At 39.4% G+C, this 72,089-nt stretch overlaps 1 protein-coding gene across 1 annotated transcript; it reads left to right on the top strand.

Moving 5' to 3' along the window:
- The first annotated feature begins 20,842 nt into the window (after positions 1-20,842).
- Positions 20,843-44,051, top strand: LOC132152350 (gastrula zinc finger protein XlCGF8.2DB-like). The gene is made up of 2 exons (XM_059561117.1): positions 20,843-21,088; positions 42,712-44,051. Exon 2 carries the CDS (start codon positions 42,933-42,935, stop codon positions 43,674-43,676), a length of 744 nt encoding a protein of 247 aa, XP_059417100.1. The 5' UTR covers positions 20,843-21,088; positions 42,712-42,932; the 3' UTR covers positions 43,677-44,051.
- The last annotated feature ends 28,038 nt before the right edge of the window (positions 44,052-72,089 follow it).

Genomic DNA, 72,089 nt, shown 5'->3' with positions numbered 1-72,089 from the left:
AATAAGAAGCTATTAACAATAACATCTTAAAATCTAAAACTTTCTATGTAGCTTTTGAGAACTATTCGAAACACGAGAGCCATATTGCTGTAAACGGGTAAAGGAAGGGTGGAAGAATGGATGTTGGGATGAAAGGATGTTTGTAAATGAGGTGTGTTGGAAGATGGAGGGAGGGAGGGAGGTTAACATGAACTAAGAATTAATAATGCTTCTACATCATTTATTATTCTTAGTTCATGTTAATTTCAACATTTACTATTGCATTATTAAAATCAAATGTTGTGCTTGTCAACATTATTTAATCCACTGTGAATTAACATAACTATTAATCAGCAACTGTATTTTCATTAACTGACATTAACAAAGATTAATAAATACTGTAATAAATCTATTATTAATTATTTGCTCATGTTAGTTAATACATTAACTAACATTAAATAATGGAACCTTATTTTAAAGTGTTATCGATCATTTCTTCCCTACTTGACTTTTAACACATTACATGTGTTTACTTACAGGGATATTTTATAATTTCTAAATGCACATCCTCACCCATCTGTCACAATATTTCAAATCTGTGGTATAAATATATATTTGTGTTGGAAAGCGTATTAATTTGTTTGCTTTTTGCTAAATGTTTACCATTTATTTTCTGAGTTTACATTTTGTTTTTAATATTGCCAGGTTCTGTCCTCCATGAAGATTGCTAATCAATGTATGTATGAAAGAGCATGAGTGATGGGTCATGCCTCATATCTCAAAGCTATGTTTGCTGAAAGAGCAGCCTGTCATCAAGCTCGCCATTATGTTGAAGATCTGATCTCTTCATCTGTTCATGGAATAAATGGCAATAATGATGCTGGTTACAGGGGACAAAACACCAGACTATCCTGCCACTGAGCTTTGAGCTGAAGCAGATGTTGGAACTGAATGAAAGATCAAATACTGACAGCAAAGATCTCTCACTCATGCAGCAGGTGGAAGCACTATGTGTCACCTCTCATTCACAAAAACTGTTGTGAAAGATCCATGACCACAGCAACATACCATACACGAACACAAACCCCTGAGCCATGTTAGACCTGTGGCAAACGATACCTTTGATGGTTTCAGTCAGGGTGAAGCAACTAATGTTCTTCCTACACAGGGCAATAAAACAACTAGCTTATAATAGTCACAAGTCAACCATTCCTCAAATTGTTCTATTAAAAAGAGAATTGTTGTCTGGCTAAATACTTATTTATAGTATACGCTGTTTTAGATTTAGTGGTACTAAGGAAGAGATAGTTTGAGAGAATCACAGCACCCCCACAATTTTGCATCTCCTCACAATCCCACATGCAGTGAAATAAAATACTGTATGCTGATGTACTGTAAAGAAGTATATTAGTTTTAGAAGACTGTTTTGCTGAGTTTAATGACATATGATAATATGACAGCTGAGTTGTAGATCCCGACAAAGGGTCGCTACACTGTGAGGCATACAAAATCATAGTTGGAATGAAGTCTATGCTGACCACATGTCTGTCAGATATGTTAATGCTCGGTATATGGCACCCATGTGTGGCAAAGTAGTACATTTACATTTTATTTTCATACTATAGTGTGTAAATCTCAGTCAAGTATTTATGGATTGTACTTGTGCTTTCAAGTATATTTAATATTGTACAATGAAATATCCTCTTGTAAATCTTGAATCTAATCTTGCTTCTTATTTCAGAGTTTTCTTTACAATTCCCATCCAATGTGTAATTTGGTAACCCCAACAACTTTGTGGCGAAAAAGTTTCCAATAATGACAGTGTGGGTAGATCTAAGGAAGTTCTAAGCGGCCATGCATTATAATTTTTTTCTCGTTATCTCGACATAACGAAAGTTTGTTTTCACGGTATAACGACATGACAGTTTTACTGTTGCTATAGTAACGAACTCCACTTTGACAGGCATCTGATGGACAGTCATGCAGACGCTCTTACTGTAGCCTATATTTAGATAATTCTGCTTCGCCTAGGTAATAACGTCTACAATACTGTACATAAATAAAGGCTGATCAATCACTGTTGATTTTTCCAGAGACAGTACACCAAACGTATAGTTTTTGTAATTAACATGTTTAAATGGCACTTCAGAAGGATGTAGAACTATTTTGAGATCTTTTAGAGCTGCTTGGATTAAACTCACTTTTAATTTTCCCTTTATTTGACATAAAATTATATATAATTTGTAATTTTTAGTAGTCATTATATGCTGTGACAAATATCATGTGCGTTACCAGCTTCTGTTTGAAAAGAGCATTCATGTGTATGTGTAGTGTATGTGTGTGTGTAGAAAAAAACAATTACAACATTATAGAACAAAACTGAATTAAATTAGCCTATGCACTTTACATATACATCACATTTCTCATCAATATGGTTAACTATAAAGATTAATAATAAGGAAAAAAAGCACATCACAAATAGCCTACATCGTTAAATCCTGTCCTACTGTAGATACACAGAACATCTCGGCTTATTAACTACCTAATCATGTGCCTCAAAGAAGCACAAATAAAGATACAGGTGCAAACAGAATACAGTGACGTCACCTTGGTTTCGATAAGCAGTTATTTTATGACACAGAATGCATTGGTGAAACTCATGCATCTAGCAAGAACTTAATACACAAAATAATCATATTGATTCAAGCATTTAACATTTATGAATTAATTAAATGTCAGTAATGAACAAGACTGCACAAATTATAGCGATCACAGGGAAGCTCCGCGTACAGTAAAGTGGATAGTGTACAACACCCCATCAATTATACTCAGGTCTATAGCGCCACCTGCTGGCGCAGTTTTATAAGTTCTTAGAGAAAATAAAGTCGTTATAACGAGAAAATGACTTTTGTTATGTCGAGATAAAGAGAAAATTAAGTCGTTATAACGAGAAAATGACTTTTGTTATGTCGAGATAACGAGAAAATTAAGTCGTTATAATGAGAAAACGACTTTCGTTATGTCGAGATAACAAGAAAACTAAGTCATTATAACAAGAAAATGACTTTATGTCGAAATAACCAGAAAATTAAGTTGTTATAACGAGAAAACAAGAAGGACAAAAATTATAATGCATGGACGCTTAGAACTTCCGTATAGAACTGAATTTTTAAGTGGGTCAAAAGAATTTAATGTTGTAAAATAAATGAAAAAGTGTTTATGGTAGGGCATACTTCATTTTCGGCTCATCCAAGGATAATTAACTTCTTGTCCTCGTAAAGAAACAGTAGATAATATTAACTAATTCCAAAATATTTTTGTACATTGTGCCAAATGATTTTTTTTTTTTCATAAATGTTGGCAACTGCATTTTAAAAATGCCCTTGAGTGTGATGGTAGTGTTTTAGGTCTCACGGTAATTACAGAGATCATTTTTGCATCTAGAAGAGGTGGCCTACACTTCGATGATTCATTTGTTTCAAGTAAATATTTTCCCAGATACCTATGAAACCAAAATACAATTTTCTGGAAGGTTTGTCAAACCTGAGAAAGCAGGGTCAAGCCAGTTTCTGAAAGAGAGGTAACTTATACTCAGAATAATTTACCATGGTAACTTACTCTGTGAACCTAACTTGGTTGGGAGCAGGTTTTCTTCGGTAAACCCAGAGTTTCTTTCTGTCTACAACACTTTTTAAAGCAAAAGCAATGTTTAAATACCTCATTCAATCATGCTCCAAAAAAAAAGAAAAGAAAAAAAGAAGCTTTTCTTAAGTGAGTATTTGGAATCTAAATTAAGTGCATTTTACTTAAAGCAAGAAAAATGAAGAATACTGAATCCTGCACTGTAGATGAGGAGGATGCATTAATTGGTAGGGAATTACATTTACATCAGGACAGGATTGTTTAGATTTTTTATATTGCCATATCCGCATGCATATTTATTTGAGCAGAACTATTTTAAATAGTAGTTTTCTATAAAACATTAAGGATGCAGAGCACATTAGTAAGGCCGCTGTATGCAGAGCAGAAAGGAAAGTGTGTCTTGATCTCATGCTCTTATAATTGTGCCGTTTTCTGAGCACAAACTCATGGAAAATGAAGCTGATTACTGTATGGAATGGAAGGGCAGTTGGAGATATATGCCGTAACCACCACCACAGTAATTCAATTTATTTATCTTTGTTTCCTACAAATACAAAAGCAACAGTTATAATTTTTTCCAGTTGGATTTTAATATTCTTCTAACACTTGATTTTGTGGCCATCTCCTCTTCATCTTGTGGAGAGCCATCCAAAGTGGAATTAGCATCGTCAAGGAAACAGCTCTCCCAAATCACTTAATGACGGATACGTTCTGATCTTTTGCACCTGAACTGCATTAAACAGAGAAGGAAGTGTGAGCTAGATCTCCAGATCTCATCTAATGTTTTTCTCTCCTTCTGCTTGCATCTTTCAGCGACTAATGAGCACCTTGCACATGGACACAGATTGCACAGCATGAAGCCATGCTTCTAAGCAGGACCCCCTCCACCAGAGCACCGCCCACCGATTACCTCACTTTTGTTAAAAAAATGACTCCTCCTGGGGATTGTTCTTGCATTCAACACCTTGTTAGTGTCTGTGCTTTTCACACACCTTGCCTCATTATTTTTGCGAGCATTCTTACTGTTGGATGAGTAGAATTCAGATTTCATTTCATTACTGTAATTAAGAAATGCAACAGTTTGGATTAGAGAACATTTAATTGTAAAAAGAGCACACTGAAATAGACACATAATGATATTTATTTAATATGTCAAATGCTTAGGCATGTAGCCTACACTCTACAAACTAAAGTTTTAACTTGATTAAATTATGTTTTTATACTTCATGTTTAGCTGCTTTTTTCTTTTGCCTCTAGGATATGATGAAAAATAATATAACTTCAATAATATACCATTCTGACACGTTTTACCTTTGATATTATAATCATTATAGTGATTAAGAATTAAAGTTACGTATTGACTCGAAAGTATGTGGACATCTTTTTGGCGGGTGCTGTTGCCATGGTGAATCATAGTTTCAGAGCACCACTGATCATGGCTTTTTATAGTCGTGGAACACACATTTAACTCAGAGTCAACCTACTCAACCTTAACTCATTTCAGCTGTTCTGAACCCAAAAATTCTAAGTTTCCCATCTCAGGGTAGGTCAACTCCGGGTTCAAGTTTCAAGATTAATTACTCTGGTAGAAGGGTTTCCTTGGGCTTAAAGGGGGTCATGTTGGCATGATAAGGTGTCTGCTTTAATAGTCTTCAAACCAGGAAGATAGGTTAACAGTGAAATCAATCTTTTGGCAGATCGCAAATATACCACATTCTTGTAGTCAGTTTATGGCTGCAACTACCAGCTATTTTTGTATCGATTAATCTATCGAATAATTTAGCAGTTAATCTAATCAATACATTTTTCAGCAAAAATTTCCAATTTTACTTGCAAACATTTGATTTAACTTGCAGCTTTACCAATCAAAAGTGTACCATAGAAATTATAAATGTAAATAAGCCCTTGAAAAAAAATGTAAACTAAAAGAGTAAAGATGTAGACAAACCTTATATAAATTACAAAACTCTGAGAAAGTCAGCACATTCTGAATGCCAATATATCATATATATACATGTTCTGGGTTCTGTTCATTACTATTCACACTACTGCTTAAGTTCAACCCCAACAGTTTGGTTTTCACATTAAACAAATGCAATGTTAAAAGATCACTGGAATCAAGTATTGAAATTTAAGTAGTCTATGAAATTTTTCCCAGCATGATGAAAAAATAAACAGAGGCCTTCAGTAGTAAAAGTCCAAATTAAATCCACATTTCTATGACATCCATTCCAATTTGTTGATTTTGATTGTTAATAAATCTCTTTTTCATTTACATTTATGCATTTAGTAGATGCTTTTATCCAAAGCAACATACAGTGCATTCAGGCTAACATTTTTTTTACCTAACATGTGCTCCCGGGGAATCGAACCCACAACCTTGCGCTGCTAACGCAAGACTCTACCAATTGAGCATTATTGTACAGATAATTTAAATGATTTGATTATAATTTTTATTATTTTTAAATAATTAAAGAAATACTCTATAGACTGGGAATAAGATTGCATTTTCACATTTTGCATACGCATTACAAAGTTAATTATTTTTACATGCAATGATACAAAATAAAACCAAAAAAAAAAAGAAAAAAAGATTTGTAATGAAGAAAAAATATGTAGACAAATATGAATAAATGTTGTGCGTGGCGCAAATCTTGCAGCCTGATATTTTAAGGAATAGAATACACTTTTTTTTTAAATAAATTTTTTGAGTTTTACTTAAATTGTATGAAAGCAAGTAAATAAGGCTCCCTTTAAAATCACTGAATTTGTCAATTATTGAAGCTATTTTTTACATTGTGTGCACTTTGTTGATTATAATGAGAAAACTTGTGTTTAAACGTGAGGACATTTTATTAATCCATCCATTCTTTTCAGTTTCAATGATTTAGCTAAATCGTGGACAGGTTTAATTTATTCTTTTCTTGTTCTAGTTTGGCCTAAATAATGGAAGCAAAATTATTCAGTGCCTCACGTTTTACTAAAATAATGGAAATTATTTATAAAACACACAACAATTTCTTAATCAGTGTACAGACAGATATTTTTCCCCAAGTAGTTATGTCAAAATAAATGACAGGGAACAAATTATAACTTTTAGTTATCTAAGAAATTAACATTAACTTCATAAGTAGACTACTAAATTTTCATTTGTGAATATGACAAAAAAACAGCAACAGAAAAACTAGACTAGAACACTTTGTTGGCATTAATGGAAGTGCATTAGCATGGTTTAAATCGTACTTATATGACCGCCATAAATTTGTAGCAGTGAATGAAGAGGTATCCTATCGATCACAAGTGCAGTATGGAGTACCTCAAGGCTCAGTACTAGGGCCTCTACTCTTCACGCTTTAAATGTTACCCTTGGGAGATATCATCAGGAAACATGGTGTTAGCTTTCACTGTTATGCTGATGATACTCAGCTCTATATTTCTTTGCAGCCCAGCGAAACATACCAATTTGAAAAACTAACGGAATGCATAGTTGATATAAAAAACTGGATGATGAGTAATTTCTTTCTGCTAAATTCTAAAAAAACAGGTGTTAATTATAGGACCTAAAAACTCTGCATGCAATAACCTAGAACGCTATCTAAGACTTGATGGCTGCTCTGTCAATTCTTCGTCATCAGTGAGGAATCTAGGTGTGCTATTTGATAGCAATCTTTCCTTAGAAAGCCTAGTTTCTAGCATTTGTAAAACTGCATTTTTCCATCTCAAAATATATCTAAATTATGGCCTATGCTCTCAATATCAAATGCAGAAATGTTAATCCATGCATTTATGACCTTAGATTAATGTAATGCTTTATTGGGTGGTTGTTCTGCAAGCTTAGTAAACAAACTACAGTTAGGCAAAAATGCAGCAGCAAGAGTTCTTACTAGAACCAGGAAGTAAGATCATATTAGCCCAGTTCTGTCAACAGTGCACTGGCTCCCTATTAACCCTTGTGGGTTGTTGGGGACGTTTTCGTCCACTAGGGGGTAAAGTTGAGTCTTATTTTGGCCACAATTTTCTCTGTGTTTGAGCTAATGGAATGATTTTTGGTGACAAATCTTATTTTGACCCATATTTTGGGAAAATGCTTTGAAATTTTTCAAAAACTCAACGGTACACTGTGGGCAAATTCACTACCCTTTCAGGATGTTCGTGGATGAAAACATCCACTAAATTAAACTGCTGTAAAAATGTATCAGATAAATATTTTTTTCAATTTTTTTTGCATAAATCTATTAATCAACCTCAGTCCTGATCAAAAACTATCAAATTTAAAAAAAAAATCCAAGATTTAAACTTTTTAGTTACCAAGTTCATAAATGATGTCACTGATTTGGGAAAAAAAAACCACACAAAATTACATATTTTCAATATAAAAAAGTGACTGTGGACTGGATTTTTTTTTTAACCTTTTATCACAGTCTTGGGCATGTCAAAGATTATTAAAAAGATTGGCTTTGATGCATTGTTAGTTTTTGTGTAGCATTAGATTTAAATTTTTTCTCCCTAATTTGTTGTTGGTGGCTGTTTTTGCCCCGTTGACTTTCATTATAACGACATTTTTTGATTGCAAAGCCATGACACCATATAATCATGCATTCTTGATTGTTTGTGGTTTTCACTTTTGGGAAGAGGTAAAAAAATGTATTTTTACAGTTAATCACTAGGTGGGACCATTAACCCTTTAGATAGGCCTGTGCTTGGTTTCTGGCTTGTATATGGAGTATAACAGCAAATTATAGTGTTTGTGTGTGTGTGAGATTCTTGATTGTTGGTGGTTTTCCCTGTTGGGAAGAGGTAACATTTGTTATTTTTTACAGTTGATCACTAGGTGGGACCATTAACCCTTTAGATAGGCCTGTGCAAAAAAGGCTTAGTTTCTGGCTTGTATGGAGTTATATGGAGTATAATAGCAAATTATAGTGTGTGTGTGTGTGTGTGTGATAGACAGCGAGAGAGAAAGAGAGGGTGTGAGAGAGACCTTTGTGCACTTACCTTGATGTACAGTATTTGAAGAAAATCTAAATATGCACCTCATGCTCTCAGAACTACATGGAGTAAACAATAAAAAAAGAAGTGTGTTTATGCACCTGCTGCCTTTTGATGGTGAAAAGTACAGATGGCCTATATGTGAAATGCTCCTCTTTTCTTGATGGTAAAGCCAGTTTAAAACCTTAAAATCCTGTAAAAAAAAACTACTTCGCATCAAATTTATGAACATAATGTATTATGAACCAAAATGCAATACCAACTTCAAATAAGCTGCAGCTCGCTGGAGGGGTCACGCTACATAATCATTTCTAAAACTTTGGTACAAGTCAAGCCCTTTCTCGTGTTGCTTGCTGCTCTTCTCACCATTAAATATCCAGCACGATGGGATGCAAGTGTTTAAATCCACTTACTTTGCTTTTGTTTAATCTATTCGCTTGTTAAGTCTGACGTCACGTAGCAGCACTTCCATGTCCAAACGCTCTATCAGTTACCATGAGAAAACAACAAAAGGTGCTAATATAAACTCACAATGTGATAGAATACTAGTGAAAAAGTTATAATATTAACCTTTAACTCCATACCGAAGTACCAGATAGCCAGAAAATGAAAATATAAATATAAAAAGAATATATAAAAATTATTTGTGTTTCGGACGCTGTGAGCACGGAGACTGTCGTGTATATCGTAAGTTTGAAAGCGTTCAACTTAAATTATCAATATGAATAAACAGTGTGCATAAACGACTGCTGAGGTCATATTCTCAAGTGAAGCGAGTTGAGGCCTGGACCCGGAAACAGCGCTTCTTACGTCGTCACTTAACAACCGAATACTTTCACCACCATTAAAAGGCAGCAGGTGCATAAATACACTTTTGTTTACTCCATGTAGTTCTAAGAGCTGAGGTGTAAATTGTGATTTTCTGAAATACATTAAGGTAAGTGCGCAAAGGTCTCTCTCACACACACTCTCTCTCTCTCTTTCTCACACACACACACATACACACTCAATATAATATGCTGTTATACTCCATATAGCTTCATATACAAGTCAGAAACTAAGCTTTTTTTGCACAGGCCTATCTAAAGGGTTAATGGTCCCACCTAGTGATCAACTGTAAAAATAACAAATGTTACCTCTTCCCAACAGGGAAAACCACCAACAGTCAAGAATCTCACACACACGTAAACACTATAATTTGCTGTTATACTCCATATAACTCCATACAAGCCAGAAACTAAGCCTTTTTTTGCAAAGGCCTATCTAAATGTTTAATGGTCCCACCTAGTGATCAACTGTAAAATTAAAAATTTTTACCTCTTCCCAAAAGGGAAAACCACAAACAGTCAAGAATGCATGATTACATGGTGTCATGGCTTTGCAATCAAAAAACAACAAATTAGGGAGAAAAAAATTAAATCTAATGTTGCTAACTAAAAATTAAAAATGCATCAAAGCCAATGTTGCTACTAATCTTTTACATGCCCAAGACTGTTATAAAAAGTAAAAAAAAATCCATCCACAATTACTTTTATATTGAAAATAAGTCATTTTGTGTGGTTTTTTTTTCCCAAAAAAAAGACAGCAGTTTAATTGAGTGGATGTTTTCATCCCGAACAACTCGAAAGGGTAGTGAATTTGAACAATCCACAAGAGTTAAGCAACGTATAGATTTTAAAATCTTGCTTATTACCTATAAAGCCCTGAATGGTTTAGCACCTCAGTATTTGAATGAGTTCGTGTCACATTATAATCCTCCACGTCCACTCAGGCAATTTAATAATAGCTAGAATATCAAAATCAACTGAGGGTGGAAGATCCTTTTCCTATTTAGCGACTATGGAATAACCTACGTAACATTGTTCAGGAGGCAGACACACTCTTGCAGTTTACATCTAGATTAAAGATCTATCTCTTTGACCTTGCTTACAAATAACACACCAATACGCTTCTAATATCCAAATCTTTTAAGGATTTTTAGGCTGCATCAATTAGGTAAACCGGAACAACTGAGCCTGGTTTCTCCCAAGGTTTTATCTCCATTCTGTCACCGAATGGAGTTTTCGATCCTTGCAGCTGTCGCCTATGGCTTGCTTAGTTGGCGACACTTCATTTACAGTGATATCATTGACTTGATTGCAAATGATTGCACAGATATTATTTAAACTGAATTGAGCTGAATGATGACATCAGTGAATTCAAAGATGAAGTAACTTTATATGTCATTTTGCATTATTGACACATTTCCACTGATGTTGTTCAGTTTCTTTGACACAATCTTTTTTGTTAAAAGAGCTATATAAATAAAGGTGACTTGACTAGACTTAGCTCATGAGATACACAGATACTTGGTTTACTAGAATTGGACAATATTTTAATACTATTTAAAGATTTTTTTTAAATGACAAAATGTCTAAGGCCATCTCAAGTCGAAGGGCAAACTCATCTAATCTGCGGCCTATTATGCATCAAACTAAGATTGATGTAAAGACACAAAGCACAGCCATCAAGTTAGCATCTTTAAACATTCGCTCACAAAAAAGTAAATAATTTCTAATCAATGACTTTATAACCACAAACAATCTGGATTTTATGTTTCTAAATGAAACATGTCTAGAAGACAGCTGCAGTGCAACAGTCCTCAATGAAGCAGCCCCTCCTAACTTCACTTACATGAGTGTCTGCAGGACTGTTAGGAGAGGTGGGGGTGTAGCTGCTCTATTTAAAGATGTCTATCAATGCAAGCAAGTGTCATTTGGTCAGTACTTGTCTTTTGAATATCTAGGGATTGTGCTGAAAGGTGCTCCACGCATTCTGTTTATTATTATTTACAGGCCCCCAAAATACTCTCCAACCTTTGTTGAAGAGGTCACAGAAATGTTATCAATGATTTCCTCAGAGTTTGACTGTTTTGCTATTGCAGGTGATTTTAATATTCACATAGATAATGCAGAAAACAAAACTACAAAAGAAATGATAACAGTTCTAAACACTTTTGACTTGATTCAGCATGTGCATGGACCCGCACGCAACGGTGGACACACTCCACCTTTATCTTAATTAAGATAAAGAATTAATCATCAGCTAGACTTAATCATCAGTAGGGGTCTAAACATTTAATCCATTGTTATTAAGGACATAGCACTATCTGATCACTTCTGTATTTTCTTTGATATATTGATCTCTGCTAGCACTGAATCTAGATCGGTCTCTGTCAGAAGGAGATGCATTAACGAGAACACAAGTGTACTATTTATGGAGGCTATATACTTAACACCAAGCATTTCTGCAGACTCTGTTGATATTCTCCTTGATTTCTTCAACTCAAAAGTTAAGAATGTTATTGATGATATTGCTTCAATAGTAGTCAGTAAGAAAACAAACAGACAGAAGATCAACAGCAGTTCAGACTATGAAAAGACAAAACTTGAAATTCACTATAGCATCTATAAAGACAGCCTTCATTCTTTTAATGTGAAAAAGCTAGACAGAATTTCTTCTCAAACCTTATAAACAGTAACTTAAATAACTCATACTCTTTTTGCCACTATTGAGAGACTGACAACCCCCCCAAGTCAGATTCCCAGTGAAATGGGAAAATCGTCAACCTGCTATCTTGACACACTTCCCACATCTTTTTTTCAAAATTGTGCTTTACTGCTTAGAAGCAGATCTTTTAGAAGTGGTGAATGCCACACTTCTTTCTGGGACGTTTCCAAACTCCTTAAAAACTGCAGTTGTTAAGCCCCTCCTGAAAAAGAGCAATCTTGATAACACCATTTTGAGCAATTTTAGACCAATATCTAATCTTCCTTTTATAGGCAAAATAATAGAAAGGTAGTTTTTAATCAGCTGAACAAATACTTAAACTCAAATGGATACCTGGACGATTTTCAATCTGGTTTTCGACCGCATCACAGCACAGAGACAGCACTCATTAAGATAATAAATGATATTCGCTTAAATTGTGACTCTGGCTGGCAAAATATTGGTGCTGGTATTGCTAGATCTCACTGCTGTGTTTAACTGTCGATCATAACATACTACTAGAGAGACTGGAAAACTGGGTCAGGCTTTCTGGGATGGTACTCAAATGGTTCAGGTCATACTTAGAAGGGAGAGGTTATTATGTGAGTCTAGGAGAGCATAAGTCTAAGTGGACGTCCATGACATGCGGAGTCCCACAAGGCTCAATTCTTGCACCGCTCTTGTTTAGCCTGTATATGCTCCCACAAAGTCAAATAATGAGAAAGAACCAAATTGTCTATCACAGCTATGCTGATGATACCCAGATTTACCTAGCCTTATATCCAAATGACTACAGCCCCATTGACTCCCTCTGCCAATGCATTGATGAAATTAATAGTTGGATGTGCCAGAACTTTCTTCAGTTAAACAAGGAAAAAACTGAAGTCATTGCATTTGGAAACAAAGATGAAGTGTTCAAGGTGAATGCATACCTTGACTCTAGGGGTCAAACAACAAAAAATCAAGTCAGGAATCTTGGTGTGATTCTGGAGACAGATCTTAGTTTCAGTAGTCATGTCAAAGCAGTAACTAAATCAGCATACTATCATTTAAAAACATTGCAAGAATTAGATGTTTTGTTTCCAGCCAAGACTTGGAGAAACTTGTTCATGCCTTTATCACCAGCAGGGTGGACTATTGTAATGGTCTCCTCACCGGCCTTCCCAAAAAGACCATTAGACAGCTGCAGCTCATCCAGAAGGCTGCTGCCAGGATTCTGACTAGAACCAGAAAATCTGAGCATATCACACCAGTCCTCAGGTCCTTACACTGGCTTCCAGTTACATTTAGGATTGATTTTAAAGTACTTTTACTCGTATATAAGTCACTGTAATGAATTCAGGCTCAAGCTCGGCTGAGAAGGAAGGAGAACGGAGTCGGCGTTCTGAGGCTCGTGGGAATATTTATTAAACTCAAAAAGAAACAAAGTTGCACCATATGCGCTTCACTTCACACGTTCACTGAACACTATTCACTGTTTTCTGGTCTACGGTCTCTCCCGCACGTCTGCTGCTTTCTCCCACGAGTCCTCAGCTCTCTCAGTCTCTGCCGGTTCGCGGGCGGCTTAAATGCCGATTCCCCACGCCAATCACTGCAACGAGAACCAGGTGTTACTTGTTTCTCACCTGAACCACTTACCACCGCTAATCTCCTCACTCTCTCTCCCGTCGCAGACCTCGCTGAACCACGCCTCCGTCGCCACAGTCACTAAATGACCTAGGACCGAAATATATTGCAGATATGTTCACTGAATATAAACCTAACAGAGCACTCAGATCATTAGGATCGAGTCAGTTAGAAATACCAAAGGTTCACACAAAACAAGGGGAGTCCTCCTTTAGTTACTATGCTGCCCGCAGTTGGAATCAGCTTCCAGAAGAGATCAGATGTGCTAAAACACTAGTCACATTTAAATCTAGACTTAAAACTCATCTGTTTAGCTGTGCATTTATTGAATGAGCACTGTGCAATGTCCAAACTGATTGCACTATATTTTCAGTTTTTTTTGGTAAAATCATTTTCTGTTTTGAACTCATTTTAAATAAGTACATTTTTTAATAATTTTAAAAGGTTTAAACTTGCTTGTTTTATTCTTGTTATTATTTTTCTTCATTATTATTTAACTTTCTTTTATGTAAAGCTGTCACGTTTGGGTACACAGGAGACAAGAGATCCAATCGCAGTGTGAGATTTATTGGGCAATCCAAAATCAGAGTCAAAACAAGCCGGGGTCGTAACCAAACATCCTCCACGGAGCAGTTACCAGATGCTCCACCCGAACCCAAGACGAGACCAAGGAACACGGAGACCAGGAGGGAGGTGGAGTGGAGGAGGACCAGGGGAGGGACGGATGGCCAGGTAAAAATGGGGAAACAGAGACAAGAAGTGCAAAACAAAAACAGGGAGCCCAGGAGGGAGGTGGACCGGCGGAGGATCAGGGGGAGGGACGGAGGACCAGGTCCATAGAGGGAAACAGAGAGAAAAGGGCAAAAAACAAAACAAAACAACAACAAAACACATGTCCAGGAAGGATAGAAAGTTCAGTGGCCCAGGGCCGAACCGACAGGGCAGTAATCCAGGGTGGAGCAAGGTGGAACTGGAGCCATGCGGTTGAGTCAGAAACCCACCAGGGCGGCGCAGAAGACCACCACATCCGTGCGGTCGGAACAGAAGCCCACCAGGGTGGCGCAGAAGACCACCACAACCGTGCGGTCGAAACAGAAGCCCACCGGGGTGGTGCAGAAGACCACCACAGCCGTGCGGTCGAGACAGAAGCCCACCAGGGCGGCGCAGAAGACCACCACAGCCGTGCGGTCGAGACAGGAGCCAACCAGGGCGGCACAGAAGACCACCACATCCGTGCGGTCGAGACAGAAGCCCACAAGGGCGGCGCAGAAGACCACCACCTCCGTGTGGTCAAGACAGAAGCCCACCAGGGTGGCGCAGAAGACCACCACATCTGTGTGGTCGAGACAGAAGCCCATAGGGCGGCGCAGAAGAAGTGGCGCTGGTCTGGCGGCCACCTCGTGCTGTGGCGTTGGGCCGGCAGCCATCTTGGGCAGTGGCGCTGGACCGGCGGCCATCTTGGGCAGTGGCGCTTGGCCGGCGGCCATCTTGGGCTGTGGTGCTGGGCTGGCGACCACCTTGTGCTGTGGCACCACCACCATGCTTCCCACAACTTTTCAATTTTATTTTTAAGTCAAAATTCATATTTTCATTCAAACTGGAATAAATGCAAAACTAGAGCCAAACTAAAACTAAAATGAAACATTAATAATAAATAGTATATTAAATAAATAAAATAATCATAACTAAATGACATATGAAAGTACATTTCAAAATAAGGTGCATTAAAAGTCAATAAATCCCTGATTAATATGAATATTAATCGGCGGTCTTATTGTGCAGTGGTGCTGGGCTGGCGGTCCTATTGTCTGTAGACCCCGGTCTAGAGTCGGCCATCCCACCGAGAGAGACAGGGGTGGCTGAGTCATCCCACCGAGATCGATGCTGTAGGTAACTGGTGAACCCCCAAAAGTCCAGTATCTCCAGCCCCTTCATCTCCCACCCAGGCAAAGGGTCATCCAGGCAGTCGTTGAAAAGGTCCTTCAGGGCCTCATCGTTATACCCCATCCCCACTGCCATTGTCCAGAACATTTGCGCCAAGCCCCCCACCTCACTCCCCTTTTGACGGAGAGTGGTTAGGTTAAAAAGTCTCCCCATCCGCTCCGCTATGGTGGCTGGGGAACGTATACGACATCCCGCACCGCTGGATCTTAGCATGATGGAGTCCTTCTGTCACGTTCGGGTACACAGGAGACAAGAGATCCAATCGCGGTGTGAGATTTATTGGGCAATTCAAAATCAGAGTCAAAACAAGCCGGGGTCGTAACCAAACATCAGTCCAAACAGAAACAAACAAAAAAACAAACAGGATCAGGAAACAGGAACTCGAAAACTAGGACACTAGGAAACCAGGTGACGGAAAGTAAGGACTCCATAAAGACAATAGGAAACAGACCGGATTATATAGGCAGGGTAATGACTATCAAGTGAAGACACCTGAGTGCAATGAACAGGAGTGCAATTACTGTGATGAAGGGACAAGGCTTTATGGAAATTGTAGTGCCTATGGTGAGGTGCCTATGGGGAAGTGAGACCACTAGTGGACACCCAGGGAAACAGAGACCAGACAGCGTGACAAAAGCACTTTGAATTACCATTGTGTACGAAATGTGCTATATAAATAAACTTGCCTTGCCTTAATCGCACAAATCAAAACACTGCAGTTGTATTTTGAAATCTAGGACTGTAACTAATTATTGTTTATTAATTATTAATAATCATGTGATCTACTGATTATTTTGACAATTGAGTAATCTGATGTTTTTTTTTGTAATACAAATAGACCTAAGTGAAACAGGCTTTAATATGATTATTTATATATAAATGAATGATACACAAAATATGAACATAACCAAATTAAGCTTATGTTTTAACAAACACCTGCAGAGGGCACTAACGGCCTGGCCATGCTTCACTTTACAGCGTGATCTAAGGACATTTAATTCCATGTAATTTTTAATACTTGCAAATACCTGTAAATTTAGAGAGAGGGTTTGAACTTTATTTTGAAATCGTGATGTACAACAAATTGCATATGCATGCTTCATACTTCAAGGTATTCTCCTGTGTTGGCATAGATTTATGAATGATTTAGGTTATAAATCTGGTGAGATAACATGCAATGTTTTCCCATATGAACGTTAAGCAACACAAACTCACAGCATATACACTTGTAAATGATAATAGTGCAACACAAAATGCTTCAGACTTCATATGCCTTCTCAAATGAAACCCAAATGAACAGCAAATGCAATAAAAGACCTTACAATATAATACAAGCACTATCAAAAGTTTTACCACAAACACAACTTATATTAATATCCCGAGACCACTTTTCACATCAAGGAGTAATATTGTGAGGTCTAGTATGCTGCTAAAAGTCAGGCAAAATGGCTATGTATTTATATCAGACATGTTGCACCGTTAATTTTGTGTAAAAATAAAAATGTTCATATATATTACCCTTTACAAATTCAAGTACTTTTCAGGTACCTTCTCAAAAATATGACTTTTTCAACAGTTTTCATGCACTTAAAGCACCTCATACTAAACTAAAACTAGCTCTGTGTTCAACCATAGTTCATGAAACTTACATGTTTTGTCCATCAAGATAATTTTCACAAAATAACTTAACTTTGACGAATTTTAAAGCTTAAATAAAAGCGCCAGAACTTAAAAGCTAAACTTAGGCTATGAACGAACTACAGCACCACGGTCGTTCGGCTTCAACGTCACCACCACCATGCTTCCCACAACTTTTCAATTTTATTTTTAAGTCAAAATTCATATTATTTTCATTCAAACTGGAATAAATGCAAAACTAGAGCCAAAATAAAACTAAAATGAAACATTAATAATAAATGGTATATTAAATAAATAAAATAATCATAACTAAATGACATATGAAAGTACATTTCAAAATAAAGTGCATTAAAAGTCAATAAATCCCTGATTAATATGAATATTTTAATTTTAAAAGCACAATACATTTCTCAAAAGCTTTAAAAATGGTTTTAAATACAGGGACAACTTCTGGTTAATGAATGTTCAATAAAGATTACACTTACTGATGCAGTCAAGTGAAATAGCTGTTAGATAATTATTGTATTGCATGCAACTGTATGTTATAAATGAAGCATGCAGTGCTCAATTTGAATTCCTCACAAGTGTGTGAGAAAGGAGACAAAAATAAAATTGTGGATTCTGAGAACCACTCAATACAACAGACACCATGGTATCAGAGAATAATTCCTTGGAGACAGGAGAATGACGAAAAACACAGATTAATTTTTGACAGTTTACAATCTCTCTCAACATAAAAAAATGGAATACAGTAGGTCCGTTACTGTATTCTACAAGGCTAAGGCAGCCATGGAGCCATCATCTATATGAAGCCAGTATTTTTTCTGAAGGCTAAGTTCAACACTCACAGAAGAGCTGTTTGCTGGAAATATGACCAGCTGTCTCAACAAATATGTCCTTAAAGCAATAAGATCAGAGGTAAGAAGAAACAACTAGCACAGTGACATACTGATTGATGTGCACGTTTACACAGAGGATTTTAATACTTAATACCTGGCTACATCCAACATTTCAGTTTGGTCCCTTTTGGCATCCATTTATTTACCAAAATGGGAATCAGCATACTTGTTGAACACTTAAGAAATAAGTCTCCTGTCAGCCTCTATCTATCTTGATTCCACAGGGGGAGTTGTTTCAAAAATTCCTAATCAACAGAAAAATGTGCTGTGCTACTCCCTTTCGCTCCCAGGAGGTGGTCAGGATGCACCACCAATCACAGTCTCTGAAATGTTCCCCATATTACATTTTGGCTCATGCAGGTTACACTGCATTTATCAAGATACACACAAATCCACATCCCCCAAGTGAAAACCGATTACAGCTTGGCTTCAATGCAGTGTTTTGCTTGCATTTAACAAAGATAATGTACTCTCATATCTTGACAGAGCATTTGCCATTGGTCAGGGCCAACATTTATGTATTTTAAAAGCAGTCCATCAGACAATGCTCAGGCAGACAGACACAGGGTCTGGTGGACTTTGTCACATATTGCTTCACCATATGGCAGAATACAAGCACAATGCCGGAGACCACATAGATCTTCAGGTTATGTACTGTTCTCACAACAACTCAATATGCTAAACGTGTTCAAGAAAGTATTTGTGCTTTGGGTTTACTAACCACAAAATCAAACAAACCCACTGAAGAAACAAAAGAACTTATCTCAACAAGTTAGAATATTTTATAAGACCAATAATAAAAAAAAAGTGAATTGTTGGCCTTCTAGTAAGTATGTTCTTTACTGTACATGTACTCAATACTTGGTAGGGGGTCCTTTTGCTTTAATTACTGCCTCAATTCGGCATGGCATGGAGGTGATCAGTTTGTGGCACTGCTGAGGTGGAACAGAAGCCCAGGTTTCTTTGACAGCGGCCTTCAGCTCATCTGCATTGTTCGGTCTCTTGTTTCTCATCTTCCTCTTGACAATAGCCCATAGATTCTCTCTGGGGTTCAGGTCTGGTGAGTTTGCTGGCCAGTCAAGCACACCAACACCATGGTCATTTAACCAACTCTTGGTGCGGGCAGGTGCCAAATCCAGCTGGAAAAGGAATGTAGCATCTTCAAAAAGCTGCTCAGCAGAAGGAAGCATGAAGCGCTCCAAGATTTCTTGGTAAACGGTGCAGTGACTTTGGTTTTCAAAAAACACAATGGACCAACACCAGCAGATGACATTGCACCTCAAATCATCACAGACTGTGGAAACTTAACTCTGGACTTCAAGCAACTTGAGCTATGAGCTTCTCCAGCCTTCCTCCAGACTCTTGGACCTTGGTTTCCAAATGAAATACAAAACTTGCTCTCATCTGAAAAGAGGACTTTGGACCACTGGGCAGACCATTTTGAAGGCTCAGGAAACCATTGGAAGTGTTTCGAGTTGATTAGCTGATTGGCATGTCACCATAATCTAATTTGTTAAAAGTGAGACAAAATGATCACAATTAAAAGAACCAAATACTTAAACTACAGTCTGTGTGCATTGAATTTATTTAATACACAAGTTTCACAATTTGAGATGAATTACTGAAATAAATGAACTTTTCCACAACTTATTTAGATGCAGCTGTATATTTAATGGTCACACTGAATAATTCCAAACAACTAAAACACATAATTGTGGTCTGTCAATGCCTGGACCTCCCTCTGAGTTCAGTTCAATTCAAGTTTATTTGTATAGCGCTTTTTACAATACAAATCATTGCAAAGCAACTTTACAGTAAATTAAGTTTCTACAATATTTAGTAATAGCTTATCAGTGGTGACAATCAGTTTATGTGCATATGGCAGAAATGTATGGAAAATTCAATTATAGTTATAATCAAACAGACGATGAACACTATTAACAGCAATTATTATATGATGCAATAAAACTTGCTAAATTTGTTAGTTCTGTTGTTGATTCAGGGTTAGCATCATCTGGGGTCCTCTGAGGGTCAGCATCATCTCTTCTCAGGTGTTCTGGATCCAGACTGGAGCTTGTGTAAATCCGAAACAAATAGAGACATCATTAGCATAGCTGCTGTTCCAACCAAGTAAAATAAAATAGTTTAACCCAAGCTAAAAAATAATAATACACATTTGATCAGATATATATCAAAAATATGAGATACGTTATTTGAATGCTTGGCGAAAGATATGCGTTTTTTATCTAGATGAATGTTTTAATCTGAATGACTGTTTTCCCCCTTATTAACCATCGCAGACGCTTTTATCATTCATTATCCATCGGAGTTGATCGAAAATGCACCCGCAAAAAAGAAAAAAAGAAGAAAGCGTTAAACGCCAATTTTACGTGGTAATGAAACTCCTGGAATTTAGTGAATGGTTTTTTTTTTTTTCAAACGGGACCTTTGTTTTGGTTTGGCAGTTTGACGTCACAAGGCCGCGCCGCGCTCCTGTATCTGTTGCGATTCGGCTAAAGAGGTGTTTCAGTTTTAGTTTTGATTTGTTTGCTTGTTTGTTTGTTTTTTGCTAATCAGACCATTTAATCCAGCTGCCTCTCTCGCCAGTGCACTGACACCTGAACTAGAGCTGATTGAGACGCCCACAGAGATGTGGTTTGGATTTATTTTTCTGTCTCTTAATTTGTCTCATCTTAAACATGACAGAGTGTCCAAAGGCAGAAAAGTCTTGCCGAAGTGACTGAGATCCACGTGTCACAGGATTATAACGCTGGCTTTAATTAAAGAGGAGAGAGAAGACCTTACGATTGAAGATCCAATCACAGTGAAACGAGAACAGACAGGTTGGTTTTCATTCTCAAAGCTGAACTCATTTGATCCTCATTAAAGTGTCGACCTCTACAGAGAAGAAGATTTGGGATTCATGAGATTGACTTTATTCATGTGAGAGAGTAAAGTCAGTAATGCAGTTAATGTCTAGTGCAACACAGCAACGTGAAGACATCATATAATGAAGAACAAGCAAACATGACATAAAAGTTAATAAAACGTGAAAATATTTGTTAAATGATTACCATTTCAATTGTATACAACTTCATTTGTATACAGGCTTTGTATTTTTCAATGTCAACAGTATTGTATAAGAAATTTCATTTTAAAGCACATTTGTTATAGGTGACAGCATTATTGAAAGTTTCCACAAGATCTTCCTTTAAAGGGTTAGTTCACCCAGATAGCAAAATGATGTCATTAATAACTCACCCTCATGTCGTTCCAAACCCGTGAGATCTCCGTTTATCTTCAGAACACAGTTTAAGATATTTTAGATTTAGTCCGAGAGCTCTCAGTCCCTCCATTGAAGCTGTGTGTACGGTCTACTGTCCATGTCCAGAAAGATAAGAAAAACATCATCAAAGTAGTCCATGTGACATCAGAGGGTCAGTTAGAATATTTTGAAGCATCGAAAATACATTTTGGTCCAAAAATAGCAAAAACTACGACTTTATCCAGCATTGTCTTCTCTTCCGTGTAGTGATGTGTCGTTCTTGAACGATTCGTTCATTTTGAACGAATCTTTAATGTGACTCAGGAAGAACGAGTCGTCTCGGGGAGTGATTCGTTCAGTCGCGCATGCGCAGTATTCTATAGGCTCTGTTCTAGTAGTAGTGATTCACCTGTCAGTCAATGCAGTCTTGAGCCGGAAAGAGAATTGATTAGTTCATAGTTCAGGTCTATCGGGTTTTTGACTCGTTCCTTAATCACGTGACAGCCACATACGCTTACCCAATGCAGTCTGAGCCGGAAAGAGAATTGATTAGTTCATAGTTCGGGTCTATCGGGTTTTTGACTCGTTCCTTAATCACGTGACAGCCACATACGCTAAAACCAATGCAATATGAGCCTGAAAGAGAATTGATTAGTTCATCTCATGAGTCTTCGGGTCGGGTCGAGTAATTCCTTAATCACGTGACAGCCACATACGCTAAAACCATAGACAGTAAAAGAATGCAGTATTGAGCCGGAGAGAGAATTGATTAGTTCATCTTTCGGTTCTTCGGGTTGTTCGTTCTTTTGTCCCGTGATGTGACAACATTGGCTAGAGTGATTATTAAATCAGATTGTCTGTATAAACCATACTTTTGTAACATATGACACTTTATAAACATTAAAAAACACTGTGTACATACTTTTGAATTGTTGTTTATTGTTTATTTTTGTGCCAGAAAAGCTTTGTAACAAAGAGGACAACTATTCCAAATAAAATCAAAATAATAAAAGTATAATAAAGATAAAACTAAAAGATAATAAAGCCACAGGGTCTAATAACCTTAACAAATGAACTTTAAAAGTACAATATAAAAAAAAGAAAAACTAAATATTGCACAACAAGCTTTGCTTTTTTTATATAATAATTTAAAATGAATACATTTGAAAATAAATAACACTTTTGTGCCAAAATAAAAACTTTATATCAAAGAGGATAACCTTTCCCCAAATAATTTTAAACCATTTAAATAAAAATAAATGAAAATGAAGAGATACTAAAGCTACGGAGCCTTATAACAATAACAAATTACCTTTAAAATCACAACAACAACAAAAATATTGCACAACAAGCTAGTCTTTTTCTAAATAAATAAAAATAAATAAGCTTTAAAATAAATAACACACTGTGGCTATATTTTTAGGACTTGCTTTAAGGCATGTTTGCATTAATAAAAACAAGCTCCCGGACCTTGGATGGGCTGAGTCTGTTTCTTCTCTCTGAGATAATCTGCCCAGTTTTAGAAAAAATTCTTTCAGATGGCACAGATGTGGCCACAATGCAAAGTCTTGTCTTTGTGACTTCAGAAAGGCTTTTGTATCCTGGTGAACATCTCCTCCACCAGGCCAGAGGGTCTGATGTGCGGGGTAAGAGTGGCTCTGCAAGGTAGGCCTGCACCTTTATAGCATCTGAGGTCTTAGAAGAGGTAGCAGAAGGCCTCAAGCTTGCTACCCTCTCGTCAAAGTCTTCCCAAAACATGGCCCCTGCACTGGATCTGAAGTATCCTCCTCACTCTGAGCTGGGTTAAAACTGTTAAAGCTGAAGTTATCATAACCTTAATGTTTTAAACTAACATTAATCATTCAAATTCAAAATTTTATTTGCTTTTAATATGTCATTATGTCCTTTTTTGAGCAATCTTCTTATACATATATTACACCAATATGTCAAGTCTGCCTAGGAAAAGCAATTATTATACCAGCAAACTCAAAATTGGAGTAAAAATGAACAAACTAGTCTATAAATACTTTCTATTGTAAGCTTGAATTATTATATTATTATATAGCCTAGTGTTTATTTACTGATAGACAGTCAAAAAGACAAATTAATCAATATTTTATTTATAACAGGGTTTTATTTATTTATAAAATAATAACAAACCACAGATCCTCAACAAACAGTAACAAAAACACAGTGACAGAAATGTCAGAAATAGCGTATGGGTCTGTCACGTGATTAAGGAACGAGTCAAACTCGACCCGAGACCCGAAAGACTCATGAGATAAACTAATCAATTCTCTTTCCGGCTCAAGACTGCGTTAGTTTTGCGTATGGGTCTGTCACGTGATTAAGGAATGACTTAAACCCGAGGACTCTTGTCAGATAAGAGGTGAGGTGAGCTAATCACAGACTGAAGACCCAGGTAAAGAAGGAATTTTTTCTGTATCTTATAGCATTTTAGTTTTGTATTGTTTTTAGTGTGATCAACGTTTGCGTAAGTACTAGGTGTGTTGGGGAAGTAACACATAACATTTTCATTACATTTTGCTAAAATGAACGAAATGTACGAAATGACTCGAAAAAAGATTCGTTCATTTTGCTGAACGAGACTCAAAAGTCTGAGTCGGTAAAATGATCCGAACTTCCCATCACTACTTCCGTGTCTGTTGTGAGAGAGAGTTCAAAACAAAGCAGTTTGTGATATCCGGTTCACGAACGAATCATTCGATGTAACCGGATCTTCTTGAACCAGTTCACTAAATCAAACTGAATCGTTTTAAATGGTTCGCATCTCTAATACGCATTAATTCACAAATGACTTAAGCTTTTAACTTTTTAATGTGGCTGACACTCGCTCTGAGTTCAAACAAACAAGTCAGTCTTTTTGATTGATTAAACTTTATTGTCCTCAAGGGCAGTTCTTTGTGTAGACAGCAGTATACACATACACATACATATAACAACACAACACACAAATTACAATAACTCATTTAAAAACCTAATTGCAGCAGGTATAAATGAATTTCTATATCTATTTGATTTACACAAGGGGAGTTTAAATCTCAGTCCTGAAGGAAGTAGTTGAAGATCAACACACAGTGGATGAGTGACATCGGAAAGGACTAACTGGCCCTTCCTAGTCATCCTATGCTCATAGATTTGTGTAATAGTCTTTAATTCGATCTTACAGCACATTATAACTATGCTTGACAACTTCCTCCTATTCTTAACATTAAGATTACCATACCAACAAATAATAGAAAAACTTAAAACCACTTCAATAAAACAAGTATAAAACATTTTCATAAAAGAAACATCCATGTTAAAGGATCGAAGTTTCCTTAGAAAAATACATACGCTGAAGAGCTTTTCCTCTAATAATATCAGTGTTTGCCTCAAATTGTAATTTATCATCAAGTACAGTCCCTAAATATTTGTACTGGGTAACCACTTCTACCTGATGTCCCTTTATGACAGAGGGCAACACAGGTACAGAGCTCTTCTTACGAAAATCAATGAACATCTCTTTTGTTTTCGAAGCATTAATATTTAAAAATGAAGCATCACACCATTGGATAAAATGATCTGTCACTGGACCAGAATCTGATTCAAACTCATTAATAAGAGACACAATCACGGAGTCATCCACAAATTTAACAATGTGTCTCCCATTAAAAATACTACGACAATCGTCAGTATATAAAGAAAACAAAAGAGGGGACAAAACGCAACCCTGTGGGGTACCTGTGGAAGACAATAATACATTGGACAACACTCCATTGACACATACTCTTTGGGATCTATTGGTTAAAAAGTGATTTAAACCAACGCACAATGTTTAAATCTAAATGAAAGTTATCTCTCAATTTCTTTGCCAAGATAAAAGGCTGAACACAATTAAAAGCAGAAGAAAAATCAATAAATAGCAAACGCACATGATTCTTTTTTCCTTCCAAATGTCTTAAACTCATATTCAGTAGGGTACAAGGGGCGTCATCAACTCCTCTACCAGATCTATATGCAAACTGCATAGGGTCACGTGCTGACTGTGTTGAGGCTAAAATCTCCTTCCTTATTATTTTTTCAAAAGATTTCCTAACCAAAGAGGTTAATGCAACAGGCCTATAATCTTTAAGAGAAGGAGAATTTCTTTTTTCGCTATTGGCACCACAATGGCATCTTTCCATAGACGAGGGACTTTAGAAAGTTTTAATGATTCGTTAAAATTAAATGAATAAATCCCTGAAAGCTGCTCTGCACAATTCCTCAACAGCCTACCACCAATATGATCAGGGCCTGGACTTTTCCCAACCTTAACCTGACCAAAACAACTACGTACATCAACATTTAACAGTAGTATTCTGAGTCATTGAATTCCCACAATAATCAGATAAATCTTTTGAAAAGTCATGATTATCAAAACGTGTGTAAAAAGTTAAAATCATCAGCTAATTCATGATCAGATTTCCCTCCTAAAGTAATACATTTATTCTTCGGTTTAATTCCAATTATAGACTTTACTCCATCCCAGGCTACATGAGACTTCCCATTTGTAAACATAGTTTCTATCTTTTCCTTATACCGTAATTTTGCTAATTTCACCTCATTTCTAACTAGTTTGTTAGCCTCCTTGTACTGAATACTATCACCTTGTTTAAAATAAGTATTCCTTCGATTAATCGAGTTTTTGACTTGTTTAGTGATCCAAGGCTTATTATTCGGAAAAACTATACAAGGTTTCATTTGAATGACCAAATCTTCACAAAATACAATATAATTAGTCACAGTTTCAGTAAGATCGTCTACATCAGTACACTCGGATTTAAACAGTTCCCAGTCGGTACATTCAAAGCATCCCCTCAACTCTTCAATTGAGTCTTCAGACCACACAGGAACTAATCTCTTCTCTGTTTTTTCCTTTTCAAGGTAGGTTTTTGTTCGTTATCTGGCTCGGCTAGGTGTTCATCTTCAGTTCTCTCTTCACAGCAGTTCAGTCAGTGTAATGTTTGAGTAAATGAATTACTCCGGGATATTGGTTTGTTTTAACTCAGAGGGAGTGTCAGCCACATTCAAAAAGTTAACAGCTTAAGTCATTTGTGGATTAATGCGTATTGGAGACGCAAACCGTTTAAAACGATTCAGTTCGATTTAGTGAAATGGTTCACAAAGATCCGGTTACATCGAATGATTCGTTCGCGAACCGGATATCACAAACTGCTTTGTTTTGAACTCTCTCACAACAGACACGGAAGAGAAGACAATGCTGAATAAAGTCGTAGTTTTTGCTATTTTTGGACCAAAATGTATTTTCGATGCTTCAGAATATTCTAACTGTCCCTCTGATGTCACATGGACCACTTTGATGATGTTTTTCTTATCTTTCTGGACATGGACAGTAGACCGTACACACAGCTTCAATGGAGGGACTGAGAGCTCTCAGACTAAATCTAAAATATCTTAAACTGTGTTCTGAAGATGAACGGCGGTCTTACGGGTTTGGAAAGACATGAGGGTGAGTTATTAATTACATAATTTAGATTTTTGGGTGAACTAACCCTTTAAGACATAACTGTTTAAATTAATTATGCATCATAAAAACCTTTTGAGACTTGAAGTGAGTCTGCATAAAAGCTCAACTTTCAAATAACGCATGGCAAACTGTAAATAATGTGCAATAAAATGCAGATAATTATTCCTTTGTGAATCTTGTTTACACAGGGCACGTTTTGTGACTGATCTCAGAGATGTTTATTAGCTCCCCATCCTGGGATCAGTCCTTGTTTACATTCACTCCAGCAAATGTTATGACCCTTTTCTGGGATCAACGCTCCGTGTGAAAGGAGTTTAAATATGAACATACTGAACTATAGGCTTAATATACAAAAACAAATAAAAGGAAGAAAAGAATATATATGTGTGTATGCAAACATATGTTGTTGGAATTGTAAATTATTGTAAATAATTAAATCAGGAATGTCAGAATCTGCATATTTTTTTTCTTGATTATCATGTTTTCATAATCACAAGTAAAACTAAAGTAAGATTGTTTGCACAGCTCTTTGTCCCCGAGCATGATGAACACATGATTTGGCCGGTCGTGTAAGCTGCGTGCGTTCAGTGGATGTTCTCCAAAATGGTGCCAAGATGATGCGGACAGACACATAGGAGAAAAATAGTTGAATAAAGTCTTTATTTTCATTTTCTTCACACACAAACAGTATTCTCATCGCTTCATAACGTTACGGTTGAACTACTGATGGCAGATGGACTGTTCTGATGACGTCTTTCATACTTTTCTGGACCATGACGGTGTATTTCTCTTGGCAGTCTACAAGCCTTGTGCAGGGTTTTCATCCAAAATATCTTAAATTGTGATCTGAAGATGAACAAAGCTTTTACAGGTTTGGAATGACATGGTGATTAATGACACTTTTCATTTTCAGTGTTCGTACGGGTGTTTGAATCTTAATGCAGTGTTTTAAAGGTTTGAATAATGCATGGATTTTTGATGAAGTGCTTGAAAATGCAGTTCCATTGGTTTCATAATTAGCTTTCTTACTGAATAGTTCATCTTTATTTCTTCATGATATCAGCAGCTCCTCTGGAGTATGTGTTTGTGGCTGTAGTAAAATCTTTACGAATGTGTGACTGAGCTTGCTGCTTCAGTCAGCAATGGCTTGAACATTTTGGTTAAAATGAGAACTAAATATTTGAGTAACCTCCTGTTAAGTGTTTTTTTTTTTTCATGGAAGAGTTTGTGCTTTCAAGCCATATAAAAGGTAAACAGATATTTCCCCTTCTCAGTTAAACTAAATCTTAAAGACTGTCGTGATTAAAGTGAAAATTAATGAAAAGTGTTGTTTGTGGCATTTGTTTAAGATCTGCTCACAGTGCAACAGTTTCTTTATGCAGGTGTTTTCCCCAAGGTTAGCATTATAACACATCACACACGGTTTTGAGCGCAGATAAGTCACCAGTGAGGAAAAATCCTCAGGGCCCAGTTTTTCAAAAGGTTTAATCCGGATAAAATTGATCCGGATTTAGTAATCCTTTTTTTGCGATCCGTGATCACGTAATCCATCTTACTTTTGGAGCCAGATCACCAAATCTGGATAACCAGTGCTCAAACAGGATAGGAAATCACAATGTAGAACTATAGATATGTAAAGAGCAACAAGTAGAATAGCCAGTGTGGGGTCAATTTTATTGGGATTTTTATTGGGAATTTTAATCAAGTTTATTTTTATTTGAAAGGATAACCCACACATTTAAAAAAAAACTAAAAACAAGAAAAACCCCACCCCATCCTCTTCCAGCAGTCCGCTCATCTGAGACCTACAACACAAACACTGTACATTGAGGATATTTATAACAAGTGTCAAGTATAGATGTATTGAATTAAAAAATAAGACTTAATGTCAAATACTCCACAATAATTTCAGACTTCCTCATCTGATGTGGAGAGACCAGCTTGTCTGAGCGTAGCCTTTAGGAGGCGGATCTCAAGTCTGGCCTTGGTTTGCTGCATTTTGGTCAGAGTCAGTTGTTCCTCTGCCAGACGAAGCTGTGCTTCTGCCCTTTCAGTCTCTTTTTGCAGAAGTGCCTTGTAATCATCATCTTTGTTTGATGAAGGGCGCTTCAAGCCTTTCCTCGGAGATCTTGTGGCAACTACCACTGGCTCAACCAATGAGGATCCAGCTTCTTCCTCAGGAACAGAGCTGAGATTCAATATAAATACACTCTCTGGATCAGCCTCAGGAGGAACTGGCAGATTCTCCTCCTCCTCCTCAATCCAAGGCTCGCCATCCCCTACAACACCTTGAATACCATGGAGATCTTGCGACTTCTCACCTCCAATGATGTCGAGGACATTTTGGCTTCAGCATGGTCCTTTGTTGCCCTGGCCTTAAGATTCTTCCACCGCAATTTGATTTGGTCTGTGGTCCTCCTCTGGCCAGACCCTATGGCATTCACATTTTCTGTGATTAAAATCCAAACATCATTTTTCTTTTTGTTGGTATCCTTAGCAGAATTAAAACTTCCCACTATGGTTCCATAATGGCACCGAGCACCCTCTAGTAGTGCATTGGTTTCAGCAGCAGTGAAGTTACAGCTTCTTGAGTCCATGGTTCCGTTGCTTTACTATAGTGAACATTGTTCATCAATTATAGGCCTTGGGTCCAATTGCCTCAATTGAACGCAAGTCAAAACTAATCAGTTGTAATAGGTTTGTTTGAAAAGACCAACTACACTGCATATAAAGCAGCCTTTCCCAGATGATTCACAGAGAGACAGTGAAATGGCAGGTGTTGTCCACCGCCACCACCACTTTGCCAGGAGAGGATACCATCAAAGGGTGTATGTTGAACGTACCAAGCCACTGGAGCAATACACCACTGAGGAGCTGTATGTACGGTTTCGCTTTGGGAAGGCTGATATAGAGTACCTTGTGAACCCACTCAGGCCAAAACTTCAACACAGAACCCAAAGGAGTCACGGTCTGTCTGTGGAAGACCAGATCCTCATTGCTCTCCGATTTTATTCATTTGGGACTTTCTATCAAGTTGTTGGTGACTATATGGGAGTGGTGAAATCAGCTGTGTGTGATGTGGTGAGAGATGTGTCAATCGCACTGGCCAGCCTGGTCAATTAATTTGTTTCTTTTCCAAAGGACAACCAGATTGCCCAGGCCAAGCACAGTTTTTTCTTTTAGGGAATATGCCCAATACTATTGGAGCAATCGACTGCACACATGTGCATTTACAAGCACCTCGTGAGAATGAATGGGAGTTTATAAACAGAAAGGGGAGGCACAGCATCAATGTCCAACTTGTGTGTGATGCTGACCTCATCATCACCAACTGCGTTGTCAAGTGGCCTGGGTCTGTCCATGATGCACGCATCCTGAGGGAGAGCGCTCTATATAGAGACCTCCAAACCAACCGACCGGATGGCATAATATTAGGAGACAGTGCCTACCCACTCCTACCATGGCTGATGACTCCTTTTCTAACAGCAAAAATACACCGGCGCAGGCAGAGTTAAAATAGAGTTCTTAAGAGGCGTTTGCATGCTCCAAATATAGTATTATTTGATACAAGTTTTCATTACATCTTGGCCATGAAATCCATGCTGAATCCACCCTTCTGATGGGATCAGTTTAATCCAGATTTTTTGGATCAAAGTGATCCAAATCCTACAAAAAAGTTCTAAAAAAAACCCAAACTAAAGGTTTGATCCGGATCACAACCAAAATTGAATTACGTGATCTAATTTCTCTTTTTTTTCGTTTGAATTTTGGATCCGTTATCCAAAATCCTAGTAGATTACTTTTGAAAAACCGGGCCCAGAACGCTACAGTTGTGTTCAGATCATGCAATCACTGAAGGTATTCTGTACTCTATCAAATATTGTCATCATAAACAGCAGAAACAATGTAAACAAGAAATTAATTCTGCGGTGTAGACGGAGATTCAGCGAAATCATCCGTTTCAGTCATCAGGAATGTTTGTTGCTCGTTTTCTTCTTGTTTTAATCCCAAATTGAATAACCATCTTGTTTTTCATGCTACTAAAATGAACAATTTTGAAGAATGTAATGTGTCGTTTCCCCCACAAAAAACATAATTGACATTAATGGTTATTGTCACCTCAAATTTAAGGACATTCATACAAACAGTTCCGTACCGTTACAAAAACGCCACCTGCTGGCAATTTGCTGATTTTGTTTACAACAATCCAAAATAGCTAAAGTGCCTTCTAAAATCCAAATGATTTAGCCTAATCCATTGTCTTAAAATAGTTTATACATTAATGGCTGAAATGTGAGGTTTATCACCACAGAAAACTTTAGTTATTTGTAAAGAGTTTTTGAACTGTAAATCATTTTATAGTATAGTCTTGTTACCATAGACATTGCCCTACCCTGTTCATGTAGTATTCATTTTATTTATGCAGGTTTAAAACAAGTCTTACATTTTATTATAAAAAATACTGCAGATACCCTGTAAATTCTTTAATGTATTTATTTTAATTGTATGTTGGTTATTTTAGGCAATGTTATAAGCAATCCAGACAGGTGATTTGATATTAGCACAATAACATCTAAAGTGAAGAACTCAAGTATGCATGTAAACATGTACTCTGCCACAGTTGTAAAGTCCTGGGCCCTCATTTATCAATGGTGCGTACGGACCGATTTGTGCGTAGTGAGTGCGTAAGAACAATTTCACACAAAGTGTGGGATTCACCAAGTTGTACTTATACGTAGAAATGTGTGTAAATATAAGCACACCTCTGAGCATGCTTACGCAGATAATCTAGTGGTAGAATAGCGACACTACACATAAAAAGCATTTAAGAGTGTCACAGTAAGCATTAAGCAATCCACATATGTCCTGTGTTTCCTTTAAAACGCTTAATTTATAATTTGTCTAGTTTTAAACACGATGCTTAATTGGTGTCAAACCCTATAAAAGACAGATGTGAAATATATTTGTCTCATTGCAATGGCTTATCTTGCGTTATTGGAAGACTTGGCAAACAATGCGCTCCGCAGAGAGCGCGTTTTCCAAGATCGCGCTGATCTGCTTGGCGAGACCACAGAGTGGCTTCTAAGTAGGTACCGCTTTCCCAAAAATGTACTGCTGGATTTGTGTCGCGATTTAGGACCAGTGTTGGAGAGAGAAACAAATCGCACGAAAGCCATTCCCGTGCACATCCAACTCCTGTCCACCCTTGGATTTTTAGCTACTGGCACATTTCAGCGTGTGGTTGGAGACATATGTGGTATATCCCAGCCATCAGTGAGTAGGATCATGCCGGCAGTGTTGGATGCAATTATTTCCTTGGCCCCAACCTACATCCAGTTCCCTTATCGAAATCCTCAACAAGCCGGAATAAAACGGGACTTTCATGACATTGCTAGATTCCCAAACATAATTGGAGCTATAGACTGCACCCACATCGCCATAAAAGCACCATCAACCAACTAATTTAATTATGTAAATAGAAAATGGTTTCATTCTGTTAACGTGCAAATAATTTGTGATACAAATTTGTTATTAAACGTCGTTTCGCGGTGGCCTGGAGGAACACACGACTCGTTCTTTCTGCAGAATAGCTCTGTGGGTGTGCGTCTCCAAGAAAGCGCTGTTGAGGATGGCTGGCTCATTGGTGAATTTAAGGCTACAACATGTTTAAAATGCTATTGTAGGGCTATGTACAATTACTTAAAACTATTTCATCATTAGGTGATCAAGGTTACCCGCTAAAGCCATGGCTAATGACCCCCCAACCAACCTGAGGACCGAGCAGGAACAGGCATACAACCGTGCCCATGTACGCTCAAGGAGCACAGTTGAGCACGCAATAGGCCTGCTGAAAGGACGATGGCTGTGTCTGTCAAGCACGGGAGGGACACTGCAGTATCAGCCAGAAAAAGCATGCAAAATCATCATGGCTTGCAGTGTGCTACACAACTTGGCCATCAGACAGGGCATCCCTCTGCAGGAACCCCCAAGACCAGACGGCCCTATGCCCGATGCAGTGCCCCTGCCACCTCCTAATGCCGCTGGCATTCAGGCAAGACAGAGGATCATACAGACATTTTAGGTAAGTCTGGCCATTGGTCGAGTGCATTTTGTTTCATTTTGTGTTTTGCAGCTTCGTGGAAACAAATAACTGAAATCACATTAATCAGCGGTTTATGGTTTATTAGCAATTGTATTTGCGCAAGAGGCAATCTGTTTCAGAGACTCGTTGATTTGAATCAATACATTCGTTATGTTGCTCAGTTGATCCTTTAGGTCATTAATGGATTTTGTTGTTTCCTCTTGATTTTGTAGCACCGCCTCACTCAGCACTCTTGGCGCACGGCGCATGGAAGGGGCAATTGATGGGCCCGGCTCTTCAATCTCCTCAGGCACAACGGGTGTCGCTATTAAGGAAACACATGTTCACATGAATTTAATTGAGTTTATCCTATGAATGATTTCATTAAAAGTTTACAAATTGAAATAAAATGTATGCAAACACAATATCCTATTCCAGTTGGTTTATTTTACCTTCACTTTGGGTGTTAGATGGCCCGGTTTGTTCTGTCGCAAGAGCATCAGTGTCACCGTCCTTAGTAATCCCGGACAGAGCCGTGTCTCCGATGATTCAGGCTATGCGGTTGTCCAATGGGGAAAGTTCCGTTGTTGTCTGTCCTCCTCCAGTTGCGGACATTTCTCGTCTGTGCTGTGACACGCTTTTTAGCCAATACTTTAATATCAAACCATTTTTTTTTTATTTCTGGGACAGTTCTCTCCTCAGACCCAACGGAATTAACTGCATTGGTGACATTCTCCCATGCAGCATTTTTCTTTTATTTGTAATTCCTCCTGCAGTGAATGAACTAAACAATATCTGTTGGTTGGATTCAACTTCATTTACAAGTATCTCTAATTCTGTGTTTGTGAAGTTCCTCTTCTTTGCTCTCTTTGCCATTATTGCAGTGAGGAAAAAACACAATCATGTAATTTTTAAAGTGAAGTGTTGTCACCATATATGGTTAATTGGAGGCGTTTCCGAATGCTAATGACCATGAATGTGAACCAGCATGGTACTTACGCACATGTGGTATTTATCAACAATGATTGCTTACTCATGTGCGTAAGAACTGTGTGCGCACGTTATAAATAAATAAATGCGGATTTTCTTGTACTTAGGCACATTCTAAATTTCATTCGTTGGACAAAATATAGAACCTTTTCTACGCACTGTTGATAAATGAAAATGAAAATGTACTTGAAAGTGCTTGAATTTTACTTTGGAAAAGGTGAAAGAACCCGGCTTGAAATAAATCCATGTTAATCAGAAACTAATGTTAACAAACACAACTTTTGATTTGAATAATGTTTTAGTAAATGCTGAAATTAACATCAGCTAAGATTAATACATGCTGCAGAAGGATTGTTTTTACTTAGTTGACATGTGCCTCAGTTAGTTTAGAGGCAACTTCCTCTGCAGATTTTCCATAGGCCAAAATAACTGTCGTCTGCATACATCAAAGTGTCACAGTTCTTACACAAAGATGGTAATTGATAATAGTAAGGGGGTGGAATTATATTGGTCAATTCTTACACTTTGTGAACGAGATAAAAGATATGAGTTAATAAGACTAATAAATTTTAAAGAAAAATTAAATGCATGAAGTTTATGCAGTAAAACTGAATGGTTAACTGTATCGAATGCTTCACGAAGATCTAAAAATATTCCTCCCACTATCCCTCCTTTGTCTATATTTGATTTAACCTTTTCCAGAAAATAACATGTTGCTGTCTCTGTAGAATGATAAGCCCTAAACCCAAACTGCATTGAGTGCAAAGGAAAAGAACTGCAATTAAGATGATTGATGATTTGTTTAGCAACCAATTTTTCAAAAACTTTAGATACTGTTGGCAAAATGCTGATCGGTCGGTAATTAGATGTAAGAAGGGAGTTGCCACCTTTAAATATAGGAATAACACTAGCAATTTTCCATGACTCAGGAAATTTCCCTTGATCTAGTGACACATTGATGATATGTGTTAATGGACCCTTAATTGACTGACCTATTTGTTTTAGCATAAGTGTATCCATCCCATACACATCTTTTGCTCTTGAAGACTTAAGCTCTATAATTGCCTTTTCCACATCGGATATAGATACAGATTTTGGATACAGTGGGGGCTCAATTAACACATCTTAAGTAATGACAGGTAAGTTGTTATATTTCTTAGGGAAACTTTTAGCTATAGTATCCACAGAATCAACAAAATACTCATTTAGTGTCTGTGCCACAGCAGCTGGATCCTGCAAAAGCATGCCATTATTCTTTAGCTGTATTGAATTATTACTAGAAGTTTTACCTGTTAATTTATTAATCTGATCCCAAGTCGCTTTTGAGTTTCCATGACAATTTTTAATAATTGTGATAAAAAAGTCTGCCTTTGCTTTTCGTAGTTGTCTTATCACTTTATTTCATTAACTGTTTAATATCATCACTGAGCCAGGGAAGTGAACACTTTCTCTTTTTATGTTTAACTGTCACTGCAAATTCCTTAATTTTTGTTTGTAAGCATTCAGTAAATTTCTGACTAATTATTTCCAATTCATTGTCCAATAATAGACTCCTTTTTTCCGGAATAAGCTGCAAATCGCATACTGATCAAGTCTGAAGATATTGCAGAGCTTACACGGACCGCTGATCTCTCCCTCCGCGCCACCAAAGAGACCACTTGCTCGATTGGGCGGTCTATTGCAGCCTTGGTGGCCGCGGAGAGGCATTTATGGCTGACCCTGTCTTAGATAAGAGAGCGTTACAGGGTCTGCTTCCTGGATGCCCCGCTTCAAGCCTCGGGCCTGTTCGTCGACACAGTCAATACCGTCGTCGACAGGTTCCAGGAGGCACGCAAACAGGCTGCGGCGGTCCAGAGTTTCCTCCCTCGTCGCTCTCGTGGGTTATCTGGGCGGGAGATACCCACGCCACAGGCAGGCTCCTCATACCGTGAGGCTCAAAAGCAGAGCGTCTCCACTCATGCTCCCCCTCTGAGTTGGGGACTTCCAAGGCAAAATCGGACCTTCGTGCAATTATCGAAGCTAGGAAGTCCTCGACAAAGAGGCCCTGGCGCCAGAGGCGCAGCGACCCTGAGGGTAGCCACTACTGGGGTAGAGCGGTGTCCACCTCATTATACGGTGCCCGTCTCACCCCAGTGCCCTCTGGAGGCCGGTCTGCCAACCCTGCCAGTGTTTCAGGGCGCAGCGGTCTCCCGCGAGTGTCACTCCCAGTTATGTCCGCCCGTGATCGTAGCGGAGCTGGGAAGCTCGCCACCCCTTCGGGGGCCTCTTACACCAGATATCAGTCACAAGAGACTGATTCCCTTAGTACATTATTTAGCAGCGTGGAAACTACTGCCAAATGTATCTCAATGGGTCTTGCACTGAGTAGAAAGAGGCTACTGTATTCAGTTCGGCCGTCCACCGCCGATATTCAATGAGGTTACACCCCCAGCAGGCTCTGGTGATGGAACAAGAAGTGAATACCCTATTAAGGAGGTGGAGTTTCCTCGAGGTGGTCCCTCCTCTAGACAGGGAGTCCGGGTTTTACAGCCGGTATTTCATAGTTCCAAAGAAGGATGAGGGGTTGCGTCCGATCTTAGACTTACATCAATTAAACCTCTCAGTAATGTCACTGAAGTTCAAAATGCTCACTGTCAAACAGGTTGTAGCTAAATCAGATCCGAGGACTGGTTTGTCACAATAGATCTCAAAGATGCATACTTCCATATATCCATCCTTCCATGACACAGGACGTTCCTGAGGTTCGCTTTCGGGGGCAAAGCTTACCAATATCGAGTACTTCCCTTCGGCCTTGCACTCTCACCCCGCATGTTCACGAAATGTGTAGATGCGGCTCTGGTACCCCTCCGTATGCAGGGCATCCGCAATTTGAACTATATCGACTATATTGGTTGATTTTAGCTCAATTAAAGCAGATGGCGGTTCGACATCGAGGTGTCGTTCTCGCCCATATGGGGGAGCTGGGTTTGAGACTGAACGCCAAGAAGAGTGTACTTTCTCCAGTTCAGAGAACCACCTATCTAGGCGTAGTGTGGGATTCGACCACAGTGCAGGCTAGTGTTGGGCGATATGGTTATTTTTCAAATCGTCATATCGTCAGCCCGTGAGATCGACGATACACAATATTATCGAGCATGGGTGGAGCAAGAGAGAGACTCTTTGTTCTTGTCATAACATAACTATTTGGTGTTTTAAACCGCGCAGGTGCGCGAGAGAGAGCCTATGGAGTCACCAATAATCAAAAAAAATTTACTTTCAAACATACTGACTGATTTAACTAACGTTAAATATAAAAATAGTGTATTTAAAACAGCTAGTTCATACATAGTCGGACGCAACTGTCATATCGCATGTCCGCATCTGCGCAGGGATGTTATCAGTCTAAATGTTCTGCAAAATCAGTCAACGGTGAAAATCAATAGCAGATTTCATTTAAAGTCCAACAGTTAAACACTAATATTGGGCATAAACGAACATTTAAATATAAAGTATTTAAAACAGGTAAGTTGATATATTTGTAGTAAAGTTGAATTGAACTGATGCATCAGTCATACAGCGCTCCGGACCGCGCGCCTCATGACGAGTCTGACGCACCGTCACAGAAACAAGAATGAGATGCATTATAACATAACTGTGGCATTAAACTCAGTTAGTGAGGGCTCGTTTAATATATTGCACATACAGTATATAGGCCGTTTAGATTACTTGTTAAAGTGCAATGAAATACCTTATATCTGCAGACGATGTACGTCTGTTTGTGGATGGAGACTTTGTAACGGCCAAAACTATGTATTTTGCATTCATCACATTATAGTGCGGTGTGCATGAAAATAATAACAAGGCGGCAGATTGAACTTATTATCCATAGTGGTTCTCACGTAGTCCTTCTACGTCATCACCACATGTGTGTTTTATAAGTTAAGTGATCAGTCTTTAAGAAAAGGACTACGTGAGAACCATGCACTATGGATGATAAATTCGCACTGCCGCCTTGTTAATTATTTTGTCTTTACTTTATTTGTGACACCAAGAAAGAGTTAATCTCTCATGTATGAGAAGAGCGCGTTGCCGTATACCAGCCATTAAATGTGTGGGAAACCAACTCGTCGTTTTCTATCTCTTTCATTTCATGGATTTAACGAATTATCCGAGTCAAAGCGTTAAAACTTCACCGACTACATGTTCTAATCCTCCTGTGCATGCGAGGTGTGTGTGTGAAATGCGGGCAGTGAAATTAAGTGAAATAGCTGGGCAGTTTAAAAGCCGAATTATAATATGCAGCCTAATAAAAATAAAAATAATAGTTATTATTATTATAATCTAATACATTAATAGGAAAATTAGCCTAATATCGTCTTGATTATCGACAGATAATTCTGCTTATGTCGATATCTCTGACGATCGTCAATACACGATACTATCCTTTATCGGCACAACCCTAATGCAGGCACGTATGTCTCCTGCTCGGATCGAGTCAATCCTTACCTCAGTCAAGAGAGTCAGAGAAGGCCAGTCACTCACTGTCAAGCAGTTTCAGAGACTGTTAGGACTCATGGCAGTGTGTCCAACGTGATACCTTTTAGAGGAAGAATTGTATAAACTTGTTAAATCATCTAAACCAACAACATGTATGTTAGACCCTATACCATCTAAGCTCCTGAAAGAGGTGCTTCCAGAAGTCATAGATCCTCTTCTGACTATTATTAATTCCTCATTGTCATTAGGACATGTCCCCAAAACCTTCAAACTGGCTGTTATTAAGCCTCTCATCAAAAAACCACAACTTGACCCCAAAGAACTAGTTAATTATAGACCAATCTCGAATCTCCCTTTTCTGTCCAAGATACTAGAAAAGGTGGTATCCACACAATTATATTCCTTCTTAGAGAAAAATGGTATATGTGAGGATTTCCAGTCAGGATTTAGACCGTATCATAGTACTGAGACTGCTCTTCTTAGAGTTACAAATGATCTGCTCTTATCATCTGATCGTGGGTGTATCTCTCTATTAGTTTTATTGGATCTTAGTGCTGCGTTTGACACAATTGACCACAACATTCTTTTGCATAGACTTGAATACTTTGTTGGCATCAGTGGAAGTGCATTAGCATGGTTTAAATTGTACTTATATGACCGCCATCAGTTCGTAGCAGTGAATGAAGATGTAACCTATCGATCACAAGTGCAGTATGGAGTACCTCAAGGCTACTAGGGCCGCTACTCTTCACGCTTTATATGTTACCCTTGGGAGATATCATCAGGAAACATGGTGTTAGCTTTCACTGTTATGCTGATGATACTCAGCTCTATATTTCTTCGCAGCCCGGTGAATCACACCAATTTGAAAAACTAATGGATTGCATAGTCGATATAAAAAACTGGATGACGAGTAATTTCTTACTGCTAAATTCTAAAAAAACAGAGGTGTTAATTATAGGACCTAAAAACTCTGCTTGTAATAACCTAGAACACTGTCTAAGACTTGATGGTTGCTCTGTCAATTCTTCGTCATCAGTTAGGAACCTAGGTGTGCTACTTGATCGCAATCTTTCCTTAGAAAGCCACATTTCTAACATTTGTAAAACTGCATTTTTCCATCTCAAAAATATATCTAAATTACGGCCTATGCTCTCAATGTCAAATGCAGAAATCTTAATCCATGCATTTATGACCTCAAGGTTAGATTATTGTAATGCTTTATTGGGTGGTTGTTCTGCACGCTTAGTAAACAAACTACAGCTAGTCCAAAATGCAGCAGCAAGAGTTCTTACTAGAACAAGGAAGTATGACCATATTAGCCCGGTCCTGTCAACACTGCACTGGCTCCCTATCAAGCATCACATAGATTTTAAAATATTGCTTATTACTTATAAAGCCCTGAATAGTTTAGCACCTCAGTATTTGAATGAGCTCCTTTTACATTATAATCCTCTACGTCCGCTACGTTCTCAAAACTCAGGCAATTTGATAATACCTAGAATATCAAAATCAACTGCAGGCGGCAGATCCTTTTCCTATTTGGCGCCCAAACTCTGGAATAACCTACCTAACATTGTTCGGGAGGCAGACACACTCTTGCAGTTTAAATCTAGATAAAAGACCCATCTCTTTAACCTGGCATACACATAACATACTAATATGCTTTTATTATCCAAATCCGTTAAAGGATTTTTAGGCTGCATTAACTGAGCCCCCCAACTGAGCCTGGTTTCTCCCAAGGTTTTTTTCTCCATTCTGTCACCGATGGAGTTTCGGTTCCTTGCCGCTGTCGCCTCTGGCTTGCTTAGTTGGGGACACTTCATCTACAGCGATATCGTTGACTTGATTGCAAATAAATGCACAGACACTATTTAACTGAACAGAGATGACATAACTGAATCCAATGATGAACTGCCTTTAACTATCATTTTTGCATTATTGACACTGTTTTCCTAATGAATGTTGTTCAGTTGCTTTGACGCAATGTATTTTGTTTAAAGCGCTATATAAATAAAGGTGACATTGACATTGACCTTTTGGCCTCCTGCACATGAGGCCCCTGCAGTGGTGGCTCAAGACCAAGGGGTTTTTCCCGAGGGGAAATCCATTACGAACTATCAAGGTCACGCGGCGATGCCTTCGTGCCTTAGCCATATGGAAGAAACCTTGGTTCTTGAATCAGGGCCCGGTGTTGGGAGCTCTTGGTTGCCGTGTAACGCTAGCGACAGACGTGTCCCTCACCGGTTGGGGTGCGGTCATGAGTGGCCACCCTGCCCGCGGTCTGTGGAGTGGTCGCCATCTGACATGTCACATCAATTGTCTAGAAATGCCAGCAGTGTATCGAGCATTGAAATATTTCCTCCCAGACCTGAGAGGCCGTCATGTGTTGGTGCGCATCGACAACACATCGGTGGTCTCTTATATCAATCACCAGGGAGGTCTGCGTTCACGCCCCTTATACAAGGTGGTATACCAGATTTTCCTGTGGTCCCAGGGCAAACTCCTCTCGTTAAGAGCAGTATATATTCCTGGGAGATTGAATGTGGGAGCAGACATGCTGTCGAGACCGGGGCCGAGGCCTGGGGAATGGATGCTTCACCCCGAGGTGGTGAAGCAGATATGGCAGATATTTGGCAAAGCTCAGGTGGACCTCTTCGCGACTCAAGAGACATCCCAATGTCCCCTCTGGTCCTCTCTAGTTCATCCAGCTCCACTGGGACTAGATGCAATGACACAGACCTGGCCAAGGCTTCGTCTGTACGCCTTTCCCCCCACTGTTCTGCTGCCGGGAGTTCTGGCGAGAGTACGCCAGGACGGGGTCCGTCTGTTGCTAGTAGCCCCGTTCTGGCCGGGCCGAGTATGGTTCACGGATCTGGTCTCTCTCCTCGACAGCTCTCCATGGGAAATTCCGATCAGGATAGATCTACTCTCTCAGGCGCAGGGCAAAATAATCCACCCTCGCCCGGAGCTGTGGAAGTTGTGGGTGTGGCCCCTGAGGGGGCACAGTTCATAGCTTCCGGTCTCTCAACTGAGGTTGTTGAGATCCTCCTCGAATCCAGAGCTCCCTCTACGAGGAAACTGTACACCCTGAGGTGGAAACTCTTCACCTCATGGTGCAGAGACTGCCAGCTTGACCCTGTTAACTGCCCAGTTGGTACAGTTCTTGAGTTTCTACAAGCTATGCTCTCTGCGGGGTTAACTCACTCCACCTTAAAGGTGTACGTGGCGGCCATAGCTGCTTACCACGTCCCTTTCGATGGTCAGTCAGTGGGTAGGCACCCCCTAATTACACATTTCCTCCGTGGTGCACTGAGGCTGAGACCTCCAGTACGGTCCCGTATTCCCCCGTGGGACTTGGTCGTGGTGTTAGAGGCTCTCTGCAAAGCTCCATTCGAGCCAATTCAAGATATATCAGATAAACGCTAGGCAGGGGATTGGTAGTCTGGCAGCGTTGGCACATCGTTCCCCAAAGCGCTTTTGACGGAGCTCGAGTTCCTGAAGAGGAATGTCTCTAGGTAACGAATGTAACCCTAGTTCCTCGAAGGAACGAGACGCTGCATCGCAGAGCCATACTCCCGACACCCCTGCCGGCACTTGCTTCCCTACTCGAAGCTGAAGCCAGCTGTGTGGCACGTGCCTTTATAGCTTCCTGGTCGCTACGTCACCCCGCCTGTGACGTCACGCTCTTCCATTGGACTGATTGCACACGATATTCAGAGTTGATCTTGCCAAAGGCGTTTCCCCAAAGCGCTTTTGACGTCTCGTTCCTTCGAGGAACTAGGGTTACATTCGTAACCTAGGGATGTTTTGCAAATGAAAATAAAGTTTTGCAAACGAAAATTAAAGTATTGAGGAAAATAAATTTGCTTTTTGCAAAAAAAAATTTAGAATTGCAAAATATAAATGAAACAGAGTAAAAGCAATGATTTTGCAATACATATTTTCCATGGTCATATCTATTAATTTATCTGCAACGCTGCTTTTATTTTGTGTGTCAGTCTAGTTTGAGTTTGCAATACCATTTTTTCTTTGCGCATCACTTTTCTGCGCCTCTCTCTTTGTGGCACTGTTTTGTGACATTAAACTGGAGTTAACTTATAAATTTCTTTTTCCCCTTCAGACCTGATTGCACTGAAAGAGGAGAGTCAAGAACTGGATGAAACGGAAGAGAAAGAGCAGGATGACAAACATCATGATTTTGTAACTGAAAAGCATAATCGCTCGCAGACTAAAAAAAAAGTTTCCTTACGAAAAAGAGCTCAGAAGACAGGATCTAGCGGTCGTTTTACCTGCAAACACTGTGGGAAAAGTTTCAGTCAACATGAACATCTTAAAATCCACATGAGAGATCACACTGGAGAGAAGCCCTTCACCTGCCAACAGTGTGGAAAGAGTTTTGCCCAAAAAAGAGCCTTTACGGTCCACATGAGGATTCACACTGACAGCGCATTCACCTGCCAACAGTGTGGAAAATGTTACAGCAGAAAAGAAAACCTTAGGTACCACATGAGAGTCCACACGGGAGAGAAGCCTTTCATCTGCAGACACTGTGGAAAAGGTTTCACTCGAAGAGGAAGCCTTGAAAGCCACACGAGAATTCATACTGGGGTGAAGCCTTACACATGCTCTCAGTGTGGAAGGAGTTTTACACATAGACCAACTCTTAATTCCCACCAGAGAACTCACACAGGAGAGAAGCCTTACACGTGTTCTCAGTGTGGAAGGAGTTTCGATCAACTTGGAAACCTTAATGTCCACATGAGAATTCACACTGGAGAGTACCCCTTTTCCTGCAAGCAGTGTAAAAAAAGTTTCAGTCGAAAAGGAAACCTTGAAGTACACATGAGGATTCCCACTGGAGAGAGCCCTTACACCTGCCAACAGTGTGGAATGAGTTTCACACAAAAAGGAAACCTAAACATTCACATCAGACTACACACTGGAGAAAAGCCGTTTGCGTGCCAACAGTGTAAAAAGGGTTTCACATATCAAAGAGACCTGAAACGCCATTTGCAAATCCATTCTAGGAAGCAATCGAAGTGTCGACCAGTGTGGCAAGAGGTTTACAAAATAGAGCAATTTTAAAAATCACTGTGCAGGAAGAAGAATGTAATTTTGCTCAGTGTATTTATTTCATTTGCCATCACACAGATACACCTGAGAAAATGTAGATGTGTGATCCTATTTGTGTTTTTTCTGTGGAAAGACTTTTAGGGTGTATTCACAACAGAAAAGTCCACTAGTTCACTTGCTTTGGTCCGGTTTCTCTTTCACACTGCCCTTTTTGCAAGTGGACCAGGAACTGTAAACAAAACAACACGTGTGCTAAGGTCATCCATTCATTGGTTTAGCCATTCAACTGTACCAGAGTTTGTTTGGAAGCGGACTGAAACCAGCTCCTCAGCTGGGTCTCGGTACAGTTGTTTGGTGCGATTGCTGTATTCACACCTGCCCTAAATATCTGCATTTTAGATAAATAAACTTCCAACTTGCTGTGATTTTATATAATTGATGTAACTGGCAAATCACAAATGAAATGACTTCACTACGGCTACTGTTGTGACTAACTATGTATTAGTCAGTCAATGTAAGGATTGTTTTAGTGGCACACTTTAATCCAGCCTACAGCATTTCACATTTTCCAGGTGTCTGAGATTGTTTGTGTTCCTGGTGAGTTGCTGATGTGCAGTAACGTTATAGGAATAATAATCTAATGGTATAATAAATAATAGTACAGTAGTCCCAGTTTACTTTGAAACAAATTTCCCTGATTATACTTACATTAAGTAATGTTTATACTTGATTATATTAACTTAAGTAAAATTTTCAATGCAGGATTTTTGCTTGCATCAGAGTATTTTTACGATGCTTTATACATTATAAGGTAAAGGCTCTTAATACTTCATCCACAACATTTAATGTGGTTAGTCTGCACAAGATCAACAAGCTTGTTTGCTTTGCGGCTGCTTTTAAATACAAGATAAGCATTCGATCTTCATCAGAGCGTTTACGTATTCTTTCTACAGCGTTGTTAGGAGAGCGACCAGTGCGATTTTTGATGCTCTCGATGGTGGCAGTGTGAATGCACAGTTAGACTACATCCCTTTTCGGGGCACAAGGAGCTCTTGTAGTTGGGCCTTCTAGATCTTTTACCCTGACTGAACCACATTTGTACAACTTCCATGTTATCAAACTCATCCGAGTTAGGTCCATCCATACTTACTCTAATCAGTTGCTCTAGTGTGTCTACACAGACACTCTGAAATCAGATTTAATTCTCTTCTGTGTTGAAAGTACCATCTTTACAATCAACCCCAAGCAGTGCAGTTCATCATTTAAACAGTCATGTTACTGACAGAGGACATTAATGTTTCATACAGGGCACATAAAATCCAAACCTTTAGAAAGGTTTTCAGACAAGCATTTTCTTAATTTGGCAAAAATATTAATAAGAATATATATATATTTATCGACATGACTAATAATTATTATTGTTATTATTACAAAATAAAAACATTAAATAAATATTAGAAGAGTTATTACTTTTGTAATAACATTATTTCATTGTAATATACAAAACAATATTTAAGAATAGATATATTACTATTATCATATTTTACAGAAAATTGCAGGGTGACCCATTAACATCCAGGGGGCCTATAACTATAAATTATAAGAAAGGTCTAAGGCTTTATTATAAAGCATTACATTATTATGATAATAGTCTGTGACAGTAATTTTTTATGCATGCACTAAGAAAAAGAAAGAAAAAAAAACCTCCCGTACAATCCTCTAAAACATGCTGGACTAAAACATGTAATGAAATGTTCTCTTTGTTGGACGACAGGTGCTCACATACAGGTGCAGCTCGCTCATCTGCATTGTTTGGTCTCTAGTTTCTCATTTTCCTCTTGACAATAGCCCATAGATTCTCTCTGGGGTTTAGGTCTGGTGAGTTTGCTGGCCAGTCAAGCACACCAACACCATGGTCATTTAACCAACATCTGGGGCCCGGTTTTTCAAAAGTAATCTACTAGGATTTTGGATAACGGATTGGATCAAATCTTGAAAATGTGTTTTTCAAAAGAAAAAACGCATTACATAATCGGATTAGATCACGTAATCCAATCTTGGTTGTGATCCAGATCAAACCTTTAGTTTGGTTTTTTTTTTTGAACTTTTTTGTAGGATTTGGATCACTTTGATCCCAAAAATCTGGATTAAACTGATCCCATCAGAAGGGTGGATTCAGCGTGGATTTCATGGCCAAAATGTAATGAAAACTTTAAAAATGTATCAAATAATACTATATTTGGATCATGCAGTATCTTACAAAATATCCTATTTATTCATAAGGTTTTAATTTTATTTGTTCATCTGTCAGGCTACAGTGATTAGGTAGGCTTAAACGTATTCAGACTTTCAGTATAGGCCTACAGCAAAGTAGAAAGAGTTTGGCCTCATAAAATAATCCCCCAAACAGCAAAATATTTTTGTTTTTAGAATAACCAAAAAATGCAAAGAATGGCAATCACTGATTTTTGAAATCCAAAACAAATCCAAATCAGGAATAGTGTCTAACTATTGCGTCCATTGTTGCATATCCTGTTTGCTGGTTCTGGCAGAATGCAGGAGGTTGGTTAGGGTCTCCAAGGGGCTCAGGTGCATCATTGTCAGCACAGAGAGGGACATTGCGCTTAGTAGCGATGTTGTGCTGGACAATACAGGCAAGGGTTATGTTGCATGCATTCTGTGGTTCCGCTCTCAGGTAGTTATGGCATGCAAAGCGCCTCTTAAGAACTCCATTTAAACGCTCAATTGCACATCTTGTTTTACAATGAGCAGTGTTGAAGCGTGCCTGCGCCAGTGTATTTGCTGTTAGAAAAGGAGTCATCAGCCATGGTAGGAGTGGGAAGGCACTGTCTCCTAATATTATGCCATCCGGTCGGTTGGTTTGGAGGTCTCTATATAGAGCGCTCTCCCTCAGGATGCGTGCATCATGGACAGACCCAGGCCACTTGACAACGCAGTTGGTGATGATGAGGTCAGCATCACACACAAGTTGGACATTGATGCTGTGCCTCCCCTTTCTGTTTATAAACTCCCATTCATTCTCACGAGGTGCTTGTAAATGCACATGTGTGCAGTCGATTGCTCCAATAGTATTGGGCATATTCCCTAAAAGAAAAAACTGTGCTTGGCCTGGGCAATCTGGTTGTCCTTTGGAAAAGAAACAAATTAATTGACCAGGCTGGCCAGTGCGATTGACACATCTCTCACCACATCACACACAGCTGATTTTACCACTCCCATATAGTCACCAACAACTTGATAGAAAGTCCCAAATGCATAAAATCGGAGAGCAATGAGGATCTGGTCTTCCACAGACAGACCGTGACTCCTTTGGGTTCTGTGTTGAAGTTTTGGCCTGAGAGGGTTCACAAAGTACTCTATATCAGCCTTCCCAAAGCGAAACCGGACATACAGCTCCTCAGTGGTGTATTGCTCCAGTGGCTTGGTACGTTCAACATACACCCTTTGATGGTATCCTCTCCTGGCAAAGTGGTGGTGGCGGTGGACAACACCTGCCATTTCACTGTCTCTCTGTGAATCCTCTGAGAAAGGCTGATTTATATGGCAGTGTAGTTGGTCTTTTCAAACACACCTATTACAACTGATTAGTTTTGGCTTGCGAGGCACTTGGACCCAAGGCCTATAATTGATGAACAATGTTCACTATAGTAAAGCAACAGAACCATGGAAGCTTTAACTTCACTGCTGCTGAAACCAATGCACTACTAGAGGGTGCTCGGTGCCATTATGGAACTATAATGGGAAGTTTTAATTCTGCTAAGGATACCAACAAAAAGAAAAATGATGTTTGGATTTTAATCACAGAAAATGTGAATGCCATAGGGTCTGGCCAGAGGAGGACCACAGACCAAATCAAATTGCGGTGGAAGAATCTTAAGGCCAGGGCAACAAAGGACCATGCTGAAGCCAAAAACCCACGAACAGGCAACAAGCCATTTAAGAGGGGAGATTACACAGATGTGGTCCTCGACATCATTGGAGGTGAGAAGTCGCAAGCTCTCCATGGTATTCAAGGTGTTGTAGGGGATTGAGGAGGAGGAGAATCTGCCAGTTCCTCCTGAGGCTGATCCAGAGAGCGTTTTTATATTGAATCTCAGCTCTGTTCCTGAGGAAGAAGCTGGATCCTCATTGGTTGAGCCAGTGGTAGTTGCCACAGGATCTCAGAGGAAAGGCTTGAAGCGCCCTTCATCAAACAAAGATGATGATTACAAGGCACTTCTGCAAAAAGAGACTGAAAGGGCAGAAGCACAGCTTCATCTGGCAGAGGAACAACTGACTCTGACCAAACTGCAGCAAACCAAGGCCAGACTTGAGATCCGCCTCCTAAAGGCTACGCTCAGACAAGCTGGTCTCTCCACATCAGATGAGGAAGTCTGAAATTATTGTGGAGTATTTGACATTAAGTCTTATTTTTTAATTCAATACATCTATACTTGACACTTGTTATAAATATCCTCAATGTACAGTGTTTGTGTTGTAGGTCTCAGATGAGCGGACTGCTGGAAGAGGATGGGGTGGGGTTTTTCTTGTTTTTAGTTTTTTTTAAATGTGTGGGTTTTCATTTCAAATAAAAAGAAACTTATATTGACCCCACACTGGCTATTCTTCTTGTTGCTCTTTACATATCTATAGTTCTACATCGTGATTTCCTATCCTGTTTGAGCACTTGTTATCCAGCACTGGTTATCCAGATTTGGTGATCCTGAAAAGTTCCTACCCGGATCAGATTGATCCAATCCAATGTTGCTTTAAAAAACTGGCTCCAAAAGTAAGCTGGATAACGTGATCACAGATCGCAAAAAAAGGATTACTAAATCCGGATCAATTTTATCCGGATTAAACCTTTTGAAAAACTGGGCCCTGGTGCTTTTGGCAGTGTGGGTAAAATTATTTAAAATATTGAAAGGTACCTTAAATGTGAAATTAAACTTCCAGTAGGTGGCAGCAAGTCACTTTTAATTGAGTTATTGCATTTGAACTGAATCATTTACATGGGCGATTCATTCAGAAACGAAACACCATTGTGTTGTTCAGCGACGCAAAACAGCACTGTGTTTGGAATGATTTTTGTTGAAGAAACAGAGGAAAAACAGGAAATACAGTCTCCAAAACGTAAGTCTCTCAACATTAACTCCTTGTTTACTAAACTGTTTTATAAAATCAAAATCACATTTGCAATCATGCTGACTTCTGGAGAAAAAATGGCCCGAACCTAGAGTACCCCCCCCCCCCTCTTCCCCATCTATTTATAAGGTGAACTCGAAGTGAGGAGATGGGGTGGAGGAGGGATGCTGATAAACCGTCAATGGACAGAGGTAAGTCAGCGATATTTATACTGTAGTATTGATTACTTGATTGTGGTCCACCTGTGTTGATTTAGTATGTATCTGACACGCTCCTCCCGAATCTTGTCAATAGAGCATCATTTCACGAGTTCAAGCTTACAATATAATTAGCTGAGATATAGTATGCGAATTTGGCATGCTGTCAGGGGAAGGGCCCAGAGCTCGGGAATGGCACGAACCTAGAGTACCACCCAAGAAGCAAATAAACAAATAAATAAGAGGACAGCCGCCAGATTAAGAACGCCCCCCAAAATAGCATTGAGTACTGGCAGAGTCTGATTTTATGGGAGTCGTCTCGTTGGCAGGCCGGAAGAGCCTACATGCACCGGTGGGCACGACTTAAAGGGGTAGGTGTTGAAGGGGTAGGCCCTACCGGCTGCAGGTAATGGACTGCGTGGTTGGGGGCACCCGGTCGGTAGGGCTCGAGCCGATGCTCCACAGGAACTCACAGCGTTGGAACGGTAAGCCCTACCGGCCAATGAGGAGGAGCAGCGTGGTTGTGGTGCATGACCGGGAGGACCCGATTTGCCTCGACTGGAATAGGTCACGGTGTCGGCGTACAGGCCCTACTGGCTGATAAGCCCCTGCTATTCAGTGGGTGAAGGGCCTGTGGCTAACCGAGAGGGCCCATGAATCCTCCGACTGGAGATTAAGACTCAGGACAACGGACGTCTGGGTCCTCTCGGTTTGGCAGATAAAAAGCTTTGGGCTGACTGACAAGGGGGACTCTTGCGACATCCGACGGGAGATCCCTACTCACGGCATCAGATGGATGAGACTCGCTTGTGGCCGGCAAGTATAGAAACCCGACCGGGAGAACTCTCGCCAGGCGTCTGAAGGGAGCACACACATCAGACAGGTATGCCTGTCATGGTTCTGCCTTCATGTCCTGATTTTTCTCTAGTCTTGTGGCAGGATCATGACAGGCCCGTGTTTTGTGTACAAGCACATGGCCTTGTCTTTGGGCCATGTGCTTGTGTTGTCTCGTTTCCTTGCCCCGCCCCCCTTGTTACCCTAGTTTTGTCATCATTGATTTACCTGTTCCACCTGTTGTGTTCATTAGTAGCCTCCCTTTATAACCTCGTGTGTTTCTCTGTCCCTTTGTCGGTTCATTGTTTAATATTGTCTATCATTGTCTAATATTGTCAAATACTGTCTACATTGCGTGTCAACCTGTGTGAGATCTGTCAGTGAGTAAGTCTATATCTAGTTTGTGAAGTGTTAGTCTAGTCTGGACAAGACCACAGGAAACAGATGATTCTTCTGCACGATCTGACTTTGCTGCAGCCTGAAATTGAACTACTGGTTTCGTCTGGTCAGAGGAGAACTGGCCCCCCAACTGAGCCTGGTTTCTCCCAAGGTTTTTTTCTCCATTCTGTCACCGATGGAGTTTCGGTTCCTTGCCGCTGTCGCCTCTGGCTTGCTTAGTTGGGGACACTTCATCTACAGCGATATCGTTGACCTGAGTGCAAATAATTGCACAGACACTATTTAACTGAACAGAGATGACATAACTGAATCCATGATGAACTGCCTTTAACTATCATTTTTGCATTATTGACACCTAATGAATGTTGTTCAGTTGCTTTGACGCAATGTATTTTGTTTAAAGCGCTATATAAATAAATAAATAAATAAATAAAAATAGTCTATCTCTCGTCAGTCTTGCCCTTGTTTTGCCCTCTCGTGGGTTTTGTTTTCCTGTTTTTGTATAATAAACTGTGTTGCTGTGAAATCTGTCTGCATTTGGGTTCATCCTCCACCATCCGCATAACAGAATGAACCGACCAAGAAGGAACCCAGCAGACAGTATGTCCTCCTTTGAGCACAACTCAGACGACCTTGCACAATGGTGGCACCGGGCTATCGACGATGCAAGGAATGGCAAGCTGCCAATTCCTCTGAGAGAGGTCCCTGAGAGAGTACGCTCGGGTCGCGAACGAGAGGAGATTGTTCCTACCGGATAGCCTCCTCAACCGCTACCTCATAGCGGGCCTCAACGCTCCTCCACTCCTGGCAGAACGGGAGAAGCTGATCTGCTGCTCGTTTGGTGACATGGTGGATTGCTTGTCGCAGAGGGAGTCGCGGGGGTCCACCTTATTGTCACTCTCACCCAAGCTGCCAGTGATCCCGGAGGGTCATGTCCTGGCAATGGTTACCCAGGGGAATCAGGTTGGCTCCACTTCCACCCCTGAGGCTTCAGTCGTCCCCGAAAGTCTCCGTGGCAAACGAGGGAGACGGATCTTGTGGGATTCTTCATCAGAGTCGTCCTCGACTGAGTCAGCGCTGCCTGTGACTGCCCTCCCCACTCAGGTAACAGATCCCGCTGAGCTTCTCCGGCCGGTCACAAGTCCGGCTATGACTACCACACCGCGACCTAAGAGGAAGAAGAGGAGAAAGGGAGCCTCTCGTCCTTCATCTCAGCAGGTCCCAGAGCCCGCTACTCCAAGCGCTGTTCCCGAGCCCGCCACTGCAAGCGCTGTTCCCGAGCCCACTGTCGTGAGTGCTGCAGAGAGAGCAGCGGCCAATTCAGCTGCTGAAGCTGTCTTGCGGGCTGTTTCCGCGCATCAAGAGATGCCTGTCCTCGTCGCAGCTGACACTTTGGCGGAATACCTAAAGCCTCTTGTCCAGATTCTCGAAGCCCCTGGCAAGTCTGTCATGTCATGTACCGAGTCCACTGATTCTATGAGCGCCGAACCCCAGTCAGCTGCCGTGAGCGCCGAACCCCAGTCAGCTGCCGTGAGCGCCATACCCCAGTCAGCTGCCGTGAGCGCCATACCCCAGTCAGCTGCCGTGAGCGCCGAACCCCAGTCAGCTGCCGTGAGCGCCATACCCCAGTCAGCTGCCGTGAGCGCCATACCCCAGTCAGCTGCCGGGAGCGCAGTACCCCAGTCTGCTGCGGACGATGATCTCCCCGATTCAGAGATGGGGAGCGCTGATACTGAGCCGTCGTTGGGGGGCTCTATTCTTGCTTCTGCTCCAATATCACCCGCAGTATCCCCTGTCTTGTCTCCTGTTGTGTTGCCTCCTGTCTCCCCTGTCAAGCTGCCTACTGTTTCCCCCATGTCATCCCCTCATGTGTCTCCAGCCAAGTTCCCCCGGAGTCCCAGTCCTCAGTCCTCAGTCCTCGTCCCGGAGACCCAAGACCCCCAGTCCTCCCATCCACCCTGGACTGCCCCCTAAGAACTTTGTACTTCCCCCACCTCCTCTGCTTTGTTTATTGTTTTTGATTTTGCATCCTAACCCTGTGATTGTTTTTTCATGTTTGCCTTTAGTGTTATTTGTCATGTCTTGTTGGTTTGTGTCTTTGTCCCAGTCAGTCGTGTCCCGTGTTTGATGTTCCCTTGAGGAGCGTCTGGAAGCCGCTCCTTAAGGGAGGGGTTCTGTCATGGTTCTGCCTTCATGTCCTGATTTTTCTCTAGTCTTGTGGCAGGATCATGACAGGCCTGTGTTTTGTGTACAAGCACATGGCCTTGTCTTTGGGCCATGTGCTTGTGTTGTCTCGTTTCCTTGCCCCGCCCCCCTTGTTACCCTAATTTTATCATCATTGATTTACCTGTTCCACCTGTTGTGTTCATTAGTAGCCTCCCTTTATAACCTTGTGTGTTTCTCTGTCCCTTTGTCGGTTCATTGTTTAATATTGTCTATCGTTGTCTAATATTGTCAAATACTGTCTACATTGCGTGTCAACCTGTGTGAGATCTGTCAGTGAGTAACATTATTGTAAGTCTTGTCTAAGTAGTAGTGTGATCCTGTTTTTGTTATAGTGTAGTTTGTGAAGTGTTAGTCTAGTCTATCTCTCGTCAGTCTTGCCCTTGTTTTGCCCCCTCGTGGGTTTTGTTTTCCTGTTTTTGTATAATAAACTGTGTTGCTGTGACATCTGTCTGCATTTGGGTTCATCCTCCACCATCCGCATAACAAAGCCTCGCCGGACAAGGAGAGAGAAAAGGAAAACCCAACTGGGAGATCTCTCACCGACATCTGAAGGGAGCACTCGCATCAGACGGGTAAGCCTCACCTGGCGGGGTTAAAAGGTGTGAGGGGTAGTTGAGAGAGTTTTTTTTTTTTTGCAGCATTTGGCAGGAAATTGAGACTCATGGCGTCGAACTGTTAAGCCTCACCCGCCGTCAAATGGAAAGGTAAGTTGCGTGGTCGGGAGACTCTTGCCAGACATCCGAAGGGAGCACACGCATTTTTTGGTGGCCGATGAGGCTTTCTTTAAGTGGAACTGATTAGTTCTAATTTAGCTTTGGTAAGCTTCTGAAGACCGTCTTCCAAGAGTTTGGATCTGCTGCTTGGAGAGGCCTTTTTAGGCTGCTGAAGTTGCTGCCCCGATGTGAAGGGATGGGTGGAGAATTTGTTTGCTGAGACGCCCGATAATTGCAGGATGCGTCTGAGGTGTTTTTGGAACCAAAATCGGGTGATTTTTATTTTTTTTAAGAGTCATTGATGAATGAATAGAGGTTCGAGCGGGGATTTTGCCTGATAATTTCTGGAGCGTAGGTATGCTAGGATGGATTGGTAGGGCTGGATTGAGTGGGGGAGATTGGAAATGTAAATGAATGGCCTTTCTTGGCTTGGTTTGTCTTGCTTTGATTGGTTAAAAAGCGATTGTTTCGTCGTCGAGTATGGTTAGATCTGATACAGTAGGGTTGATTTTTTTGATTGAATTTTGAAGAGATTGTGAGCTCTGAGCACCTAAGAAACCCAAGGAAAAAAAAAACTAGGATAAACATGGCGTCTAGCGTGTGAGCTGTGCTGAGGGGTTGATAATTTGTGCGGAGGGTGTAGATACACTTTGTGAGGATATCTAGCGTTATGGGTTGTCTAGTGCCGGGATGGGTGGGCTGGGATTGCTGGATCCCTTTTATCAACAGTGAGGTTTGTGAATTGTTTATTTCAGGTATGTGAGCGCCGTACATCAATTTGTGAGAAAACTGGACTCCGGTAGACTTTGATGGAACCGACTTGGAGACCCTTAACACAGTTTAGAAACGAAATAAAAGAGGTGATAGGGAGTAGGGAAAAATCCAGAATGAAATGTTATGAGTGAGGTGGAATGCCTTGAAGCATCTCCACGCGGTCACGTATGACTGGAGGGTTCTGGGAGAGACTGCCTGAAGAATGGAGTCGAGTGATGCTTCGAGGAGTGGTTTTAAAAGGTGGGTTATGGGAATATTAATTCTGAATAATGAGGAACCGGAGTGGGGAATTGGTCTACCTCTATTGCCAGCATCCTGAATTTCTGAAACAGAAAACGGGACAAAGAGTCAGCGATTTGGTTTTCTGAACCTGGAACGTGCTTTGCGATGATAATGGATTGGTCGCATGCTGCGATCCATATTAGACGTCTGATGACAGGCGTGAGGGCGGGGGAGTGAGAACGGCCTTTGTTAATGCACTGGATGACTGCTTCTTTGTCCCAGTGTACTAAGATGCTTTTAGACGCCCATTCATTCCCCCATAGGAAAGCTGCTACTACGAGGGGGTAGAGCTTGAAAGAGCTGAGGACTGGGTTGAGTCCTTGTGGAATGATGCAAATTGCAAAATTTAGGTGCCCCAGCAGAGAAAGGAGTTCACGTTTCGAACAGCTTCAGATAGCATTTGTTAGAGGCTCCTGCTGGAGCGAGAACTGCTGCGGCAGTGGGGAAGGACTGAAAGGACTCCTGCAGGAGCAGCTACTGCTGCGGCAGTAGGCAAAGGCAATAAAGGCTCCTGTGGGAGAAGACACTGTTGCGGCAGTTGAGAGATATAGATAGAGGCTCCTGCAGGAGCAGACACTGATGTGGCAGTGGGGAGATACAAAAAAAGGCTCCTGCGGGAGCAGGCACTGCTGCGGCAGTGGGGAGATGTGGAAAAGGCTCCAGTGGGAGCTGACACTGCTGCGGCAGTGGGGAGATACGGAAAAGGCTCCTGCGGGAGCGGACACTGCTGTGGCATTGGGGAGATACGGAAATGGCTCCTGCGGGAGCGGACACTGCTGCTGCAGTGGGGAGATACAGAAAAGGTGGTCGGAAGGATGGTTAGGGTGTGGCGGAACATAGAGAAGTAAAGGGGAGCATGAGAGGAGGAGGCGAGATAGCTGCTTGAGCTTGCTTCAGCTGCTATAGTTGTTGGCTGCTGGAAAAAATATGGGGGTTAGTAACTTTTGATGGGGCAAGCTAAAAATGCCTGGGTAGCCTACTATGTTGCCAGCTTAGCAATTGGTTGCTTGATTTGACAATTCCTGAAGCCTTGGCCGCATTAGTATGTTCCTGTTGGAAAAGCATATTTTCCTCTATTAAACGGCCTCCAGAGCGGATAAATTTGGAATGCTGTTTTCGCATTGTAGTATGGACTGTGGAAACAGGGGATTTTGAAAACAATGAGGCATGTTTAGTCTTGTAACACATTGTACCAATAGACTTGATTATAGCAGTACTAGGGATGTAACGATTCATTCGTTTTCTCGATGCATCGATTACAAACCCTGTCGATTCATATGCATCGATCTTGAAACATGATTTTTGAATCGTGAATCACCGATCTCGGACAGCAATCGATTCAAAATGCTAAGAATCGAATGAATCGCGATTTCTATAGCGATTCAATGCTTTCAAAATGTATACACATTAAATTACTACATACACGAATTAATGGAGACCTTGAACAGTGTTCGTGAATCGTGCCTCTTATCTGTCCTTCACGCGCTCCACTGTTTACCGACTGAGACTGTCACAGGATTGCACTCGCGCTCCGTTCGTCTCTGACGCAGCTGACGTTTGATCTATAGAACTCAAGGACCGTAATACTAAAGTGAAGTAGTTTTACTTTTCTGTAGTTTGTCAATGGCTGTCTGCATCTTACCGACAGAGTTACCGGTGCCGTCGACAGCTGTATTTATTGCATGGACGGAGCAGAAATGTAAGTGTCTAAATCATACGCACAGATCCATTGAATTAAATGTTTTTAAACAATGCGGATGAACCGAATATACGAAGGAAACTTTTAAAATTAACCACAGCATTAACAACGACCTTGAAATAAGAGCGCGAGATTTATCTGATAATCAGATGCATGAAAGTAACGTTTGTTTCATTAGCAAACAGACATCTGGCACGTTTTCTCTCAGAATCATTCGCTGATTGAGAGGAAAAGTTAAATAGAGATGAAGACGTTTTCACACTGAAAGAGAAGCGATCTCGCTCTCATAGACGTGCCAGGCTATATCTGCAGCTAAACTGAATAAAAGCAGAATGAACTGATGAAACTAAAAAAAAAACCACAAACAACTTATGAATGATGCAGTTCTAATTGACATTTATTACAGTACAGAAACTTTAAAGTATATTTTCTACCTTATTCTGTGCAGAAAATTTAAATAATTGCTAATTAAATGTAGCCTAGAATATAAAACAATCATAAAATTGCCATTAGGAAAAAAATATTGATTACAAATGATTGATTATTGTCCAGCAGTGTATTTGATTTATTACAGCTAATTAAAAGTAATTAAAAAAGAAGATAATTCCTTGTAAAAAAAAAAATAATAATAATAATTATTATTATTATATAGGCTACATACATAAAATTATTGTATTTGACATTTCTGTCACTTCTGAAATTATGGCTACGCCCCTGGTGTGACAAAATGTTAGCTTATACATTATACTCTTTAAGCTTTTTTTTTAAAACTTGGCTTACATACATTTTTACGTATGCCATGTCGCATCATTAAACTAGCATTTAACAATGGACAAAAGGTTTTTTTATTTTTTATTTTTTTTCTAACCTATGGTTCTCTAAACATAAATGCTACTGTAATTTGCGCCCTGACTAAGCATTTAAAGGAGCATTTCACCCGTGGGAACATTGATCTTCATTGAAAGTGGGTCATATATGTAGTCAGAATCTATTAAAACTTTCGAATTTGGTGCCTTTTTGACCGAGTTATTACAGAAAGTAACTTTAGGGCTCATTTGTATGGAAAACCACAACTCCCACAATGCAACACATTTGCACAGCTCCACAAGCCACTCCCACTAATCCAGAACACCGCTGTTAGGCGATATTGTCTACAAGACATTGAGGACACAGTTAGCGATGTATGGTATTTACGTGCCACAGTAGTAAACAATGCCACAGTAAGCTTTTTGTGCATTAAAAAAGGTACTGCACAAACAGTTTACAGTTGACGTTACGTAACTTATTAACCGGGAATCATTTCGTGATAATAATGCTTGAAGAAATTGTATACATTTCACGAAATGAATAATAAATTAAATTGAAACACTTATTTTACAGTTAGACGTCCATTTGTCCCTGCAGGCTTCGGCTGGCGTTTCCAGTTTACCTTCGGAATTCTGAAGTATGTCTCCAGGACGCCTCTGTCCATATGCGGGGCGAAACTAGGATGGTTCACAACGCAAACATCCGTGTCCTTGTCTGCCTCAGACATTTCTTCGAGGAGAAATTGGCATCTTTGAAATTCTTGCAGCAGACGGACTCGAGCTCTGTGTCCATAGGCGCACAACGAGAGCACAGGCACCACCAGTCCGCACCAGCTCGAGCACGCCCGGGCTCCTCGGACGCGACAGGCAGGTCTCCGGCCTCGGCTGCAGCCGCCGCCTCCTGTTCCTCCTCTGCGCTATATTGTGGCTCGTATAGATAGCCACGAACATCTGTTTCAAGCAACAGACTTTGAAAATCCTCTTCTTCCATATCATGAGTTGTTCCTCCAGCCATTCTCGAAAATCTGACTCCATAAGCGCTTGTTAGCTTAGCTACATAGCTTCCAAACAAGATGGCGGATTTTCATTTTCGTTTCTGTAAATTTAGTCCCACCCACTGATCTGTAATAGGCCTGTAGGGTGAGTGGGTCCCACCCCCTGGAATAATAATAAGCTAGTGTCTGTAGTCTCTACACTTTTCAATGAATTTTGACTTCCTGCTTATTATGACGCAAAATGACGATTTTTACGTCATAATAAGCAGGAAGTAAAACAATTAAATCCTTATTTCTCCCATCTCAGGGAAAAACAAAGGAAAAATCCATGATCATTATAATATATGACTGGGTTTCTAACAATACAAAGCTAAATGCAAATGGGTGAAGTGATCCTTTAAAGAATTTAGTAGAAGCATTTAAATAATCCCGTGAATGCACTTAAAGAATGCAGAATCGAATCGTTATAATCGAATCGAATCAAATTTAATTGTGAATCGAATCGAATTGAATCATTCTAAATTTGCAAAAATTGTTCTTGAATCGAATCGAATCGAAAACCTATGAATCATAATCGAATCGAATCGCTGCCTTGCCAAAGATTCACAGCCCTAAGCAGTACCGTTAATTATAGCAGGGCATTAATTGCAGTTATGTGCTGATCACTTTCAAGTGGTTTCTAAAGATATTTACTTTGCATGCTTTTCATATTACAGTCCTAAATAAACAACAGAATTTTACTCACACTTGCTGTCCTGCGGCAAAACACGAAGATAGTTGCATTTGATAAATACTTAATGATGACACCAGTAAATGGTGAAATATGTCCCTAAATAAATTGGTCCTGCCAGAATAATTGCATGAAACTTATGTCTGTATCATCTCAGTGAGGTTTAAACATGCACAGTAAGGCAAATGCAATGTCTTCAGACGTTTCAGTGTGGATGACGACTCTGGGGAAAAAAAAGCCTTGGCTTCATGGTTAAAAATGGCATCTGTCATCCGACAGAATTACGTCATAACGGCATGGCGTCGTTAAACAAATTTTTAGCCGTGAAATCTGCATTTAGCTTCTTTGCTGGGAAATGTATTGATTTATGACACAAGGTCTGCGAGTGGAGGCAGCCTCAAACTGCGCCTAGGCTGGAAAAAGCTGGGTTGAAAGACTGAGCCACGGCGGGAAGCGAGAGAGGCTTGCTGGGGTGCGGCCCAGGCTGGTTAAATGCCTGCTACTGCTTCGATCCAGCGCTCAAGGAGAGCCGGGTCTTGAGCGGGATGATCATGGTGTCGAACGAGGCAAGCTCGGGGCTTTGCACAGTCTATTGACCACAGCGTGTGGCTTCGCGAGAAGAGCAGCTGACCCGATAACGCTTAATGGTGCTCGGCGGCCGTGTTTTGGCGAGGTAGGAGTGATCATGGTCCGGCAAAAAGTGGCAGATCTGAAAAATCCCCCGCATAGATCTCTTCATTGGGAGGAAAATTGAATCTGTGATGAGATGACAGACAGAGCGAACCGAATGCTGATAAACCGTCAATGGACAGAGGTAAGTCAGCGATATTTATACTGTGGGATTGTGGTCCACCTGTGTTGATTTAGGCTAAGTATCTGACGCGCTCCTACCGAATCTTGTTAATAGAACATCATTTAATGCACGCTGTGAAAGAACTGCACTATAAATGTGCATACACGCGCACTATCCTGATAGACTTCATGTATGTGCACACTCTGTAGGCGTTTTGAATGCTTTTCGCGATATTCTGGATAATATAAAATCGCACATAGTTAAAACAACAATTGAGATATTATTGCAAGATTCGCAGACCACATTCCACACCCCTATACTTTGATTTTGATAATGCATTGTCTTCTTATCGATCCACCAGTTCACATTTAATGCCCTGCATGTTTGCAGGGTAAAAACATGGGTCGATTTTCGCATTGGTCTGAACTCTGAACAAAACAACAGTTTTATTGAAAATGCTTATTTATTCTGTCAGCAGGTGGAGTATTTGTTAAAATATAAATGTTTCCCTAGTAACAGCAGAACACAAAGCAGCACAGCACCGGACTAAAGTGAACCAAAATGAGAGACTATTTTGAATGCTCAGGAAACCTTTTAGGCTAGTGACAATGCCCCTGGATTTTTGAGATACCCCTACCGGAGGTAGAACTAAACCCAACAATGTTTTTCCTCATCTCTAAGGTCTCCCATATATGAAATGGATTCTTGCCTAAAAATATTTTACTGATAAGATTGTTAAATTAACAGATATTGTTATACACCCCAAAACCAATAAAAGGACTAAAATATAGCCTGCACTGTGTTCATGCATGATACTAAGTTGATTCAACAAATTTGTTCCTTAAATGTTAAAAACATGCAATGTTATGTTGATCTTACTAAGAAGTTTTCGTATTCATTAAATCTCGCTCGTTATTAGCGTGTGCGCAGTTTGAACAGTGAACGCATGCGCAGTGAGACTTAAGATACTTTGTGGGGTTTTCAGAGGTTGATGCAGGTGAGAAGATAGCACCAGCGGTTTCCAAAAGTTGATGATAGAAGTAGAAGAAGCGGGTGACAGCATCCTGCCTAATCAATCCACCTTTTCGGGACAATAAATGTTATGTATTAATCATTTATATAATTTACAAATGTTATTTGTCACATAATATATTGTGCTCTTCCCAATCTGATGGCGTAATCTAATTTAGCAGTGTTAATGTTACTCATTTGATGTGAAGGAGAGTTGTCGTGCCTGATCCACCTCTGCTAAATCATTTGTACATATTACAGTTTTTTTTATAATGAATATAGTGCTCTTCACAAACTGACTAACGTTAATTTCATTTCGCAGTTTGTTTTGGATTTTCGCTTTTGGGTCCTTTTGATGCTGATGTGAAGGAGTGGTGTCGTTCCTGATCAGTCCAGCGTTTCTTTAAAATAACTGGTGTGTATTAATAATTTTTACGATCGACTTTGTTATTTGTCACATAATGTAGGCCTAGTGTGTTCTTCCCAAACTGATGGCGTAATCTAATTTAGCAGTGTTAACGCTAGGTGTCGTGCCTGATCAGTCCAGCTTTTTCTTTAAAATAATTGGTGTGCATTCATCATTTTTATAATTGAAAATATCAAAAATAATTTTATAATATTTTATTAGTTATGTTATATATCTTGTTCTGTTCAAAGACTGACGGCCTACTGTAATTTAGCAGTGCTTTTCTGATATAGCACATTAAAAAGGGATTTTATTTGAATAGTCGTTTAATTTAAAAATTGCATAATATTCTTAAAATTTAGTTATAATGTTACAGATTTTGTGCCCTTTTGAATAAGTCCATATAAAAATAGGATAAACTGTTGAAAAATACTTTCACAGCGTATTGGTCCATAGGAGGAAATGCAATGCAGATATTGTAAATTTTCAAATTCTGACCCAGAGGTCCTTTTAAAGCATTACAGGCTTCGTCATGGACAAGGTCATAAAGGAACAAATTGGCCTTGCCTATATTCAGATTGTGTCTGCTCATTCCGGACACAAAGTGCTTTAAGATCGCATTTGTCACGCTACCTCACCCGCAGAACTATTAGGCAAGTTAGCCTATCATTTTAATGTGAGATTTGTGAGTTTTAAAATGTTTGCAGTGAAAGCATTTTTTTTTAAACATCTTAATGGACATCTAAAATGGCATGAAACAGTACAGTGTCCTTTTACTGGCTGTGAGTATAAAACCAACAGGCTTACAAGTTTTGCCTCTCACAGGACTAGGAAACCCAGAACTCACACAACAACCAATTTAAGAAACTCGGTCATTACTGAGAACATTAACAATGATACAGCATTGAACTTTGATGATAATGATGACCATGATACTAGGGAGTCCTCACAGACTGTTCAAAAGGCTACTGACACTGAAAGTGTGGATATTGAAACTCTTGAGCATAAACTGGCTTCTGTATTTTTGAAAATGCAAACAGTCTTGCATATATCAAAGAGTGCCATCCACAACATAGTTGAGGAAATGCATGATATATTGCATTTTTCCAAGACTCTTGCTATTGAAAGCATCAAAAATATTTTGGTCAAACGAAAAATTGATGTAGATAATTATATCCTTCAGGAAATTAACAGTGCAATTTTTGAGACCAATCCTCTTCTGCTGACTACTTCAGAAAAAGGAAGTTTGTCCACAGACCACAGAAGGAATATATATATTTCAAAGAACACTTCTCTGTAATTGAGCCAACTGAGTATCTCTATGACAGGACACATAAAAATCACTTTGTTTATGTGTCTTTGTATCATGTTCTGGAGCACTTACTAGATCATAAAGATTTTTGGATAAGATTGTGTTCAGTGGAGAGTCTACTCCTGGACATTTTGAGTCTTTTCAAGATGGTTCTTTCTTTAAGGAGAACAGACTTCTAGGTGACAAAGGCCTTGCAATATCTTTGGGACTGTATGTGGATGAATTTGAAGTGTGCAATCCCTTGGGAACTTCAAGAAAAATCCATAAGATAGTTGCCATTTATTGGGTGTTTCTAAACTTGCCTTCAAAATTCCACTCTAGTCTTTACTCCATTCAGCTTGCTGTCCTTGGTAAGAGTGATGATGTGTGCCTCTTTGATATGATAAATTTCTTGACCCACTGATGAAAGATGTAAAGTGTTAGGAGCAAACTGGTGTTTTTGTGCCTGCTCTGAATCAGTACGTAAAGGGGACAGTCTTTTGCGTATTTGCTGATCGTTTAGGAGCCCATAGCTTGGCAGGCTTTCAAGAAAGCTTAAATTCTAACAAACTGTGCACATTTTGTTTGATCAGAAGAACACAACTCTTTTGTCCAGGAAGTGCAAACAAATGGAAGTTTGCATAATGTCAGTGGTGTGAAGGGGGAATTTGTGCTAAGCAAACACAAAATGTCTTTCTTTCGTCCTGTCACTGGTTTCCCTCCTGATGCTTTACATGATTTTTTGGAAGGCATTGTACCTGTAGAACTGTCTTTTTGCCTGAAAGATTTAATTTCAAAAGGAAAAATTTCATTTGATGAGCTCAATCATTGCATTAAGTCCTTCCCATACAAAGATTCAGACTGGGTTAACAAGCCAAAGGTATTAACCAAGTCAAGTTTAACCAAGGGTACAGTAGGTGGTAACGCACATGAGAACTGGACACTTTTACGATTTGTGCCTCTTATGATCGGTCACAAAATTCCTGAAAATGAACCATCTTGGGAGATTCTAATGGACCTGAAAGTCATTGTTGACGTTGCTCTATCTTCAAAATTTTTAGAGGAGTCTCTTTGTTACCTAGAGACCAAAATCAAAGACAACCAAAACTTACTGACTGAAACTAGGGCTGTGCAAAAAATCGAATGCGATTTTCATGCACATCATTGCTTCAAACCGCTGACATGAAAAACAATCGCAGACTTGGCAACACTGGTTCAGGTGGAGCGGCAGTTACTACAGTCGAGGCCAAAAGTTTTGAGAATTACATAAATATTGGAAATTGGAAAAGTTACTGCTTAAGTTTTTATAATAGCAATTTGCATATACTCCAGAATGATATGAAGAGTGATCAGATGAATTGCATAGTCCTTCTTTGCCATGAAAATTAACTTAATCCCAAAAAAAACCTTTCCACTGCATTTCATTGCTGTCATTAAAGGACAGCAATGAACTTGTTAACTCAGGTGAGAATGTTGACGAGCACAAGGCTGGAGATCATTATGTCAGGCTGATTGGGTTAGAATGGCAGACTTGACATGTTAAAAGGAGGGTGATGCTTGAAATCATTGTTCTTCCATTGTTAACCATGGTGACCTGCAAAGAAACGCGTGCAGCCATCATTGCGTTGCATAAAAATGGCTTCACAGGCAAGGATATTGTGGCTACTAAGATTGCACCTAAATCAACAATTTATAGGATCATCAAGAACTTCAAGGAAAGAGGTACAATTCTTGTAAAGAAGGCTTCAGGGCGTCCAAGAAAGTCTAGCAAGCGCCAGGATCGTCTCCTAAAGTAGATTCAGCTGCGGGATCGGAGTGCCACCAGTGCAGAGCTTGCTCAGGAATGGCAGCAGGCAGGTGTGAGCGCATCTGCACGCACAGTAAGGCCAAGACTTTTGGAAGATGGCCTGGTGTCAAGAAGGGCAGCAAAGAAGCCACTTCTCTCATAAAAAAAAACATCAGGGACAGATTGATCTTCTGCAGAAAGTATAGTGAATGGACTGCTGAGGACAGGGGCAAAGTCATATTCTCCAATGAACCACCTTTCCGATTGTTTGGGGCATCTGGAAAAAGGCTTGTCCGGAGAAGAAAAGGTGATCGCTACCATCAGTCCTGTGTCATGCCAACAGTAAAGCATCCTGACACCATTCATGTGTGGGGTTGCTTCTCATCCAAGGGAGTGGGCTCACTCACAATTCTGCCCAAAAACACAGCCATGAATAAAGAATGGTACCAAAACACCCTCCAACAGCAACTTCTTCCAACAATCCAACAACAGATTGGTGAAGAACAATGCATTTTCCAGCATGATGGAGCACTGTGCCATAAGGCAAAAGTGATAACTAAGTGGCTCGGGGACCAGAATGTTGAAAGTTTGGGTCCATGGCCTGGAAACTCCCCAGATCTTAATCCCATTGAGAACTTGTGGTCAATCTTCAAGAGGCGGGTGGACAAACAAAAACCCACTAATTCTGACAAACTCCAAGAAGTAATTATGAAAGAATGGGTTGCTATCAGTCAGGATTTGGCCCAGAAGTTGATAAAGAGCAGGCCCAGTCGAATTGCAGAGGTCCTGAAAAAGAAGGGCCAACACTGCAAAAACTGAGTCTTTGCATAAATGTCATGTAATTGTCGATAAAAGCCTTTGAAAAGTATGAAGTGCTTGTAATTATATTTCAGTACATCACAGAAACAACTGAAACAAAGATCTAAAAGCAGTTTAGCAGCAAACTTTTTGAAAACTAATATTTATGTAATTCTCAAAACTTTTAGCCAAGACTGTACACAGGGCCGTAGTCTACCGACAACTGACAAAAAATCGTTTTCAAAATCGACAAAGAATCGCCTGCGATTTTAACATCGATTTTGTGTAGATTGTCAGTGAATTACGGCTCGGTGTAGTAAATGCCAACCAGTGTTGCCAAGTCTGTGGTTGTTTATCATGTCCGCAGGTCGAAGCGACCCCAATACAAATAACGTGATATTTATGCTAAATTTACCAAGGCAACCCTGCTAAAAAACTTATATTGTAACCCCGGGAAGCAATTTTTTCTCGGGGAACCTCCTGGAAGCGCGATTGGACCAGTTTTGGACTAGTTTTGAGAAGCAACTGGGCAGGACTTGTTGTGAAAACCTGACAACCCTGGTCCGAACGCATGTGCTGGAGATATACTTCTAATTACAAGAGCATCTTTACTGATGAGATGTGCATGAAAATCGCATTCGATTTTTTGCACAGCCCTAACTGAAACCTTTCCTAACTTAAGACTACGTTCAAAACACCATTACATTAACCATTAACCTCATTTGATTCGTTGTTTTGGATCATTGCTGTCACTATGGACAATGCGCTTTGAGGCAAAACATAGTTACATTAAAAAAGTAGTCCATGACACTCAAAATTTTAAGAATGTTCTACTGACACTTTCCATGAAGCATCAACAACTGATGGCATATTATCTGGATGGTGAGGACTTTTTCAAACAGTCACTACATGTGGAGAAAGCAAAGGTCTTCACACTTGCTTCTCTTGAAGCCCCAGTTATCTCAGCAATTGAGAGAAGGTATCCAAATACAAGCCAAGTGTCGCTCTCCTGCACTATTCATTTGCATGGAGTTCTATATTCAGCTGGCATGATTCTCTCTGCAGGACAATGTAGTGGTTTGCCAGAATTTTTCAAAATACTGAACTGTTTAGTGACCCCCAAAGATGTGTCATTCCTTTGTAAAAAAAAAAAAAAAAAAAAAAAAACTGTCAGCCTGGTATCTTGAACATTTCAGGTCCTTTGAGATATAGGAAAGCAGTTTTAGGGACATTCATGTTCTTGATCCAGACATGCTGAATGACTTCCATCCATTGACAGAATACAAAGTTGGTATGAAAGTGTTTGTGACTCCAAAAGTGTTTTTAACTCATTAGGAGATGAGAGATGACAGTCCTGTCTCTGTTCCTTGATCAGACACTATATTCCACACACTAGAATATATTCACTTATGTTCCTATCATTGCTGTTAAGAATGGAAAATAAATGTCCCAGTGAATTAATGATGACTGCTTTTGACTCTGTTCTGCTTTCTATAGCGAGTATGTTGCGCAGGTTCACATTTCCCCTACCAACATTCGGAGGGTAGAGCTGCCTGAAAGGCCTGCATCTGTGGACCATTTAAAGTCTTTCCTTAGTGAGACATTACAGCTCAAATCTGGATTTTCACTACAATTTGAAGGCCCAGACTTTAACAATGAACTTTGTAACTTGAATGACATCAAAGAATTGCCAGCAGCAAAGGCAACCTTAAAGGTTCTGTGGGAAGCGTCTCCTCCATTGGTCTTAACAGATATAAGTTCGGTGTCCTCGCTTGATACAGCAAGCATGACAAGTTGTCAAAATGATGTCCAAAGCCCTGAATCATCTGTGTCAAATCTAAGAAGTGTTGAACAGTGGCCCTCTACTTTTAACATACCTGTCTTTTCTCTGGATGTGGAGCTCAGGCTGCGTAAAGCCAATGAGATATACCAGCGGACAAAGAAGCCTCTGAATGTCCCAAGGCACATGAAGTGTGAGATTCTGGACAATATTGTGCTGGCAATTTTTGAAATTAAAGCCTACCCCAATGCCTATGTGATCCAGTCAGTTGCCTCTGCTCTAGTACAAAAACATCCTAGCCTAGCAGAACCTGGCAAACGCACAGGTTGGGATGGATGGGTTATGAGTATCAAGTTTAAGCTTGGCAATTATTGAGCTAAACTGAGAGAAGCTGGATGTTCAGAAGTTAGTGTCAACACTAAAAGAAAATCACATGAGGGTGTGACAGCCACCATAAAAAAGCCTAAAAGAGCAGAGGTCAACTTTTTACTGGACCATCATGAGGGCCAGACAGTGGAGTCGCTTGAGGAGGTGAGACTTATCATGGTTGATGAAATGAAAAAAAAAATTTGATTGATTCATCACTCATTAACAGAAGATGCAAGAAACATTTTCTCTTCGCCGCAAAGTTGTAGAGATTTAGCCACTAGTTGAGGAAATCAGAGAGAGATGGCCTGCTCTTTTTCTAAAGGATTAGGTAAGCTATTTAATAACAAATGTTGTTACATGTGTTCTGGTTTTTATAAATATTAATTTTTATTATTATTTTAATTATAATTACTATTAGAACAATATTATTTAGCAAAACTTTGTGGTGATTCCGATCAATGTTTTTATTTATTTTTTAATTAATAGATCTGTATGGAGTTTTTTTTGTATCAGTAATGTTGACCTCCGGGAGAAGTTCAACATGTCCCTTGACAAATACACAACACCTCTCCTGAAACTGTACAGAAAGAGAACGGATGCATTTGGAGAAGAAATGAAGGCTCTTTTGGACAAGCTATACAAATAAATACAGTATTTACAGCTTTCTGAATGGGCAATTGATGCAATTTTGCATATTTTTAAATATATATTAGATTTAACACATAACAGTAAAACTAAACAAAATAAGTTAAACTTGCTACTTTTAGTAATAAGGTAAATGTAAAATGATAATAGTTCACTGTGAAATTTTTCTGTAATCTTTTTCTTACCCATGTGTTCTAAACCATTAAGACTTTCTCTGCCCTACAGAACATAATAGGAGAAATTTAGCAAGAAAGAAGAAATTTCAGTCATTTACAAAGTTACATTTGATAGATACCATTTTTTTCAAGGCCTTTTTGCATTCATTCAAAATGCTGTCTCAAGAAACCAATGGCATTTTGCAGAATTACAGAGATTTAAGGGTTGTTTGAAATTTCTGTCATTTAACAGTAAGACCTTTGTTCATCTCAGATATTTTTTCTTGAAATCCAATTTTTTTTAATCCCCTATAGAAATTAACTTAATTACCTTCATTCAAGGTACATAAATGTATTACGCAAATTGTTAAAATAGTTAATAACTCACCCTCAAACCCGTGAGATCTCGGTTCATCTTCAGAACACAGTTTAAGATATTTTAGATTTAGTTCGAGAGCTCTCAGTCCCTCCATTGAAGCTGTGTGTACGGTCTACTGTCCATGTCCAGAAAGGTAAGAAAAACATCATCAAAGTAGTCCATGTGACATCAGAGGGACAGTTAGAATATTCTGAAGCATCGAAAATACATTTTGGTCCAAAAATAGCAAAAACTACGACTTTATTCATCATTGTCTTCTCTTCCGTGTCTGTTGTGAGAGAGTTCAAAACAAAGCAGTTTGTGATATCCGGTTCACGAACGAATCATTCGATGTAACTGGATCTTCTTGAACCTGTTCACCAAATCGAACTGAATCGTTTTAAACGGTTCGCGTCTCCAATACGCATTAATCCACAAATGACTTAAGCTGTTAACTTTTTAAATGTGGCTGACACTCGCTCTGAGTTCAAACAAACGAGTCAGAATGGAGAAAAGAACCTTGGGAGAAACCAGGCTCAGTTCAATTCATGTGTATTTGTATAGTGCTTTTTATGATACAAATCAGTGCAGAGCAACTTTACAGTAAATTAAGTTTCTACAATATTTAGTAGTAGCTTATCAGTGGTGACAATCAGTTTATGTGCATATGACAGAAATTCTTCTGAAACTATTATTTAAAATATAGAGGCTTTGTACTTCACGCTTGTTGGTATATCGACAGAATATCCTCTTCACATGAGCAAAAATGTGCTTGGCATACAAAGTGGACCAGTAATACCAAGGACTATTTACCAGTGTAACCTTTTATATTTTTGGTAGACTATTTTATTTTGATAATGAACAGACTGCGATATCATGTGTGTGTGTGTGTGTGTGTGTGTGCTCGCACGCAATGCTCTGGTGCAATCAAAAAACTGAAACATATAATACATAATTTTTGGTCATACAGATAAAAGTAAGACATTTAAGTAACCAAATACAAAAGCACAAAGTGTTTACTTATTTTTGCACACTCAAAATAATAACAGAACATTTCTGATTTTGTAAAATAAAGCAAGGATGCACATTTAAATTAAAACTGTTACTTGTTTACATTTTGTTGTTTTGAGCTGTGCTAATATGTTGTTTAAATTCCAGTTAAAACTACTTTTATTGGATTTTGCGTGGTTTAGTTCACTTTCTTACACTATGTAAAATGTGAACATGTCAGACATTGTTATATTAAACATGCTGAAAGTCACTGCAGAAACAAGGTTGTGTTGTTGCAAAGTGCAGGCAGTGGCGCCCCCAGAACATTTTAATGGCCACAGTAAATCTTGGGGTGGCACCTAAAAATAATGAAGAAAAAAATAAGGGTTTGCCATATTGAAAAAAAAAAAGATATCTCTGTGATTTCTGGGATTTTATTTATTTTGCTGTTATTATGCTCATATCTTATTTCTAATTGTGCTGACAGCTGACTCCTAAATTTTTTATTTTTACCTTTACGCCATTTTTCTAAAAGTGTGCACCATTTTTTATGTCAAATACTTGCATTTGGGCTGTTAATAAACAAATGCAGTCAGTATCAACAAAATTGATCTTTGCCATGCAGAGAAAACAGAAGCTGCATCTGAAGTGCCATTGAGATGTTTTTACACACTGTTTAATGCAGCTCTGTGGGACATGGTAACTTTAGCCTGCAGTTATAAATGAATAAATAATGTTCTGATATTTACAAAATAAAACATTGAAAACTGATGTTTGAAATTATTAAAAAAATAAGAAGGTACCTTAAATGTGAAATTAAAACCGCCAGTAGGTAGCGATTCACTGTTAATATGTGAGTCATCGTGATGGAACCGAATCATTTAAACAGTTGATTCATTCAGGAACGAATCAGTTGTCATGCTGCTCAGAGATGCAAAACAGTGGCTGTGTTTGGAATAATCTGTTTTAGAAATGGAGCAAAAAAGGGAATATCTTGTCTAAAACTTAAGTCTCTTGATATTAACTTCTTGTTTATTGAACTGTTGTATAAACTCAATATCACATTTTAAATTATTTGGAGAAAAATTACACTCTTTGTGTGATGATAACTATATGAAACTATATAGATCTATACATTTTCTGCCCCATATCTTGAAAAATGTGATCATTCTAAATTTCCAGTGACAGAACGCACTGTAAATGCGTATGCGCACTAGTCTAGAGCAGGGGCTCCCAAACTTTTCCATTCCACGACCCACCTAGACAAGTGTAATCTATTTCACGACCCACCAAAATATTTGAGAGAAAAAAAAAACCTTGTAAGTCTAATCAAACTTAAAAGTTTGATGACAAAAATTTAGTATTTAAGAAAAATAACCATTTTATTTTAGGGTACAACTGTAAAATGTTGCTACTAATATTTAAGTTTTAATTTTTGTTTACAGACGTCAAAATATGAAACTTCCATAAAAACGTGAAACAGGCTCACTCCAGAAATTTTGTACATTTTGTTATGTGGAAACTTTTAAATCTTGTAGTGTTACAATTAACCCTGCGTTTGTGCCCTGCTCACCCTGTACATGTGAAATGTTTTTTACAAACCGTTTCCTGAACGAAAACAGTGCAGAGTTCAAACAGATGAGAGAAATTAATGAAAATAGGCTACCTGAAACCGTTTTTGTAACGTTTGAATTTTATGCAGTCTCATGCAGAATATAGTGTATTGATGTGAGCAATTTCTTTCTCTTTAATAATGCGGACCGATTGAACCTTTTAATAACGTTGCTCTGAGACCCTCACTGTTATTACAACTCATGCGCGCCCACGCTTCAAAACAAATTGTGGACTTAATTGCAATTTGAAAATCACTAAGGATATTGCCGTTCGTAATTAATGTTGGTAGGCTATATCTTGCAGCACTGAACTGTGTGAATCATTGACACGCAAATTTAGCTGCAGACAAGTGACTTTGTGCGACCCACTTTGTTCCATTCTGTGACCCACAAGTGAGGGGAGGGGGAGGGCAGCTACTCTGGTGGCGCCAATCTGCAATATTTTTTGTTTGCTGCAGCAGGTGCTGCATTTTTTTTTTTTGCTTCTTAAAATATTGGGACATTCCTGGTATGCGGTAACATTTTGGCTTCATAAGTGTTGGAAGAAAAGTTACATGATTTTTATGGTTTTTGCATTCTACCAAAATAGTGACATGTTTAACTATTAGGAATGGATATTGGTCAAACTTGGGGACTCCAAAAATTATAATTATGGGTAGATTGTTCAGACACTGGCCATGAAAATATTAAACCCTGTAAGGGACATGTAGATAGTTATCACAACATGTTAATAATGTAAATGTTAAACAATAATAAGCTTTTCTTGTATAGTATATACTATACCTTATACCTTCTTATTATTTTTTTATTTGAAAAACAATAACAAAACAATTATTGATGAATAGAGTATGTCTTAATTATTAAGAACAGGTACTTTTTGTGCCAATTTCTGCCAATAGGGTTGTAAATAATAATAAAAATAATTCTCAAAAACATATGCTGTTAGTGCTCCTCACCTCACAAAATAAGACAAAAGTATGCCAAACATTTAACGTTGCTATGAAATTATTATTTTAAATGACTTGTCTAACAGGGTGGAACACCAGTGTTAACAGGTTTGTAAATGGTGGACAAGCTTTCCGTCATTGTACTGCATGGTTTTCCATTTGTAATGTGTGGAACTGCACCTATATAATATTGTTTCAAAATGATATAAATAAATAAATAAATAAATAATCCAGATTTCCTTTGGGGGAGGGACACAAAAAAATAGCTATGTGGTTCCTTATCACAATCAATCATGGTGGCAAAATAATGATCTGTTCAGATGACTATACAGTATATAGAAATGTATTTGCTATATACACTAAATACTATTTATTCTATTAGATTTTCCACCCTGTTAGTTGCACATTCCACCCTGTTAGGTTTATAGACCTAACAGGGTGGAATCTAACAGGGTGGGAAATTTTGAGCTTAATTAGCCATAGCTCATTAACCTTAACACTAACCTTCTACAGATTAACAGAACATTTATAACTATGTCAGATTTTTTTTTTTTTCCCTTTTTTTTTGATAGGACAAAGATTCTCCACAATATAGCCTAACAGGGTGGAACTTTAAGGGTGGGACAAGCAGGATAACATTTCAAAAATTAAAAAAAAACGTTAGGAATGAGAGTTGAAGCATT

Source organism: Carassius carassius, chromosome 11 (assembly GCF_963082965.1).
Source record: "Carassius carassius chromosome 11, fCarCar2.1, whole genome shotgun sequence".
In the NCBI taxonomy this organism is placed as follows: domain Eukaryota; kingdom Metazoa; phylum Chordata; class Actinopteri; order Cypriniformes; family Cyprinidae; genus Carassius; species Carassius carassius.
Note: the sequence above shows the minus strand (reverse complement) of the source record. Positions and strands in the feature narration are given on the sequence as shown.

Excerpts from the sequence above, each read along its gene's own strand:
- LOC132152350 (XM_059561117.1), top strand. The coding sequence starts at position 42,933 with ATGAGAGATCACACTGGAGAGAAGCCCTTCACCTGCCAACAGTGTGGA.